This window comes from Nelumbo lutea, chromosome 1 (assembly GCF_056320005.1).
Source record: "Nelumbo lutea isolate HS-2025 chromosome 1, American lotus-T2T, whole genome shotgun sequence".
Lineage (NCBI taxonomy): Eukaryota > Viridiplantae > Streptophyta > Magnoliopsida > Proteales > Nelumbonaceae > Nelumbo > Nelumbo lutea.
The window spans coordinates 55,438,917-55,511,005 of record NC_142684.1 but is presented as its reverse complement, the minus strand read 5'-3'; the positions used below and the strand labels follow the sequence as shown (position 1 = coordinate 55,511,005).

The window sequence follows — 72,089 nt, the reverse complement described above, 5'->3', positions numbered from 1 at the left end:
AAGACAGTTGTACAAGCTTTCTTGTTTTCTTAATTTTCTTGATTTCTTGGTTTCACCACGTGTTCTTGAAGTCAGTTAGAGCACATGTGTCCTGTACCTATATATATACATGTAAATAGAAACTACAAAATACTCTTGTCAGAATTTATAAATATCATGCTTCATAAATCATATAATTTCTACAGTACAAAATTTGCTTTTGTTTTAAGAAACATTATTTTGATGGCATTTATACTTGTATTGTTTTTTGAAACAAAACCAATTTGTTTTTTTTTTTTTTTTTGACTTTAACAAAACAGAGTTTAAGAACATGCTTTATTTTTCTGTCAATGTGGCATTTTCAAAAACAAATGCAAATAAAAAGTCATGTTGTAGAACACTCCCAAGGGAGTGCTCTGCAAATGAATTGCATTGTGTGTGTGGACATACTTGACTCCTCGAGATAGACTTTTGGCTATGACAAAACTATCTTCAATCGAATGCATGCATCTCCAAGGTGGCTTATATTGGCGTTGCACAGCTCCAATGGTTGTTAGAGAGTCACCTTCTATTATGATTGGGGAATAGAGGAATTCATTGATCATCTCTTTTTTGAACAAGCTCTCACTACTTTATACTTGAGTGTGATATTTGTGTTCCTTCGATTAGATTTTAGATGAAAAACCCATAATAAGGGAAATATAAAGGGAGAGAGTTGAGATAGTTGCTTGGCATCCAAAACTTCCTGGTGCAGGGCCAAACTCACAGACCTGTAGGGTTGTAGGTTCTTTGTGGTATAGCTGGTAGGCCTTGTGTGCACCCTGCTCCGTCCCCACTCAAGCCTCCTCTGAGTTTTTCTGAACCTCCAATCTTAATCCAACTTGCTTGTTTATTGGACACTGCATTAGCCCACGTCTATCGTGTGTGCTCTTTGGATGTAGAATATCCTGTAGGTGGGGCCTTTTGGGCCCCTATTGCTTTACTCTCAATTATATCCCAATATGTGATCGACAATTTAACTTTTGTGGTTTTTTTTTTTTTTTTTTATAAGTAATTAACTTTTGTGGGTTGGGTTGGGGGATAGCATGATTTCTTCATTTTGTTAAAATGTTTCTTACTCGCTAAAGTTAAGATTGATCAATTAAGGTTTATTGGCTTTAGCATTGTTATATGTACAAGGATGAAGTAATGGTGCTTTAGGTTACACTTACGGCCTGTATGTTTTTTGGATTTTGAGAGGGGAGAAAGTTGGTCAATTTGATTTTGTTTCCTATTGATCAAGATAATCATATTCTTTTTTCAGATTTATGTGGAGTCTATGGAAAATTTATTTTCCTTGGGCATCACTTACCAGGATAAGTGATACCCATCTCTCATGTGGGTGATGGGGGAAAGTTGTCAACACTTGGATGTGACAAAATTGTCTCTTTTAATAATGGCTTTTTGTGGCTAAAATGGTCATTGTCTTATTTACTTAGGAAATAAAAGAACATGGATAAATGCACTTACCTGGGTAAGTAACTTCCAAAAAGCAAACAGGGCCTTACGTTAAATTAGAAAAGATTTTAGTTTTCATACTCATGCAAAGTTCAAAGTATTAAAAATGCAAATATTAGTGGAAAGGCAATTTTAAGAGATGTATTGTTACACTTTGGATACACACATGGATATGGTAAAAAATTAAGATACACATGGACATGTTAGGGACCATTACTTGTTGTAATGGTAGAATCTCAAATTGTCAAGCATGATTATCAGATTATGCAGCCCGCAAATTTTCGGGCCTAGCCCAGGTTTTTATGTGCAAGCCTGGCCCAGCCCAGGCCCGCATCAAGCCCAAAAAATTTTGGGTCAGGCTTAAGCCACACACTTCAAGCCCGACTCATAATACAAAAAGAATGTATATTATAACATTATATTATATATGTTATATATATAAGTATAGTTTATTTTATACTAAATGCTTATTATATTATATAAGATATAAAAGTTTTAAGTTTTAATATATGAATAAATATTAATTAGTTGGCGCATTTCAATACATGTGTGAACACTTGAGCCAACTCAAGTAGTGCAAATTGTCCTCCTAGCCAAGGCGTTTAGATGAAGGCAAGACCTTCATTTTCATTGCTTAAACAATGTGGGACTTGGAAAAACGCTCAATGGTAGCACCCATTATTTAGTGTTGTTCAAAGTCCTACATTGCTCAAGAATGGGAATGGAGGCTTTGCCTTCATCTATAAAAGGATAGGGACGGGCTTGGGCTTGCAAAGTAGGCCTGGGGTGTAGGTCGGGCCCGGGCCTAGGTTAAAGCATTTATCATTAGTGCTAAACCCAGCTCGGCCCGGCCCATGATCACCCATGCCAAAGGTTGGGGCAATATCCAGTCTACCCCTCCCAAAACACTAGATACTTAGAACAAACATTCGGCAATGGTCTTTCATGAATACATTAAGAAACTTAAATGTATCCCAAAACATATATCAAGTATCATTAGTGCTAAACCCAGCTCGGCCCGGCCCATGATCACCCATGCCAAAGGTTGGGGCAATATCCAGTCTACCCCTCCCAAAACACTAGATAGTTAGAACAAACATTCGGCAATGGTCTTTCATGAATACATTAAGAAACTTAAATGTATCCCAAAACATATATCAATAACACTAAATCTAGGTCTTAAATGACTAAAATAAGGTATATAAACATAGAAACACATACTCCAATAGTTTATATCAAATTTAGAACTATTGGAACACATTCAAGAAGCTTTGGAATTTTATAGAATAGCTAAGATATGCATGTATATCTTAATTCTTAGTAAATCAATATAATTATTGTCAATATATGTATAGTTAATCGTTTTTTAATTAATTTGTGGATAAATCGTGAACTAAGGAGAGAAAACATGAGACGAAGTCCAGAACTCACATAATTGTGATCATGCAATTGAAGCATGGTCTAGTGATGAATTTGTTTCCTCACAACGTAGATACTAGGGTTTGAATATCTTTGTTGTACCTTTTTGTAAAAGAAAATTTAGGGTAAATTGTTAAAACATTTCCTAAATTTTCTTATCATTGTTGAAACCTCCCATGAAGTTTGGTAATTGCAATCACATCTCATGAATTTTTTGACACAGTTGCAAGTAGACCCCCTTTATTATAATCGTCTCATAAGAGGCACACGATTGTCTAAAATACCCATGTAGTTAATATTTAGGTTGGTTGCTAAAAAAACAATACAAACTTTATGAACAACAAAAAATGATAGTTTAAAGTGATAGTTTTACCTTTAAGAGATTGATATCAAGGTCATATTTGGAAAATAAAGATTTTGGTGTAACCGCATGGGTATTTTGGAAAATAATATAAGTATAATTACAGTTTGCAAATATAGTAATAATCCACTACGGGTAGTTTTAAGGTTCCATCAAAGAGAATATAAACCTTGATATTTACTTTGCTTGACAAAGAGACTAGTTCTATCACTACGATCACCCACATAAGTAATATCCTAAATTGCTTTAACATGCCTAGCTATTTGACTTTGTGCGGATCTCACTAATTGGCATATCAAAAGCAGTTCAATCAAGAACCTAGTGTAGTATCATAATCAAGTTTGGCATTAAGTGCATTTTCTAACTTTGTCCATCTATCTCTAAGGTCCAAGGCATAACCGGAAATTGGTCTAGGTTTATTGCTTCTCACAAACACCGATTAATTGTGCTTGGGGTCTAACCTAGCAAGTAAAACAAGCTACCCCACTAATTAGGCAACACCTTAGTATTAACCTTGTCAATAAAAACTCCTAAAGTTTATTCAATGGTTGAAACATTCTAAATTAACGCAAATCTCATAAGTAATCCAATTTAAGGAGTAATTCACAAAAATACACCAATTTGAATATAAAATGATAATGTATTGATATTACTAATACATAAAAGTTAGGGTATATCAAGCTACCCCATCACCTAAAAATGCATGTCTTTCAATTTCTTTGAGCATGTTTTTGTTATTAAAAAATTGGGGGTCCAAAACACCTAGAAACATGCATTTCGAACTGCATCATTTTCAAAAGATACGATACGATATGCCCAATACAGGATGTATCATATTGATACTTTGAACCATGGGTAAAAGGCCAAATTTTCCATCAATTAGCAATGTCCTTGATCAGATGATGAATATGGAGTATACAAACTTTATAGAATACATAAGAATGGAAATTTAATGCTCAAACTGAAAATATGAGAAATCATTTCTACTATACCTCATTATCTTTTGGCATACATAGTCGACTCACAACCTTTGGCAGACCACTTGGCGAATAACACCTATTCACAACAACCCACTTTGACCTAGTTCTAGTATCCTCCCAAAGTGCCTGAAATAAGACACAAGAGTTTACAAATTAACAAATTTAATGGAATTCAAAGAGAATCACAATAGTGACTTGTCCCCTTGCAATTTCAAGAAAAAGAAACTAGTTCATATGAAAAAGATATAATCTCTCTCATTGATGGAAGTATTCCTTTTTATTCTTTCTTTTTTCTTTTTGTGAAAAAGTAGTACTTTCATTCAATGAAAAGAGAGATGTGCATTGGAGGATGTACAAATAGGGCTCTATAAAAGAAGAAGAAGAAGAAGAAAAAAAAAACATCAAAAGCCCCCTCAAGTAATAGGTTAAAATATTTGCACTACATAAAAAAGGCCTTCCCTTACCTAGATTTAGCTTAAGAGCCTGGCACTTGGTTTAATTCTCTAGGGATCCATTTTTAACTATGACCAAGGAACTAGGAGATTCCATTGGTTTCATGAAAGAGATGGGCTAGCTGCCAGGGGGGCTGCCCCAATCTTGTTGGCCTAACCTATCACATTCCAGGAGTCACCTTCAATCATCAAAGAAACATATTGGATCCCTTTAACAATTTTGAGTTTTAGGAAGAAGGGCCCAGGTTTTTACTTCAGAGGCATATATTGCAATTTTAGGGCCATCAAATGCCAATGCAAGATACCATCAAATAATGAAAGTACAACTTCACTGGTGTGGAGTGTTAGGCAGTGTATGCCCATAGCTCTAATCAGATTGATGTACTGATACATTTATTGTAAATGAATAAAAGTACATAATTGTTTCATGTTATAATTGGTCTATTTTTGTGTAATTACCCTTAAACTTGACACTTATGAGACTCATGTTAGTTTAGAATGTTTTCAGCTGTTGGATAGACTTGGGGAAGTTTGTCCTGCCAAGGCTGAAACTAATGTGCTGCTAAGAAAGTTGGGGCAGCCTGTCTCAACTGATAGGGTTGGACCCGAAGCACATGCAGTGCATGCTTGTTAGAAACACTGAACCTGGACCAATTTCTAGTTATGCCCTGTACCTTGGAGAAGGTGAGAAAAACTGGAAAGTTACATATAACCCCTAGACTCGATTATAGTATTGCACCAGGTGTCGAATTTGGCTGTCTTTGATATGCCAATCAGTAAGATCCTTTGAGGATCAAAACTTGGTTATGTTGGGGCAGTCATAGAATTCACTTGAGTAGATGATCATAGTGACATGATCAGCCCCTTTGTCAGACAAAGTGAACTGATCGAGACTGCACTCTCTCTAATGGAAACCAAAACTGTCGGTAGTCGATTTCAAACTTGTTTGAGATTTGTTTTGCAAAAACTATATTTATATGATAATAAAAGTGCATATTTGATTCATGTTCCCTTGGTATGTTTCTACGTAATACCCTTAAACTGGACACTTAATGAGACTCGTGTTAGTTTAGAATGTTCACAACTAGTGGGTCGATCTGAGGAGACCTATCCTGACAAGGCTGACACTGTGGTGCCACCAAGTTGGTTGGGGTGGCCTATCTCAGCTGCTAGGGTGAGACCCTAGGCACATACAGTGTATGATTAATTGAATCTTTGAACTGGACCAAATTTCCAGTATTGTCCTAGACCTTAGAGATTGATGGGCAAAATTGGAAAGTTACACCCGACCCCTAGACTCGATTATGATACTGCACTAGGTGTCAGATTGGGCTATCTTTGATGTACCAATCAGTGAGATCCTTAGCAGGGGTCAAAACCTGGGTATGTTGGGACAGTTTGAGAATTCATGTGAGTGGGTGATCATAGTGACAGGATCAGCCCCTTTGTCGGACAAAGGTAATGATCGGGGATGCACTCTCACTGATAGAAACCAAGACTGTCTGCAGCCAATTTCAATCGTTGAGATTTATTTTGCAAAAAATATTTTATATGAGATATAAAAGTATATATATTATGGTTTCTAAAAGGTTTGCAAAAAAGTTTTAATTCCCGAGATCCATATAAGTAGAGAGTGCAACACTGTTCCTCTCTTGTCGGGCAGTGTATGATCATTATGGGCTAAGAGGTTAAGTGTAAGACCATTGAGGATAATACCTGATGGGCTAATCTTGCATCTGCCCACAATCCCTGGGTGTTACAAGGTGGCTTGCCCCAAGGACCACTTAGGGTAAGTGTTGGGCCCATTGAGACCATGAGATGGTTTTCAGGGGGTGCACTGTCCATAACAGTGTATTCGTTCAGGCCTTGTAACAAAGGCTGGGCCGAACCCATGTGGCTGATGTGTAGATCGATGTTTGGGTCCCACGCCATACAAAGAAGCCCAATTGGGCAGCAGTTTGGAAGGTTAAGTGAATACATAACCTTAAATGGGCCCTAAGCCCATTTCGAACTGGGCTGATTTGATTAGTCATTTAAATGGGTGAATTCTGAGATGGATCAGTTGATAGGATTGGGTCTGACCCTATCCACTTAGAGAGTCCAAGATCTAAATGAGATTTAGATATGGAAACCTCCTAATTAGATTAGGAGATGGCTGATCTAATCTGCAAATAAGATAGGGGTCATCCCTTATCACTTAAAGGGACTTCTAATCCAAATTTGATTTGGATCAGCAACTCCTAATGGGATTAGGAGCTAATCCCTTTAAGTCTATAAAAGGAGGAAGGGGCGGCAGCCTTTACACATGCAAGCAATACACATTCTTGTCTTCCGAGCTGAAATCACAAGAAGAGAGAATCTGTACCCTGCAAATACTCTCTTGCCGCCTCCTTCCTGCAGCCGCCTCCTCCAGCAGCTCGATCTCCAGTTCTTGGTAGAAATCAAGATTTGATCTTGATACCAATCTTTTAGAGAAAAGATTGGTTGGAGTTGTATTCACAAGTCATCCAGTTGATTCTTGCGAAGGGTCAAGTTCTTTTGGAAGAACATTGCTAATTCTGCTCCACCCTGCACTGTGTCATCTTCAGTGGGAGCAGATTTTGGATCCTTCCTTGGGCGTGAACACCTCCATTGAGAGATACTACTTCTCTGTATCAGGTATAATCCCTCCCTGCTCCTTTTGGTTCAGATCTGGTTCAGTTTATGGTTCAAGAATGATCTTTGAAAATATGATTTTCTAAATAGGGAATTCGATTCCCAGTTGAAGGGAGAGAAAAATTTTTGAAATTCACCCCCTTATACCGCAATCTTTGGGTGTCCATGTGATGGATATCCTATCCTTTCCTGATCATAGTAACTTGATCAGCCCCTTTGTCAGACAAAGTGAATGATTGAGACAGCACTCTCTCTGATGGAAACCAAAACTATCGGTAGTTGATTTCAAACTTGTTTGAGATTTGTTTTGCAAAATATATATATATATATATATATATATATATATATATATATATATATATATTATGTTTTAAGAAAAAAAGTTTTGCAAAAGGTTTTTACTCTTGGGACCCATCCAAGCATAGAGTGCAACACTGCACCTTGCAGGCAGGGGAGAGGTCATTTTTTGTCAGACAGTGTTTGATCATTATAGGCTAAGAGGTTAAGTGTAAGAGACCATTTATGGTTGTTTACCTGATAAGCTATATCCTACTTAAATCCATTGTCTTTGGGCCTTCATAGAATGGCTGGACTCAAAGATCATTTAATGTAAATGTTGGGCCCATTAAGAGTCCATACTAATGGACTCAGAAGTTCACTATACTTGACAATGAACACGGCTAGGCCTTTTCACAGAGGTTGGGCCGAACCCATATAAGCTTATGTAGGGTCATTGTTGGGGTCTCATGCCATACAAAGTGAACCAAATGGGCAAGCAACTACTTAGGGGCATGAGCCACTTGCTTAATGGGCCTAAAGCCCATGATTAATTAGATTAATCAAGTGGTCACATGACAACTTAAGCGGTCATGTGACTTGGGCGAATATAGGTTTGGATAAGGGTATGGAGCTCCCATTAGGATAAGAGGATAAGTCTTATCCACTTAGAGAGTCCAAACCCAAATAAAGATTTGGATTAGGAACCTCCTAATCAGATTAAGAGTGGTGCTCCTTAAGGTTTATAAATAGGGAGGAGGCGAACTGCTCCAAATATCACACTACTCTTAGTTCTCTCTCTCTCTCTGTTCTTGACGCCCCAGAAATCCTAATTCGACTTCCACTTTTTAGATTGATATTGATAAGTTCCTTCTCTAATTTTTGCTAGAAAATACAAAGAAAATTTGTGCTCACTTCCCTTGTTCGATCCAAGGTGTTGGATCATAATTTTACTAAAACCTGTGTTGTTGAACCGACTTCAATTCAAGCTGCGCCATTTTCAATGGATGCTGATTTTGGTATTCTCTTTGGGTGTGAAATACCACTTTGGGAGCTACATTTGTGGAATCCATATCAGGTATACTTCTCCCTTTCTGTTGGTTTCAAATCTGGTCCGGTTTTAGTGCAAGAATGATCCTATAAAAAGCAATTTTTCTAAAACTGGGAATACAATTCCTGGAAAGGTAAAAGAAAATTTTTGAAATTTTGTCCAACCATCTAGCATGGTTCGGCCATCCATATGATGGATTACCCCTTCCTTCATGGAGGTCATTCTACCCATTTAAAAGATAAAGGAGTGATAATAGGCTTGATGATGGTTTACCTAAAGCTTTGAAGGTCTAAGATGGTTGTGGTTAGAACGAAAAAGTGCATGATCTAACAATTTGTACATGACTCCATTAATGCATTGCTCCTATACTTATCAGGTGTGCCGTCATTTTGTAAATCAATTTGAGTCGTGTTGGGTCCCTCCATCCTTTTGTATTGATCAAGTGCAAGTAGTTGTCATAGAAAAACAGGTAGTAGTACCGCTTCAGAATGGTAAACCAACAAATTATAAAGCCAAAAAAAAATCATAATAGAAGATTTATAAATACAAAAGAACCATCAAAATTTATACTGGTTAATAAGAAATAACAACCCATTTAAGCAAATATAAAAATGACAAATTGGTTAATAAATTATAGAAAATAAAAAAATGTAGGAAAACTTATTAGAAATCTTAGAAAAACAACAACAAAAAATATAGGGAAAGGCATAGAAATTGCATACAAATAGTAGAAATTCATGGGGAGATATCCCAATGTGTGGCTGGAATAGTTGATTCCTAATGAACCCAAACCAACAACGAATAGTAGATTCCTGGTGAAGTGATGACCTGCCCTTGAGGTTGAAAGCTGAACTACAATCAAGACTCTAGGTTTATTAATTATCATAAAACTAATACGAAAAATTCTAAGAATTTGCAGTCTAAGCAAATGTTGAGAATGCAACACTCAATGTTGAAACTCAAAAAATAATCACTATTTTGATTAAGTCACTGCAACCAAGGTATGGAATAGAAATGCAGTTCAACACCTAAAGTTGGATTTCAATCTCTCCACTCACCCTAAAACAGGTGTAATCATTTAGTAAGGACTAACCTAGACTAACAGAAGAGGTTTCAAGCCGTACCACAGACCAAGAACACAGGATTAAGTATGCTCTTAATCTATTTTGAAAGAAGAAGAAACACAATAGAACAGTCCAGGTTTATCTCCAAAATTAGGGGCTTTATCTCCTGTAGGAAAGGAGGCACTTTTTAGAATTATAGTGTCATTAGGTAGGACCTATATTTCTACTATAAAGTTATGAACTTTTTATTTGGCATCATGCTCTCATCCTTGGTGACTTTCATGGAGAACTTAATTCTGTTGCTGGCAGTGGACTCATGGAGAGTTTAATTTTGTTGCTGCAGTTTAACTAAAGTGGGTTAGCTAGGATGGAGAGTCTTTAATCTTTATTGCCGTAGGAAGCTTGTATGGTTGTGTGCTACACATTAAGGATGGACTCTTGACGCTTTGCTTATGTCCATCCTATTCACCATCTCCTTATAATTCTATATATATTATCTATGAAATCCTTTAGATTCTGATTGTTCAAAAAAGTTATCATTACTGTGGAATGAGTGTTATCGTGAATGAAGATCACGTAATAAAAGATGAAAAGAGTATTCTATTGTTTATGCAACAATTTCTTTAGATGTTACAAGAAATTACATAAACTAAAAGTTGGACATTGGATGTTTTAGCCAGAAGATCAATAATATTTGTTTCCTCATCTAAGGATTTATACACATATGGGTGGAGCAAATATGGTCAGCTATTTCTAGGTCGGTTTTGTTTTCACCAATTGTACTAGTGATGATTTCTTACTTTCTTTTACCTTTTACTTTTCAATGGAAAGATGGTTTGCACTTTTGAATTGATGAGGAATTTGGTCAAGTCCACTTCAATTGTCCCAAATACTATTAAACCATAATACAACTCAAATTTAGGATCTGCTATAAAAGTCATTTGAGACTTAAAATTTTCATATATCCTTGATTGGATTGTTTCTGTTAAAAGGAGTAGCTAATAGAGGCTTTTATTGATGGGATTGAAGACTTGTTTGGTGAATTAAGAGCAATGGTTAATGGACCCACTTTGGTCCTTGCGGTAAATAAGATTATATTCAAAAATGATGTTTTCGTTATTTAAATATTGAAATAATAATAAAAAAACTGATGGGAGATGTAAATCAATCATCTAAAACTAATGTAAATTTGGAAAAATTAGAGAGAAAAAGATGAAGAAAAGAAGAGAACAACAGTACAAGAGAAGGAAGATGGAGAAAAGAGGAGGAAGAAGAAGAAGAGTTTGAATATCTCTTCCCTCCCTTCTCTAATCCTTTTTACTAAACTTCAATATTAACATATTTACAAGTATACCCTTCAGTGGGCGGCTAGCTAAGCAGTAACATAAGGAGAACTAGCAAAAAGAAATAACACGCCCTTTAAGATAGACCCATTAGCTAACAGATAAATAAAAATACTATAAGAAAAGATACTAGGGTCCATTCAGCCCAGACTCTTTACACTCCCCGTCAAGCTAAGCATAGATGTCAATCATGCCCAGCTTGCTTATATAGTGTGTCAAGTCCCCTCTGGGAACTCCCTTGGTTAAAATATCAGCCAACTGCTCTTCTGAGGTGATGAATAGCAAACAAACTTCTCCTAATGAAACTCTTTCCCTATAAAATGTCTATCAACCTCAATGTGCTTAGTTCTATCATGTTTAACAGGATTATGTGTAATATTGATAGCTGCTTGGTTATCATAGTAGAGCATCATTGGTTTTTCATAGTCAACCCCCAATTCTTCTAAAACGGGTCATAACCACAGTAATTCTGACACATCATGTGCCATAGCCCTATGTTCTGCTTCAGCAGAGGATCTGGCAACTACATGCTATTTCTTACTCCTCCATGAAACAATGTTCCCTGCCAACAAAGCACAATAGCCCGAGGTAAATCTCCTATCATCAGTACATCATGCCCAATCAACATTAGTGTATGCTTCCAGCTTCATGTGTCCATGTTTGGCAAATAGAATACATTTCCCTAAAGTACCTTTCAAGTAACACAAAACTCTCTCTATAGCAGCTAAATGAGAATGTCTAGGAGAATGCATAAATTGATTAATAACACTCACTGCATAGGAAATGTCCAGCCGAGTCATGCAAAGATACAACAATTTCCCAAGCAGCCTCTGAAACACTCCCCTATCAGATAAAAGTTCACCATCTATAGCAGAAAACTTATGATTGGACTCAATAGGAGTGGAGGCTGATTTAGCACCAAGTTTACTAGTCTCAACAAGGAGGTTAAGGACATATTTGCATTGAGAAATGAAGATACCATCCTTAGATCTAGCAACTTCAATGCCCAAAAAGTATTGGATATCTCTTAAACCCTTGATCTCAAATTCAGAGTTAGAAATCTTTTGAGTTTACTGAACTCTTGGGTGTCATTACCCATGACCACAATATCATCAACATAAACTATTAGAAAGGTCACCAGAGAGCCACTTCTTTTCAAAAACTAGGTATGATCATATTTAGTTTGTATGTAATCAAAGGAGACAAGAGCAACCCTGAACCTCTCAAACCAAGCCCGAGGAGACTGTTTGAGACCATAAATGGATTTCTACAATTTAAACACCTTTCCCTATACTTCCTTTCCATACACCCCTGGAGGCAAAGACATAGACTTCTTCATGTAGATCTTCATTCAAAAAAGTATTTTTAACATCAAATGGAGAGACCAATCAAAAGTAGCAGCTAGAGATAACAAAATCCAGACTGAGGTCATCTTAGCCATAGGAACAAATGTCTCAAGGTAGTCAATACCATACATTCGAGTGTAGCCTTTAGCAACCAGCCTAGAATTAAACCTCTCAATAGAGCCATCAGAATAATATTTAATGGCAAATACCCATTTACAACCCATTGATTCCTTCTCTTTAGGCAAGTCAACAATATCCCAGGGATGGTTCTTATGCAAAACATCTAGTTCAGCCATCATAGCATCCCTCCATTCAAGTTTAGATAAGGCTTCTAGTACAAACCTGGGTATCACATGGGAAGAAATAGAAGCAAGAAAAGAATAGTACGTAAGAGATAAAAGGTTATAAGATAGGTGTTTGGAGATCCAATGGGCTCTACACTTCCGCTTTCCCTTGTGGAGATCAATAGGAAAATCAAGGTCTGGGAAAGAAGTAGATGGGTTAGATGAAGGCTGACCTATTACCTCAGTAATGATGGGTGGAGTAAGAAGCTCTTCTGTAAGAGTGGAAGCAACTTGCTCATGTTTGAATATGTGCCTTTGGTACCACCTTTAAAGAACAGGATGATGAGGAATTACATGAGGATGAGGTGGAGGAGGAACAGGAATGTTGGAGGTAGGCCCAGTGGGAAAAGTGGACACCTCATGAGATGACTCAAAATGAACAAGAAGAGGAATTGTTGGAGACATAACAAAAGGTTCCTCAAATTTCTCCCCCTTAGGAGGAATACTAAAGAAATGAGTAGACTTAGCAAATGTGACATTCCGAGATACAAAGCAAGTGTCATTAATTGGATCAAAATAGTAATATCCCTTTTGTGTGGGGGCATATCCCCAAAAAACACATTTACAAGCCTTAAGTTCAAATTTGTGCCTTTGATGGCTGTGAGCATGCATATATAGCAAATGCACCCAAGAGCATGGAGAGGAAGAGAGAAGAGATCCTTATTTGGAAAGAGAAGGCTAAAGGGGGTTTTGAAGCCAAGAACCCGAGAAGGCATACGGTTAATAAAAAATGTAGTAGTAAAGACAGCATCTCCCCAAAATTTTATAGGAACATGGGATGCAAAAAGGAGCGATTTGGCAACTTCAACCACATGCCAGTTCTTCCTTTCTACCACTCCATTTTGCTATGGAGTATAGGAACAAGAACTTTGATTAATAACCCCAAAAGTTTCAAGAAGGCTGAGAGGGTTTTCTCAAAATACTCCTTAGCATTATCAGAATGGAATATTTTGATCTGGGTGTTAAACTGGGTAAGAATGAGTTCATTAAATTTTTGCACAATAGTTGGTACTTCATCCTTGAATTTCATGAGATAAATTCAAGTGTAAACAAGAGTAATAATCAATAAATAGGATAAAGTACATATAACCCCCCATAGTAGGCAAATGATTTGGCCCCCACACATCAGAGTGAACAATATGAAAATGAGAAATAGATATTTTATTACTTATTGAATAAGATTGTCTACAATGCTATGCCAGTTCACATGACTCACAATGAAGACTTGATAAAGATATTCCCTTAAACATATATGGAAATAAATGACTCGAAGTAGAAAAAGACAAATCACCAAACCGAAAGTGACATAACATGACTTTGTCAACAGACTCTAACAAGACCGACTCTAAGGCAACTCCATGAGGTGGTCCAAGAGCTCTATTAGGTGTGTCCAGCAAGTATATTCTGTTCACCTCATGGCCACTCCCAATCATCCTCTGAGACTGTAGATCCTGAAAAACACAATAGGTGGGAAAGAATGTTATGCTATAGTTTATGAATTTAGTTAAGCTACTAAGAGATAAAAGATTTGTATTAAGTTTAGGGATGCGAATGATAGAGGATAAATAAAGGGTGTTAAAGGTCTTTATGTCCCCTTTGTCAGAAATGGGAGCAAGAGGCCCATCAGCAAGGGATAATTTCTCTTTACTAGAGAGAATGTGGTATGAACAGAAAATGTTAGACAAGGTGGTCATATGGTCTAATGCACTAGAATTAATAATCCAAAGGATTTTATGATTACTTGAAACTGAAGCATGGTTTGTAGAAGCACAGATACTTGAGTGAGCAAATGTTGATGATGATGATGTGTTGCCTGAAGAGTTAGATGTAGAAACAGTAGCCTCCAAGTGATTTAACAGCCTTCCATGCTTTTCAAATTCTGCCTTCATTGCTATCAACTGTTCAATGGTTGACTTCTCTTCACTCTCCTTACTTCCTCCTTCCGGTGCTATGGTAACATTATCTGTCTTAGGCTTTCCTGTCTGACTACCCTTCTTAAAATTGTTGTTATTCTTAAATTGGTCAAGAAGAAGATCAGGATGAAGTTTCTAGTGTCTTTTGTATGCCTTGGTTTCTTGCAATATTCACATACCTGCTCCTTCTTCTCAGTTGGACCCTTTGGCTTTATTCCAGCATGTGTAAAGTGTTCCGTAGGTGGACTCTGTAGCTGAACTTGCCACTTACTCTCCTCACTTCTCACGATAGCATATGCCTGAGCAAGAGTAAACTCATCTTTGGACAGAATATTTTTCCTAATGATGTCAAACTTAAGGTTGAGTCCAGTAAGAAATTCAAAAACCCTATTTCTTTCCACCAACTTCTTAAACATTTCTGCATCATTCTTACTCTCCCATACAATTGTCTCCATAACATCAATTTCCTATCATAAGGATTTTAGTTAGAATAGTAGATTGCCACACTCTTCTCCTCATGTCTTAGGTTCTTCAAATCACTTTTCAGTTGGTAGACTCTAGCCACATTCAACTTCTGTGAATAAGTTTTAGTAACACTGTCCCAGATCTCCTTGGCCGAGGACATCCAGAGATGGTGCTGACTTATATGAGGCTACATAGAGTTGACCAACCATCCTATGACATTATAATTCTCTTGCATCAATTTCTCAAATTCAAGGTCTATCTCTTTGGGCTTCACTTTATTGCATTTGAAGTACTCTAATTTTCCTCTACTATAGACATAAATCCTTATAGACTGTGCCCAAGCAAGATAATTTGTCCCATTTAGCTTGATTGTGGTCACACCAGTCAAAATGGAATCTACCGAGCCAAGCCCAAAAATCGGCACCTGCTTGAATTCACTTTCATATTGTTCCATTAATCAAATGAAAATAAAAACACCAGAAATTTGGTCTTTATAAACTTACTTGATGTCAAACCAGTACCCAGGTTCTCGAAAACTAGGGTTTCACTGCATTCGGCTATTGGGAAGAAAGAGAAAATATGCAACAGCTCCTACTAGAGCTTCCTAATCTCTTCCAAACCTGAACCGCCCTCTTTTAGAAGTCAAAAGATACCTCCTAAGCACAGAGTGCCACACCCAAAGCTTCACTTTTACCTGTAACTTCAAAAATTTCTAATCGGCTAGGGTTTTGGGCAAAAATAGTACAACACCACTTCTTGGCAATCAACTAGATTTGAACTCTCCAAACCCTCTACCAACTAGGCAAAAGATCCTCTAAACTATATAGAACCTATCTCTCCATACACTCTCTTAATCGAAGGGTGTATGGGAAAAGAGAAAGAAGAAAAAAATGAAGAAAGAAACTTGCACTAATACCAAGATGTAAATTGGTCCTCTAAAACTGATGTAAACTTAGAAAAATTAGAGAGAAAAAGTGGAAGAAAAGAAGAGAACAACAGTACAAGAGAAAGAAGATGGAGAAAAGAGGAAGAAGAAGAAGAAGAGTTCGAATATCTCTTCCCTCCCTTCTCTAATCCTTTCTACTAAACTTCAATCTTAACAAAATTACAAGTATACCCTTAAGTGGGTGGCTAGCTAGGCATTAGCATAAGGAGAACTAGCAAAAAGAAATAAGAGGCCCATTAAGATAGGCTCATTAGCTAACAGATAAATAAAACATACTACAAGAAAAGATAATAGGCCCCTTCTGGCCTAGCCTCTTTATAGAAGGTAACTTTTTCTTTCAAAATTTTACTTTTTTAATTAAATTGAGAATAGAACATATACAATTATGCTAAACAACCCATGTTTAGGGTGTCATACACCTAGCCCTCAAGCAATTAGTCACATTACAATTGAGCCCAATACAATCTTCCCTGTTCAAACCATGTTTTTCCAAAGCATCAGCCATACCATTGGTTGACTTTTGGACCCAACAAAATATATAATTTAAATCCTTTGCCTACTATCTTATGCCCTGTACTACTAGAACCCTTGATTGTTCTTGAGCCAACCCACCACCACTTTTGAATTCCCTTTCATCACAATATTTCTTAGATTCAACCACTTACGAATTCCTAGCCCTAGTATTACAATCAGAAATTCAGCTCTCAATGAGTCTCCATATCCAACTGTTCCTAAATATAAAGCTAATAGAATGCCATTATGGTCCTTAAGTATTCCACCTATCCTTGACAATCATGGATTTCCTAAACAGAAACCTTCAAAGTTTAACTTTGTGTGGTTGGGCCTAGGTGGGGACAACTTTGACTGCAACAATGCCCTAGAGGTCGACCAAGAAGCTATCTAATACCACCTTCTAGATAGTTGATGATTCATGAAGAAATTATAATTAGTTGAGACACAGATAGATAAGAAGCTATAGTCTATAGAGAATGTGGTAACAACTTCCTTCCAAAGACCAAACCATCGGATCCCCCTTAAGAGAGAGAGAGAGACCTACACATGATTAGAATAGAAGGTACATAACGGAGGAGAAGGCACATTACCTCAATCAACTTAGACCTGAATTTGAAGTTGTAATCTTCTACGATTAGAAGTTGGGTGAACTGCAAATGGTGGTTCCTTGTGATCATTTTGCAGTCATAGGAGTTGGGTGAACTGCAAATGAAAGGCAGATCGATGGATTTAGATCTCTCTTCCCATGAAGGAAGCAACCTGAAATTGAAAAGAAAATCAATATAAGAGTTCAACTTCAACGATCAAAATGAGAATTTCGATATCTCATAGAATGCTAATAGTTAGATTTAAGGGCCAATTTGGTTCATAGAAATAGGGGTCTAGAATTGGAATCAAATTGTGTCAATTATTTGGTTGGGATGGAATCAGAATCTCATTCCCATTCCTGGTGGAATGAATTCCCTCGTTTGAGGGAATGGCCATTCCCCTTAGAAATGAAATAACATTTCAATTGATTCCAAATCCCATTATAATTCTTATCTTAACCAAACCAACTATAGAATTAGACCATTCTAATTCCAATTGATTCTAATTCCAACTACGAACCAAATGGACCTACGTATCTATTTCTTTTTTGAAGGCTAAAGGTCTACCAGCATAGTGCCAGTGACCAAAATTCATTAATAGAAGTTATAGAACTGCTCAGAATTACAATCCATCAATAAATTTTCCAATAAAATGGGTGGAGGGGAAGACCAAGTGTAAGACTGAACAAGGTTGAGTGCATGTTAGCCACATTAAAAGATGGGCCGCCTTGTTACAAGAAGGAGAGGACCAACAAACCGAATAGTGAGGGATTTGCAGCATAAGGAGTTTGCAATCTGAAATAGCATGTCTAATTCACCGAGGAGGAGAAGAATCAGCTTCGAACAAACTCGAAATAATAGTTTGGCAATCATCCTCAATAACGATTGATGAAACACCAAGATCTATAGCAAACTAAATAGTAGCAAGAGCTGTCTTGGCTTCTACTTCCAAAGGAGAATCTAGAGGAATTTAAATGCTCTACTATAACAAAAACACCCTCTTGAGTCTCAAACTAAGAGACCAACACCCCCGAGCAGAAGAATTTAGTGCCTCATGCATCAAAGTTTAACTTGAGAAAAGGAGCAGGAGGTTTGCTCCAACCAATTTGTGACTGAATTGGATTTGCAAATGACTGGATTACTGACAGTATATTAAGATGGGAAAATAATTCATCTATCTGAGAATGGGCCACCAAGACCACAGATAGAGGATCAAATGTAACATGTTCAAAGATCACCTTGCACCTCTCTTCCAGATATTCCACATAATTATTGCTCTTTGTGCTAACACTAAAATGTGAGACGTGTCCAAAGGGTTGTCCATTTTAGACCAAAGAAGAAGCCAATTATGAAGAGAACCCTTTGAGTCATTAGACATCCAAAGAACGAGTGATCGATAAGTAGGGGTGTAAATGGATCAAATTTGAATCGGATCAAACAATATCCGAATTCGAATCCGATTAATAAGTTCAATATCTGAATTTGATTCGATTCGATTTGAATTTGGTTAATTAATTATTTTAGATAATTAATAAATATATAAAATAAATATTTTATTTATATATAGTATATAAATATATAAATTATATAAGACATTTAAATATTTTATATTATATATAAGAATTAAATAATCAGTCAAATTCGGGTATTTATTGAATTGAATCAGGTCATATCCAAATTCAAATTCGATTACCTATTCAGTATGAATAGGATATCCAAATTCAATTGGTTAGATATTCAAATTATCCGAATTCAATTCGATTATGTCGAATCTCAAATTCAAAATCAGATTTTCCAATACCATTGACACCCCTACCGATAAGTCACATAACTAACAAAGATGATTAATGTTTTGGGAGTGACGAGCCAGAGAAGATGCAATTGGTAAAGCAGCCACCAAACACTGCTAGAGACTTCATTTGGATGGAGTACAAATACAAATATGTAGAGTGTAAAACCTGATATTTTGTATTATTTTATATGTATTTATACTGTACATATTTGCATTTGTACTCTTTCCAAACTGAGCCAAAGGAAAATATGAACTCCGGGAGGTAGATTTTTAAACCTCCAAAAATGCCTCCCAATTTATATGCCCAAATGCATATATAGATGATGATGACTGAGCCAAGTTCGAAGCAATAACTTTGTAATTAAGCTGAAGAAGTGGTAAGGTTTCCATGTGGAGTATATGAACACATCTTCAACATCTCTAGAATGAAGGGGGAGCTGTAGTGAACAGATCAAGTTCACCCACCGGTCATCAAAGTAATCATGAAGAAGAAATCGTAACTAGTCAGTAGTGTCTAGGTCAATGAAATGTGCTACTCGAGAGGAATAACTAGAGCCTTGAGGTGAAAAAGGCAAGGGCGTTGGAGTAATTCCTAAGGCTGCATTTGGAAACGATGCAAATAAGTGTGAAAGCAAATATGTAGAGTGTAAAACGGTTCATATAAATTGCAAAGTTGGGTTAGTTTTGCACTGAAAAATTTATCATCTTACCAAACAGATTTTTAGCTGTAATAGATGCAAACATGAATTTCAAAAAAGCATATGCCTTTTTTTATCAAAGCCCACTTGAATTCAAATTTACTTCTTTTTTATTGGTGTACTTTTACATCTTATTATCAATGTAAATATGCATTTGTCTATCATTTGTTAATGCATAAATATTATATTACCAAACACAAGCAAAACTGAACCAGAATGCAAATTTACCCTGAACCGGGAACTCTATTTGCATCGTTTCCAAATGCAACCTTAAAGGGTAACTAGGAGTTACGTGACCAATTAATAGACCAACCATTTCCCACCCATGCCCAAAAGTTGTAAAAGTATTTGGAATTAGGAGTCACGTGACCAATTAATAGACCAACCTTAAAGGGTGGGTAACTAGGGTAACTAGGAGTCACGTGACCAATTAATAGACCAACCATTTCCCACCCACCAATTAATAGACCAAAAGTTGCAAGAGGAAGATAAAATATTTGGAAGTTAAAAAACTTTAACCCACATTTGGTCACTCAGAATTAGAAATCTCCGGCAATAAAGCTTCATAAGTAATGCTAAATTAAGGAGTTTAAAATCCTTAAATCCAAGGCCACCCTGAGATTTTTGAACACAAAAAGAAAATTGATTTTTGAGATAAATATGTTTGTTATCATCCAAAAAAACCCCATCAAAACTTTCTACTAAGAGCAGCTAATTGATCACAGAGTGAACAATTTTGTGGACATAACATAAGTAGGCAGAGAATTTAGTGTGCTTTGACTAAGAATCGGTCTACCCACATGAGATAACAATATGCATTTCCAAGTTTCTAAACAAGATTTAACCTTTTCAATTACTTTCTTGCTATTTCCTTTGCAACCACGCATCTGATGAAAACTACAACCCAAATAAATTTTGTTGCTAGACATCAACTTGACCCCCAAGTAACTGGTCATTTGAGTACAACTTCTACGATGCACATTTTTGCTAAAAAAGATGTGGATAATGACCGATCAGCCCAGCTCATAATTCTTTAACCCCACTATATAGGGGGAATGAATCCTGACCGTGGATTGATATCAAATCCAAGGGAAGGATATGGTTTATAGGGGGGCTACTAATAGACTATGGGAGGCTGTAATTCAGAATTCTGCAATGAGCTGCAAGGTACAAGGTGGATGTTTTTTCAAAGCTTACTTGCTGACCCAACCAAGAACAAAACTTATCAAGATTGGCTTTCACCCGAGTGACCTCTTGCATGGAGCCTCGACCAAATATAACAATATCATTTGCATACATGATGTGATTCAATGTAAAGCCGCTAAAACCCAATTAAAGACAACAGAGATGTTTGGTTTGTAAAATCATTCATCAACAGCCAAGATAAAACATCCTTGCTGAAAACCCCTGTTGGGGTTGGAAATGTTCAGATGGTTTTCCATTAATCAAAATGGAATAAAAACCTGTGTTAATGCATTGTAATATCAGATTACAAAATTGATCAGAGAAACCACCTAGCATCTTAAGAACATGTAGTAGATGTGACCACTCCATACGATCATAAGCTTTAGAGAAATCAATTTTCATTATAAATGAACCATATATGCCTATTCTTATGAATACTGTAAACAACCTCAGAGGCTATGATCTGGTTATCTAGAATTTGTTGTCCTAGAGTGGAGTGGAAGAAGTTTGCATGGGTGAAGGCATTATAGGTCGAAATTTTTGTTTTAGACGCAAGGTAATAATTTTCATCATAATTTTCTAAGTGACATTAGTGGGGCATATAGGTCAAAAATCAATCATCAACTCAATTCCTTTTTGGATATCAACACTAAATTTGTACCGTTAATGACTTTGAATTGATGAGGATGTAAGGAAAGAGATTGAATATAACTAACCAAATTTGAAGCATTATCCTCCCAAAATTATTGATAAAATAATGGTGAAGTATATATTTCTTTACATTGTTGTGGCACTTGAAAGTTGAATACTTGAAGCCTCTATGCCAAAGTAATGACTATCATATATCTTATCTAATTTTTCCTATTTTATATTGAATTACATATAATAAGAAGATAAGTTTACTTTATACTTACACATTATATATATAATATATAATATATAATATAAATATCACATTATAATATTTATAAAATAATAATATAATCTATATTACCTATAAAAGTGTGGCTTCTGGATTTTTTTTTACTAAAATACCCATTCTCTTGAATTTGGTTCACCTTCGCTGTAAGGGTAGAAAATATAATTAAAATAATACTATTAAATACATTCAATTACTTTTGTTTCTCTCATTGAATCCAACATTAATACTTTTGTTTCTCACTATTAAATTTTAATAATAAATCTATACATAATAATTATTAATACAATGGAATTTGATATTTTTAAACTAAACATAGAAATGAAATCATATTTTTCCATCTAGGTGGTGGGTAAGTAGTTCAACCATTTGGGTCAAATGGATAATCCCATGTTGTCATAAATAAATAATAAAAACTTAAAAATACAAAAAATAAATATTTCTTTACTAAAATACTCATTCTCTTGAATTTGGTTCACCTCCATTGTAAGGACAGAAAATGTAATTAAAATAATACTATTAAATACATTCAATTACCTCTCATTAAGTCTCACATTTAAGTCATTAAATAAATCATGTCCTCTCTCATTAAATCCAGTATTAATACTTTTGTTTCTCACTATTAAATTCTACTAATAAATCTATACACAATAATTATTAATACAATGAAATTTGATATTTTTAAAATAGACCTAGAAATAAAATCACATTTTTCCATCTAGATGGTGGGTAAGTAGTTCAACCATTTGTGTCAAATGGATAATTCCATGATGACATAAATAAATAATAAAAATTTAGAAATACAAAAATATAGAAAATAAAGAAATTTTGAAAAAATTGGACACAATTATATTATTATATGTTTGTCATATTAAAAAAAATAAGTATGATAGGATAGACATAATTTATTAATGATTGACACTGAATATACAACTTAAAACCTATCTAAGGGGTGGGTTAGTGGTTCAATCTTTCAGGTCAAATAGGTTAACTCATGATGTATAATTAAAAATAAAATTTTTAAAATAGAATAATACAAAAAATACAAAACAATTTTGGGCACATCTATTATAGGGGTGAGCATAATTTGGTTAAAACTGAACTAAAAATTTTGGTTTGTTTTTTTAGGGTTTTGGTTGATTCAGTTTTTAGAATTAGAAATTCGACCAACCAAATAAACTAAACTTTTGTATGTTATATGAAATATAATATATAATATATAATATTATTTATATATTAATATATAATATAATGAAATTTGCTTTGATAATATATTATATATTATATGTTATAATGTATATAATATGGTATATACATTATTAAAATTTGGTTTTAATTATAATAACCAAAAGCCAAATCGAAAGTTTTGTTTTTTCTATTATTTGGTTTTGATTTGGTGTTTATTTTTTAATTTGGTTTTAAAAATTTTCAATTTATTCGATTCGGTTTTTAACTGAATAAACCAAATGTTCACCCCTACATCTATAATATTATATCCTAATCATATAAAAAAAGTAAGTATGATGAATAATAATTATTTTATTAGTGATATAAATTAAATGCAAATTTTAAAACCAGACTGAAAATGAAACCATTTTCATAACTAGGTTGTGGGTCAATGATCTAATCTTCCAGGTAAAATGGGTCAATCTATGTTGTCATAACTAAGTAATAAATATTGAAAAATATATAGAATCTCAAAGAAAAATATAAGCTTTGTATAAAACATTTTTGATACACTTTGATGTTATATATTCATAATATTAAATATGAAATTAAGAATTACTTTTATTAATGATGAAAATGGAATACAAGATTTAAGTAGAAAATGCAACTAAAATAATGCTATTAGGTGCATTCAATTATTACCTCTCATCAAGTCTCACACTTAAGTCATTAAATAAATCAAATTCTCTCTCTCTCTCTCTCTTTTTCATTCAACCCAACATTTATACATTTGTTTCTCATCATTAAATTCCATTTAATAAATCAATACACAATAGTTATTAACTAATATAATGAAATTTTATATTTTTAAAATAAACCTAGAAATGAAATCATATTTTTCCATCTAGGTGGTGAGTAACTAGTTCAACCCTTTGGATCAAATGGATAATTCCATGCTGTCATAAATAAATAATAAAAATTTAGAAAATAAAGATTTTTTTAAAAATTTTGACACATTTCTATTATTATATATTTGTCATATTAAAAAAATAAGTATGATAAAATAGACATAATTTTATTAATGATGGAAACAGAACATAGAACTTAAAACTGATGGGAAATGAAACAATTTTCCTATCTAGGGGCGGGTTAGTGGTTCAACCTTTCAGATCAAATGGGTTAACTCATGATGTATAATTAAAAATAAAATTTTTAAAATAGAATAATGCAAAAATTTTGAGCACATCTATAATATTATATATTAATCATATAAATAAAAAATAAGTATGATGAATAATAATTATTTTGTTAGTGATATAAATTAAATGAAAATTTAAAACCAGTCTAAAAATGAAACCAATTTCAAATCTAGATGGTAGGTTAACGATCTAATCTTCTAGGTCAAATGGGTCAATTTATGATGTCATAACTAAGAAATGAATATTAAAAAATATATAGAAATTCAAAGAAAAAAATAAGCTTTGTATAAAGCGTTTTGATACAATTCTAATACTATATATTCATAATATTAAACTAAAATAAATATGAAAATAATAATTTTTATTAATGATGAAAATGGAATACAATATTTAAAATCAACCAAAAAAGAAAATTGGTTTTTTCCATCCAAGTGGTGGATTAGTGAATTGTCCATATCAAATGGATCAACACATGATGTTATAATTAAATAATAAAATACACAAAATTATAGAAAAAGTGTAGATAAGCTCAGGTACATTCTATGTTATTATATATTCATCATATAAAAAAGTGTGATAAATGATAATTATTTTCATTAATGATGGAAAATAAATAAAAATTAGGAAAAAAAACATTAATGTCTAACACATGACTCAACTAACCATGTCAAATGATTCCACGATTTAATTAGCTAGGGCACTTTAGGCAATGGTTTGGTGGTAAATGAACCTATAATCTTGAATTGGGTGGTCGGCTAATCAATCTAATAAATTGATTTTACCCCAATATTAAAAACCAATATCAAACAATATATTGGAATTGCATTTCCTCTTATTAAATAAGTAATTTTTATTATGTCATAAATTAAATAGTAAAAAATAAAAATATAGATTTTTTTTATAAATTTTATGAAAAAATTTAAACATGTATTAATATTACATATTCTTCATATTAAACAAAAATATATTTGTAAAAAATGAGAATTATTGTTAATAAAAATAGAAATAGCTAAGATACAAAAAAAAAACAAATTAATGTATTAACTATAGCCCATTTTCTTGTTTAAACAGATTAATGGTTTTGCGAGTAAGGACCTCATTTGATTATTGACTAAGTTAATTTTTTTATACAATAAATTTATTTAGGTAAAACATAAAAAAAATGTATCCAATTGCCAAATCAATAAATCCAACTCTATACTTCAACCGTATGTTAAAAACTTTTGTTGAAATTATAAGAACATTTAAAAGTTTTAAATTAAACAACAATATATACATTGCCACGTGCAACGCGTACACTTTTACTTGTATAACATAAAAATACATACCCCACGGAACGAAAATATCTAAGTCTTGCTCCCTAAAAATGCGCTGACGTAACCTTTTGGACAACTATATACCCTATTAATATATTTAATTCCAAAACTACCCCGAAAGGCAAAACCTCACAAACCCCCCCCCTAACACCTTTCCTCTTCGCTCTCGACCTTCTTCTCCAGCGGCGGCACTCGGGCACTGATTTTTCTCCGGCTTGGCTGTCCTTCAATCTCAAGCATACTGGCGTATTTAAGTAAGATTTACGCTTACAAGCGACCTTCCTTTTGATGTTTACCGTTCGGAAGTTCAAGCTTTTTATTTGTTTGTTGCAGAGAGAACCGGGCGGTGTGGTGGTGTGTTTCAGTGGTTTAAACGACAACTGGTATCATCGTCGTCCTCTATTTTAACGTTTGTGCGGTCAAACAACGTTTCAAATTCCTTCTGTTAACTTGCTTTGTTCAATACACCTTTCAGGTTCATCGGTCTAGGAGATTTCTCTGTCTCCACTGCAGCTCGTTCAAGGAAACGTCTCCATAGCAGTTTCTTCACAAAGGTTCGTCTCTCTCCTTCATTATATGGTATTATTGTTTTCGTTGTATATGTTTTTGCATTAGGGAAGATGAGAAATTGTTTGTAGAGGGATTTTGTGATTATGGGTTATTATATATTTTTTTCCAAAAAAAAATCGTTATTATAATATTGTTCTTGTGTTTTTTTATTTGATCAGTTATTAAAATGGCTGCCACTGGTGAGATTACAGCGTCAGAGTTCTTGCTGGTATGACATTATAAAGTTAAGGTTCTTTTTAATTTATTTTTGGTGTTTGAACTTTGAAAATGACTTTTCTTTTTCTTTTTTCTGTTTTTTCTCAAACTTTTTGCAGGGTTCACAAAGACAAAGTTTGTTTCTACACAGAAGTTTTCACAAGCAGAAGTGCCGTTTTCTTTGGGGTTCACTTCGCAGTCGAAGCCCTTCACTGGGAATATCAAGTAACTATAGTAAAAGGGCTCTGACTCCTGTAATGCCCAGAGCTTTGGTTTCAGGGACTGTGAACAGTAAAGTAGAAGATGATTCAAGTAAGCTTGACAGTTCTGCAGGGGATGTTATACATTTTTACCGTGTTCCACTGATTCAGGAGAGTGCAGCTGCAGAACTTCTCAAGTCAGTCCAGACGAAGATCTCAAGTCAGGTTATTGGGTTGAAAACTGAACAGTGTTTTAATATTGGACTTCACTCAGAACTCTCAAGTGAGAAGCTTGGAGTTCTAAAATGGATTCTTCAAGAGACATATGAACCTGATAATTTGGGGACTGAAAGCTTTCTTAACAAGGAGAGACAGGAGGGCATCTCCACTGTGGTGGTTGAAGTTGGGCCACGACTATCTTTTACAACAGCATGGTCTGCTAATGCTGTCTCAATTTGCCAAGCATGTGGGTTGACTGAGGTAATCCGCATGGAGAGGTCAAGAAGGTACATGTTGTATATTAAGGAAGGAACTGATTCTCTGCAAGAACAACAAATCAATGAGTTTGTTGCCATGGTTCACGATAGGATGACAGAATGTGTCTATCCCCAGAAGCTAACATCTTTCCAAATAAGTGTTGTTCCCGAGGAAGTTCAGTACATTCCAGTCATGGAGAGGGGACGAGAAGCATTGGAAGAGATCAATGAGAAAATGGGATTGGCATTTGATGAACAAGATATACAGTATTACACTAGGCTCTTTAGAGATGACATTAAGCGGAACCCAACAACTGTGGAACTATTTGATATTGCACAGTCTAACAGTGAGCACAGTCGTCACTGGTTTTTCAATGGGAAAATTGTTATTGATGGTCAGCCTATGAATAGGACACTTATGCAGATTGTCAAGAGCACACTACGGGCCAATCCAAACAACTCTGTCATTGGCTTCAAGGACAACTCCAGTGCAATCAAAGGCTTCCTTTTGAACCAGTTGCGTCCAGCCCAACCTGGTTCAACATCTTTGTTAAGGATGGATAAACGTGAACTTGATATCTTATTTACTGCAGAAACACATAACTTTCCTTGTGCAGTGGCACCTTATCCTGGAGCAGAGACTGGTGCTGGGGGTCGTATAAGGGATACCCATGCTACGGGAAGAGGATCTTTTGTTGTGGCATCTACTGCTGGGTATTGTGTCGGTAATCTTCATATAGAAGGTTCCTATGCTCCCTGGGAGGATCCATCTTTCACATACCCATCAAACTTGGCTTCTCCTTTGCAGATCCTCATTGATGCAAGCAATGGTGCATCAGACTATGGGAACAAGTTTGGAGAACCCTTGATTCAGGGGTACACAAGAACTTTTGGAATGAGACTTCCAAATGGGGAAAGAAGGGAATGGTTAAAACCTATCATGTTCAGTGGAGGAATTGGGCAGATTGATCACATTCATATATCGAAAGGAGATCCAGAGGTTGGGATGCTAGTTGTGAAGATTGGAGGGCCAGCATATCGCATAGGAATGGGAGGTGGTGCAGCTTCAAGCTTGGTGAGTGGTCAGAATGATGCAGAGCTGGACTTTAATGCTGTACAGAGAGGGGATGCTGAGATGGCACAGAAGTTATACCGTGTTGTTCGTGCCTGTGTTGAGATGGGGGAGAACAACCCAATTATTAGCATTCATGACCAGGGTGCAGGGGGGAACTGTAATGTTGTTAAGGAAATAATCTATCCAAAGGGTGCAGAGATTGATATTCGGGCAATTGTAGTTGGTGACCACACAATGTCAGTTTTAGAGATATGGGGTGCAGAGTATCAGGAACAGGATGCGATATTAGTAAAGCCTGAAAGCTACCACCTGTTACGGTCAATATGTGAAAGAGAAAGGTTGTCAATGGCTGTTATTGGAACAATCAGTGGTGAAGGGCGGATTGTATTAGTTGACAGTGCAGCTGTAGAGCGTTGTCGTTCAAGTGGGCTTCCTTTGCCTCCGCCTGCTGTAGATCTTGAACTTGAGAAAGTGCTTGGTGATATGCCTCAGAAATGCTTTGAGTTCAGTCGAATGGATCAAGCACTGGAGCCACTAGATATTGCCCCTAGCACCATGTTAATGGATTCTCTGAAGAGGGTCTTGAGACTTCCATCAGTGTGCTCAAAGCGCTTCTTAACAACAAAAGTAGATAGGTGTGTAACAGGTCTTGTGGCACAGCAGCAGACAGTTGGTCCTTTGCAACTTACACTTTCTGATGTTGCTGTCATTGCTCAAACATATACAGACCTGACTGGGGGTGCATGTGCAATTGGAGAGCAACCCATCAAGGGTCTGCTAGATCCAAAAGCAATGGCAAGACTAGCTGTTGGAGAAGCACTTACAAATCTAGTTTGGGCCAAGGTTACTTCTCTTTCTGATGTTAAGGCAAGTGGGAATTGGATGTATGCTGCCAAACTTGATGGTGAAGGAGCAGCAATGTATGATGCTGCTATATCTCTTTCAGAAGCAATGATTGAACTGGGTATTGCAATTGATGGAGGAAAAGACAGTCTGTCAATGGCAGCTCACTCATCTGGTGAAGTTGTCAAGGCTCCTGGAAATCTTGTTATTAGTGTTTATGTTACCTGTCCAGACATCACATTGACAGTCACTCCAGACTTGAAACTTGGGGATGAGGGTGTCCTCCTTCACATTGATTTGGCAAAAGGAAAGCGGCGTTTGGGTGGATCTGCTCTTGCTCAGGTATTTGACCAAGTTGGAAATGAGTGCCCAGATCTTGATGATGTCTATTACCTTAAAAAAGTTTTTGAGGCTGTTCAGGAATTGCTTACAGATGGGTTGGTCTCGGCTGGTCATGATATCAGTGATGGTGGATTGATGGTCTGTGTCCTTGAAATGGCTTTCGCTGGGAATTGTGGTGTCCTTTTGAACTTGACTTCGCAAGGTAAGACTCTCATTCAAGAGCTATTTGCGGAAGAGCTTGGCCTTGTTCTTGAGATTAGCAAGCAGAACTTGGACGCAGTGATGGGAAAACTTAGCAGAGCTGGGATTAGTCCTAAGATCATCGGGCATGTTACAGCTTCTCCTGTTGTCGAACTAAGGGTTGACGATGTAACTCGATTGAAGCAGGAAACATCCTACCTTTGGGACATGTGGGAGGAAACCAGTTTCCATATAGAGGGGTTCCAAAGGCTAGCTTCTTGTGTGCAATCAGAACAAAAGGGTTTGAAAAGTAGGCACAAACCTATATGGAGGTTATCCTTCACTCCTTCATTTACAGATAAGAAATTGATGGATGCAGCTTTGAAACCAAAAGTGGCCGTGATTCGGGAAGAAGGGAGCAATGGGGACAGAGAAATGTCTGCTGCTTTTTATGCTGCTGGTTTTGAACCCTGGGATGTCACTATGTCAGACCTTCTGAGTGGAGTAGTCTCCCTGCATGATTTCCGTGGGATTGTATTTGTAGGAGGTTTCAGCTATGCAGATGTACTGGACTCTGCAAAAGGTTGGTCAGCCTCCATAAGGTTCAACCAGCCTCTATTAACCCAGTTCCAGGAATTCTATAACAGGCCTGACACGTTCAGCCTTGGGGTTTGTAATGGGTGCCAGCTTATGGCTTTACTGGGATGGGTTCCTGGAAGGCAAGTTGGGGGTGTTCTTGGTGTAGGTGGAGATCCATCTCAGCCGAGGTTCATCCACAATGAATCTGGTAGGTTTGAATGCCGTTTCACAAGTGTGACAATAAGTGAATCACCTGCAATAATGCTCAAAAGAATGGAGGGTAGTACTCTTGGTGTGTGGGCTGCTCATGGTGAGGGAAGGGCGTATTTCCCTGACAGTGTTGTTTTGGATCGTACCCTCCAGTCTAATTTGGCCCCACTAAGATATTGCGATGATGATGGGAAGATAACAGAGGTTTATCCTTTCAACCCAAATGGTTCCCCATTGGGAGTGGCAGCAATTTGCTCGCCAGATGGGCGGCACCTTGCTATGATGCCTCACCCTGAGCGATGCTTCCTGATGTGGCAGTTCCCATGGTATCCAACGGAATGGAATGTGGACAAAAGGGGACCTAGCCCGTGGCTGCGCATGTTTCAAAATGCTAGGGAGTGGTGCTCTTGAGACAGGTTTGCTCTTTTCTGTTGGTCAGGTTTAACTTTTATTATTCTTCTTCCTTCACCAAGTGTTTTTTTTTCTCTTTTTAATATTTAATTTAGTTTATCTTTTCTCTGTTGATATTTTGTAGTTCAGGGGAAGGCTCTTGATTTCTGAAATAGAAGGGCTTCTGAAACTTTTAAAGGCAAGTTACTGGAATTTATTCTCCATCTAATGTTTTGTTTCTCAGGATACCTACTCCATTTATTTTTATGTTTTTCATCTGCAGAAATTCTATTTAAGTATTGAAGGTCAAAATGCTGATACATCCTGGTTTATTTTTGTTTCTCCTCTGAAATAGGCTCTTGTTTCTTTTAGTGGCTGGAAATCATGTTTATTTTATTCGTATTCTCAAAAGACCAAATTCCCTTAATCTGTAACATTTTTTTTTCACCAAAAAGCAGAGTTACTTCGTTATCTGCATGAAATCATTTACATCCATCACCTGAGAGGGTACAAGCATTCTGATATTATACTTTTACAAGTTTTTAATGCTCGACATCTAACAATCACTTAGATTTCCACACGCAATCCAGTTGAGGATTCTGTGTATCCTGTACCTCCAACATAGCATCAGAATATAACGAAAAGTTGTTGAGCTTTCTTCTCTTAACCTCTAGTAAACCCTCTAGCATGGTTGTCAAGGCGACTAGGTGAGGCTAGGCGACCATGGGGCGTCCAGGCGCCTAGGCGATGCTAGGCGATGAAATCTATAAATATAAAATCTATATTTATACTACAATATGTTTAAGAAGAAGAAAAAAGATGGGGAGAGAATAGGGGCAGAGCCCCTGTTTTTTTGAAAAAAAAAGAAGGAGAAGGAGAAGCAGAAGCAGAAGCAGAAGCAGAAGAAGGGAGGAGTATAGGGATGGAGCCCCTGTTTTTTCAAAGAAAAAAAGAACTGAAGCTGGCTGGAAGAAGAAATAGAAGAAGGGAGGAGTATAGGGGCGGAGCCCCTGCTTTTTCTGAAAAAAAGTCCTGAAGCTGGCTGGAAGAAGAAGAAGAAGAAGCAGCAGCTTACCAACTGAAGCTCGAAGTTGGGCTGGAGATGGAGCTGGAACTAGAAGCCTTCGGTTCTCCTCCCTCTTCAGTCGAGCAAAAACCCTTTCAAGACAACAACTGAACTAAAGAAATGAAAATGACATGTATTCTATTAGTGTGGCTTAATAATAAAATGTTAACATGTAACCAGTGTATTTTAGAACAACATAATAGCCAATAAAAATATTAGAATAATAAACATGAAAGAACTATTTCTTAAATTTATTTAGGTGCCCGCCTAAGTCTCTGGGCGGTCGCCTACTACTACTACTACTACTACTACCAATACTTTTTATTTTCTTCTTTTCCTATAACAAAAATAAGGGTTCAGCCCCTATATTTTTTGAATTTTATTTTCCTTCTTCATTTTCTTCTCATGAATCTGTTGATTTTCTATACTTAAATATGAAATTTATACTTTTCTTATGAAAATCATGAATAATTATTAAAGAAGTATGGTTATGGTACCTAGGGAACTACCCTAGGATCTATATTTTTAACATACAAAATCCATCGCCTAGGCAACTAGGCGACAAGGCACCCCCAGTTGCCTAGCCTCGCCTTGGCGCCTTGAAAACTATGGCGTTTGGGCGAGGCAACACTGTAAAACCGCCTAGTTGCCTTGACAACTATGCCCTCTAGAATGTTTCTCCATTTAGCTTCAGTGCTTCCTGTGTTTTGTAAACTTTAGCATCTGCATGAATAATTCTGTTGTAAGAATCCAACATGACAAAGGCAGCTCAGATATCCCTGTTTGGGGATCAATGGAACCATCAACAAGCATAGTATACGAGTCTCTGAGGTCACAAGAGAGTGATTGTGTTGATTGGCTTGTATTGTCTTGCTTCTGTAGTAACAGAGGTTAAGGAGTTAATATTATACAACACCTGATTTGGCTTCCGAAAAGAGTTTCAAGACATTCCTTTGTTCCTTTGGTCCAAAATGAGTCTGAGAGCTATCATGAACTTCTTAAGAAGCAGATGTTTGTGATTTTTATTGTGAACTTAATTTGTTGGAGTTCTTTATCCTGTAGTTAATGAAATTCTTTATCATGAACTTCTTAATTTCATGAACAAACATAATATATGAGTGCTCTGAGGTCACAAGAGAGTGATTGTGTTGATTGGCATCATAGTGCTGTCTTGCTTCTGTAGTAACAGAGGTTCAAGAGTTAATATTATACAACACCTGATTTGGCTGCAGAAAAGAGTTTCCAAACATTTCGTTGTCCCAAATGAGTCTGAGAGCTATCATGAACTTCTTAAGAAGCAGATTTTTTTTTATCTTTTTTTTTTATGAATTTCTTAATTTCATGGAGTTGTCTATCCTGTACTTCATGAGGATTGTTTTCCAATTGAAGAAAGAACCAAATAGCACTTGAGTAAGGGCATGTGAAGAACAGATGGTTGAAGGTCTCTATTTGTTCCTTGCAAAAAACAGAGAGTTTATCTTCATTTTTAAGAAAAAATGTTCATCTCTTGTTCAAACACCTCCCCATAAACCTGATCATTGTCAATGGCTGGGTTTGGTATGATTTGAAGTATAAGGTGAGCAGTGAATGGGGGAAATAAATTATGTACAAGAGCTTCATTCTAACTCCCCTCTTGAGTTAACAAATTAGACACCCTGGCCTCATTTTCTGCCAATATAAGACCTGGATTGAGGATGGGGGAATTCATCCCTGAGATTAGGTCATTAGGTATCCAAGGATCATGTTGGATGTTGATCCTATGACCATCCTTTATCTGCCAAACTAAATTTTGCTTAAAACTCTTGGCAATTAACAGCATTTGCTTCTGCCACTTGGAACGATGGCTTCTCAGGTTTTGACTAAAGATTGATTTATTCCCAAATATTTCTGACTTTTCACTTTGGCCCATAATAATGATGGCTCAGATAATAACCTCCACAGTTGCTTACCAAAAAAGTTCTTTGTTTATTTCTGCCATGCATCTGATCACAAGGCCTCCTATTATTGGTTTACATTTTGTCTTCTGGGAAATGTTGTAAACTCCCTCTATTATTGGGAGTATTGGTGGAGATAGGAAGGGGGAAGGGGCTAGTATGAGGTGGAGCAGTGGAAGTTCTTCGCATCCCCATCTACTTCATTAAGGTAGCTGTAATAACTCTTATTTGCTGGTTTAATAAAATTTCACTATTTATAAAAAAAAAGGCCTATCCAAAGGCAAGAAGGGGTAGTAGCTTGTAAGGATGGGTGGTTAATTTTGGGTGGGATGTGAGAGAGGTAAGATCATCCCATGAGGTAAGTGTGTGGAAGGGAATCACGAGGTTTCACTCTTTGATGCAGCCGTTCTTGTCTTGGAGAGTGGGGAATGGTGCTAGTATTAGATTTTGGGAAGATGATTGATTGGCTCGGAATTGGGAAGTTATGTGAGATGAGCCCAAGGCTGTATAGTCTAAGCAAGAAGAGGGTGGCAATTGCTCAATGCTATGAAGTTATAAAGGGATCAGCGGTATGGTGTCCTAATTTTAGAAGACCGTTGCTTGATTGGGAGGTGGAGGAATGTGTTGGGCTGTTATCAAAGATGCATGAGGTGGTGGTTAATCCCTTGATGTCAGATTCAAATGGTGGAAGGAATGCAAAAATTGGAAAGTTTACAGTCAAACCTCTCTATAGTGCTTTGCTTCTGGTGGAGCCTGAGGAAATAAAAGTTGTTTGGGAGAAACTGGTTCCTTCAAGAATTTGAGGCTTTTGCTTAGTTGGTATCTATGGGAAGCATCTCACTCAAGATAAGCTGAAAAAAAGAGGCTTTCAATTCCCAAACAGATGTGTATTATGCTTGGCTGAGGTGGAAACTGTTCTATATTTTCTAGTTCAATGCTGCTGCGTCAGAGGAACTTGGGGTTATTTCTTCAAGTTATTCAACATGGATTGTTGGCCGCCCAATGATGATACTGAGGTATTTGGAAGCTGGCCTAGAGTTATCGGGAATACTAAAACAAAAATTATTTGGAGTTGCATCCCTTTTGCAGTGTGTTGGGAGGTTTGGAAGGAAAGAAACAAAAGAATATTTGAAGGGAGAAGGAAAAGCAATGAAGATTAGGGGCATTAATCAGTTTGAAGATAGTTTGACGGGTTCTAATTCTTCCGGAATTTGAAGGTTTCAGTAAAGAAGACTTTAGAGCCGACTTATGGAAAGTCTTGAATGACTTGAGTTGATTTTTGTATTTTAAATTAGTAAGTGATTGTACTTTTTTATTTTAAATTTCTCTTGCCTCTGATGTTTAGTGACTCTTTGCAATGAGAAGTTGTGCTATGTTTTTTATCAATCAAATTTCTTTTTTATTTATCTTCAAAAAGCTGAGGAGAAAACTAAAATCCCAAACAAAGGAGATTCAGATCCATTTAACCAGAAAAAGCAGGGTATCTGTGATGAGATAGTCAAGGACATTGAGTGGCCTATCAGGATTACTTCAAATAGGGGTGAACAACAAACTGACATGGATACTTCATGCAATTCTTCCATTCCTTGTCTGGAAGGCAACAACCATACGGTTGGGTAAGACAAGGTTGCAAGCCTATTGAACTAGTCCCTGCAGTTCCTATCCCCCTTTGCTAAGGTACGTGTGCCAATTTGGTTTTGGGTACTAACCTTTCTCCTGTGTTTGAAGCAGATGCTCTAGTTGCCTATCTATCTGCTAAGCAAAAAGTCCATGAAACCACAGCCAGTGTATGTAAGGGAGGAGGGGAGTTGGTCAGTGAAAGGGGTGAAAGAGAAGAAACAGAAGAGAGGGAGAAAGGAGAGAGAATTTGGGAATTAATAACTGTACTGTTTGAGGAGTTAAAATATAAGGAAGAGGAGAAGTTAGGTGAGGGGTTAGAGAGGGTGGAAGAAAGGAGTTCTAAAGAAGGGTTGGAAAAGAGTGAAGAAAATAATATCAGGTTGAGTAGAGAGGGGCAAGGTAACTAGGGAGAAGAGGGAGTAGAAGATTCTGTAGCAGCCTTCTGTAGAAAGGTTGAGATGCTAATTAAAAAATCCAAGTGATTTAAAGTTTTACCTTAAGAAAAATGAAACATCTGACTTCACTTCTCAAGAGTTCTTGCATCAGTGGCAAGGAATAGGACTAAGCAAAAGAGGAAAAATTTATTGGCAATCTGTGCTTCATGCAGTGATGCGGGGAGTTTGGGATGAAAGAAATAAACACCTTTTTGATAATAAATTTAGGCCCCTTGGAGAATTAATTTCAGATATAACGTACCTTTGTAACCTCTGGACAGTCAATTCAGAATTGTTTGAAGGATTCTCAATCAATGATCTCAATAGAGATGCTCACTCCTTTCTTTTTCTTCCTCACCCTCAACAAACAATCCCAAGTTAACTGGTTGTTCTTGGTGATGGAAAGGTGACCCTAAACTTTGATGGGAGTGCTTTAGGTAGTCCTGGTTTAGCTGGCATTGGAGGCACAGTAAGGGATGAAAGGAGCAACATATGCTGGACTTTCAGTGGTCCAATTGGATTGGCTGACTCCACTAAGGCTGAGGTGATGGCTGCTCTTACTGGAATCAGAATAGTAAAAAAATTGGGAATTCAGAACTTAACCACTGCAGGTGAGTCGGCAAATACCATAAAGTGGTTAAGAAACTGGAAGGAGATTGCAGAATTAACTTCAGCTAAGAAGGCATCAAACTCTTGTTGGATTCCTCCACCTCATGGCTTTATTAAACTGAATTTTGATGACAGCAGTATGGGTAATTCAGCGCCATCCGGAATAGGGGGAGCAGTAAGAGATGAACAAGGGAATCTGTTAGCTATATTCTCTGGACCAATAGGGGTGGGAGATTCATTGAGGGCTGAGATACTTGCAGCTCTTGAAGGGGTACTAAGAGTAAAGATATGCATTTTAATAAGATGATCATAGAAGGAGACTCTGAAGTTGTGGTGAACTGGTTAAAAGAGGATAACTCTAGGATATGGAATTACAGCAATGAAAAGAGAAAATTTAAGTGGCTGACTAAGGACATTGAAATTCAGTACAAATGGGTAAAGAGAAGCACAAACTCACTGGCAGATGGTCTAGCTAGGCAAGGGGTGAACAGAAATTCTATTTTTTGGGCTGTTTTGTAATTGTTTTTTGGTGTTCATAGGTTGTACTCGGGAGCTAAGATGGTTTATCCCCTTTGCTTGTAATTTCTCATATTTTTAATTCAATTCAATTCATAGTTATTGATCAGAAAAAAAAGGGGGGGGGACCTTGGAGACTGAGCCACTTTTTGGCAGAGGCTAGGGACTCTTTGGACTGTTTAAATGCAATTTTAGTTTGGATTCCAAGGGAACAAAATCATATAGCAGATGGATTAGCCAATTGTGTGGTGTATTTCGATCATTTGTATAATGACAAGCTTCCTCTGTAATCTCTTGGGGGTCCTCCCCCTTTTTTTGTACATCTTCTTCTCATGGACTTGTTCTTTCTTTAACGAATTTTGGTTATAAAGAAAAACAAAACAGAGGGGAAGGAGGAAGAGAAAGTTGAGTCATGAGTGAAGTAGAAAAGTTGAGGCAGGATGTGGAAGGGGTTAAGGAATTAAGTGGAAGAAGGGAGAGGAGTGGAAGTTAGTAGAGGTCCTAGAAAAAAGATGGTATCAGTGAAAAGTTTTATAATGAGAATAATAATCTGGAATGTGAGGGGTTTGGGGAGTGCTAGAAAAAGATCAGTCATAAGGGACATACTTTGGAAAGAAAAACCTGATGTTGTAATCCTCCAGGAAAATAATTTGATGTTAGATGGGCTATGGGAATAAGTTGGTCCATGACCCCATCTTGGGACCCGTGTGGACTTGCGATGAGTTTAAAGCCATCACAAAATCGCGATGAGCGCAGACTCACTACGGATCAGAAACAAATAATAAAAACATGTCGTTAAATAACGCGTGTGACGGGACACCCCGCGGGTGTGCAAGCTAAATAGTGATGTCACCCATGCCACGTCGGTTTAAAGGGGTCACGAAAAGGAAGTATCACACACGTATTGTGAGAATCCTTAGACAAAAGGAAAGTTTGTCCTTGAAATATCTCATAAGACACGTGGCGAAACCCTAGCAGTGTTCCTTGATAACTGACACCGAATCTAAGATTCCCTTTCCTAGTGGGAATCAAACACTTTTGGCCCCTTCCTTTCGGGTCCTCGGGTTCTCTCCCTATAAATAGGGTTCATCTCATAACGAGATCATCATTCTATCACCTCATTTGCCCTAGCCTTTAGCCTACCTTCTGCACTCGACTTTCCTTTGTCCTTCAAGGAGCCCCCCCGTACATAGCCTAACCACCTCACTCACAGGGAGGAGCATTGAAGTGGTGTTGTATCAAGAGCTTTGTTGAGAGTGACTTTTGACCATTGGCCAATTGCCATTTATAATGAGGATTTGGTAGGAAGGGGCCTTGTGTTGTTTAGATTTGAAAACATGTGGGTTTTTCATCCATGTTTTATACAGAAAATAAAGGAGTCGTGGGTGGAAATGAGGCCTAGAGTTAAATGGAAGGGGATGGAATTTCATAGGAAATTACAAATGCTAAAGGCAAAAATCAAAGAATGGAATTCTGTACAATTTTGGGAGGCTTGAACATAGGAAGCAAGAAGTTTGTGATCATATGGAAGGGCTGGATTGGAAGGCAACTTAGGGCCTTTTGAGTTTTGAGGAATGTGATAGAGCTCTAAGATGGAATCTAAAAAAGATACTAGAAGACGTAGGTGGAGAACATTAAGAGCAGCAATGGTATGGAGATTTGGGAAGAAAGAAACCTGAGAATATTCAATTAAAAGAATAAATTTAAGAGCTAATTGAAGCTATAACAATTGGAGCTGCACATCGGGTAAAAGCTTTAGAGCTATTCCAAGTCTTTTCAATTAATGACAGTGTTAGAACTTGGACTGAAGTGGCACAAACAGGTAGGTATATTGACTGAGTGAGAATGGAATTGAAACCTCTATTTGTGAGTAAGCTAAAGCTGAACTTTGATGGCAGCTCTACGGGTAATCTGGGAAGGGTAGGCATAGGGGGAGTGATTAGAAACTAACTACCAAGAAGTGGTGGTAGCAATGCATTCAGGACCGATTGGCTTTGGAGACTTGGTCAATATGCTTACCTGTTTAGATGACCCATAAATAGTAGAGTGTGAGTTGATGGTCCGGATTGGCCCAACCCATATAGCGAATTCAAAGAGTGGATTGAAAGGAAATTTGAGTTGGAGGAAATCAAGGAAGCGATCTTCTTTATGGATAGGTCAAAAGCTTTGTAGTTGTAATTGGGATGGAATTTTTCAGGATGGCATTGTTTGTTTGTAGGGTTGATTATCTTATCTCTAAGGGGTTAAAGATGTTAGGGTGGGTCTGTTCTTTGCTGGGTGATTTCTTATCACCCTGATGTATCCTCTTTAATCTATTGATTATCTTATCCCTAAGGGGTTAAAGATGTTAGGGTGGGTCTGTTCTTTGCTGGGTGATTTCTTATCACCCTGATGTATCCTCTTTAATCTATTTCCTTAATAAAGTATTTTTTTATTTATATTAAAAAGAATGCTTTGGGGCCTGATGGATTTACAACTGCTTTTTACTAAGATTGTTGGGACACTCGAAAATCCGAAATTTTGGAGTTTTTTAATGATTTTTTTCCAGAGACGTGTGACAAATCTGGATTTGAATTCAACATGTATGGCCTTGGTCCCCAAAAGAAGTTGAGCATCTCACCCAAAAGACCTTAGGCCTATCAGTTTGGTGAATAGCTTATAAAAAATCCTCTTCCAAGTCTTTTCCAATTAATGACATCATTTTTTTTTGATAAATGAAATGATAATTTATTCATAATAATCAGAATGAAATTACAAAACAGCCTGCCCAAGGAGAGGGACAAGCTGCTACCTCTCCTCAACAACAACAATGTACTACATCAGACTAGGAGATGAGTTTACAGAGCTGCCCAGAATAAATGTTCCCTTGAAACTCCTTGTTTAGCTAACCCATCCGCTATGGTATTAGTTGTTCTACCCACCCACTGATAATTAACGGTCATGTTCCTTGAAAACCAATTAGCTTTCCTCATAATATCCCTGTAGCACCAAATAATTGAAACTTGATTTTTTAACCAACCCACAACGACTTTGGAGTCTCCTTCAATAAGCAAATTCTGAACTCCTAACTGGTCTGCAAGCTGAGTAGCTTGTACTGCCACTAGAAGCTCAGCTCTAATAGAGTCTCCTATACCCATGGGACCTGAGAATAAAGCTAATACATTACTATCTTTATCTCTCAGCACCCCTCCTATCCTTGATGGACCTGGATTTCCTTGGCTGCTACCATCAAAATTCAGCTTTGTCCAGCCTTCAGGAGGCACCCACACAGCTGGTACCCTGTTCTTCCTGTTACTGCTACTAGCCACATTGTTTTTTTTTTGATAAACTCAATTGGTGACATTGTTAGAACTTGGACTGAAGTGGCACAAATAGGTACTTAGGTAGGCATATGGACTGAGTGAGAATGGAATTTGAAACCTCCAGTTGTGAATAAGCTAAAGTTGAACTTTGATGGCAGCTTTACGGGTAATCCAAGAAGGGCAGGCATAGGGGGAATGATTAGAAACTACCAAGAAGTGTTGGTAGCAATGCATTCAGGACAAATTGGTTATGGAGATTATGTATTCAGGACAAATTGGTTATGGAGACTATGTATTCAGGACAAATTGGTTATGGAGACTTGGTCAATATGCGTACCTGTTTTGGTGACCCCCTAAGTAGTAGAGTGTGAGTTGATGGTCTGGATTGGCCCAACCCATCCAGCGAATTCAAAGAGTGGATTGAAGGGAAGCCTGAGTTGGAGGAAATCACGGAAGCCATTTTCTTTATGGATAGGTTCAAAAGCTTCGAGGCCTGATGGATTTGCCATGTTTTTTACCAAGATTGTTGGGACACTCTAATAGGAGAAATTTTGGAGTTTTTTTAATGATTTTTTTTTTCAAAGAGGTGTGATAAATCTGGTTTTGAATTCAACATTTATGGCCTTGGTCCCCAAAAGAAGTGGAGCATTTCACCCCAAAAGACTTTAGGCCTATCAGTTTGGTGAATAGCTTGTATAAAATCTTAGCCAAGGACCAAGGTCCTTGCTTTGAGGTTTAAAAGAGTCTTTGCTTCCATTGTTTGTCCTAATCAAGGGGCTTCTGTGCAAAGTGGACAAATCACTGATCAAATTTTGATTGCAAATGAATGCATGGAGTTAAAAAACTCAGGAAAAAAAGGTTTAATCTGCAAATTGGGTTTGGAGAAAGTCTATGATTTGGTGGATTTGTCATTCTTATTGTACTGAGAAGTTGTGGGTTATGGGAGAGATGGTCGTTGGACCGACTTGTGTCATCTAGGTTGTGGTGCATGTTCCAAGGTTCAGCATTGAGGGAATAGAAACGAGGGGATCATAGAAGGCATCCGCTCTCTAATCTCATTACCATGTTTAACATGGCTTACACAAAGACAATGAGGAGCAGAATCAATTCCCACATTTCGTAGAGATGACTATGGGATCATTATTCTCATTCCAAATGAGATCACTATGTATTCTTTTTTCCCACTTGTATCACAAGAATCGGTTCTGAGAATGCATGCCAAAAACAACCTAGGCATACACTGTTCTTTTCCTATGGGCCTCTATTGAATAGATCAATCCTGTTGGATGTGAAAATGGTCAGAAATTTAGAGTCGTAAAAAAGAAAGTGTAAAGAAACAAACAAACTAAAAATCGAAGGGGAAAGAAAATAAAACGAACAGAAACACAAAGGTTTCAGCTTTAAAAGAAAAGTGTAAAAAAGTGTCGAAAAATCATGAAGATGGCCATGTGGTTTGCCCAAGTTGCCACAAGGTGTCTAGGGGGATCATTTTCAGCCTGGCCTTGAAATTCTAGGCTTGGGCCTTGGTTTTGTGTGCAGGTCCAGCCCGGACCACAATTTTTTTATATAATAAACATTTTTCAGAAAAAAATTATGTGCAACTTTATATTATATATAAATATAAATAGTATAAAATGCACAGACAGTATATTTTATATAATGTCTTCTATTTATATTTTATGCATATACTATGTTGTATAATATAAAGTATTTTATATATGAAATCTAATGTATTTGATAACTTAGGACTAGAGCCCAGCCTGGCCCATGATCACCCCTAAAGGTGGCCATGAGGTAACATGTTCTATTTATAAGTGGAGAAATGAAACTTCATTGTTGATCTTATCATTTAGCCCATAAATGATGTAAAGTGCAATACCTAGTTGCATGGAACTAAAACTGGAATGAATGGGGAGCATGAGAAAATTTGCTTAGTATGTATGCTACCAGGCAAAAGCAATCAATGTCATTGATTGGGCAAAATTTTCTGGGTTAATAGATATAATAGAAATCACACAAACATATAAATGAAGATTTCTGCCAACATCTCAAAACAGAAAAAAAAATTCTTTGTACACTGGCTTCATTTTGTTGTTCTGATAGAAAGTCTTGACATTATTGCTAAATCTCATGGAAATGTGAAGTATCCTTTTCTACAAATAACTTTGGCTATCATTTGCAGTTTCATGCAAGGTTTGAAATATTGATATGATACACCCTGTATGACTGGAGGTGTATCCGTGTATGTTGCTAGACATGCGCATTGGGCCAATATGGGTGTGTATTGGTGCATATCAACTTGTATCGATTGATTTGCACTGTTATGGATCGATACACTGTGATACACCGTGTCTTTCTATTAAAAAATGAACATAGTCTCCAGCCGATGAAGTGGATGATGCCACCAAACCAACTGACCATCAAAATATTTAGTTTGTTAAGATATCCTAAAAGCTATGACATTCAAAATCCTAGGAATATAATAGAAGTCTATACAATCAAAACAAAGTATAAGTTTCCTAACTTGCTCCGAAAACACTAGACTAAACCATGGGATACAATTCTGAACCATGTTAGCGCTTTTCAAAGAACGCCTCGCCCAAACGCTAACTATGTTAGGCACTTGCTTAGTGGGCTGAAGCAAATATATATTATATAAATATTTATTAAATAAAAAATAAAATATGTAATATTTTATTGGTTGTTTTAGTTTTTATAATAGAACCTATTGCATGTTACCATGCTTTTGTTTTGAGGAAAGTAAAAAAAGTTGATCTTTGAGGATTTCACATTGACAATAGAATTGAAGTATCAAACTGAGGAAGATGAGAGAACAACAGCATCCATCGTTCCCACACAGTCCTCTAAAGTCAAGGTGAGTTGATCAGTTCTTGTATCTTTGTTTCCTTGTTTAAAACAGTGGTTACGCACCATTTTCTCCTCTTCCTTTTTGTATCTTTTCTCCAAGTTTTTTGAATCATTTTATTGGACTAAAACAGGGGCTCCGCCCCTTCTTTTATTCTTCATATTCTTGTTTTATTTTAGTATTTTTTTCACCAGCCTTTCTGGGTCTAGAACAGGGGCTCCGCCCCCTTCTTTTGTTCTTAATTTCTTCCATTTTTTCAGCTTTTTTTTTTTCGTTATCATCATTGGTTTCTGAAACAGGGGCTCCGTCCCTTCTTTTCTTCATATTTCTTCTTTTGTTTTAATATTTTTTCACCAGATTTTCTGGGTCTAGAACAGGGGCTAAGTGCAATGACAGTGAACTAAGGTGCGATTGAGGCGGACCAAGGTGCAATGGAGGCTAAATAAGGTGCAATAAAGGCTAGGTAAGAGGCAATGGAGGCTAACTATGGTGCAATGAAGGCTAGGTAAGATGCGGTGGAGGCTAACTAAGGTGCGAAGGAAGCTAAGTAAGGTGTGATGGAGGCTAAGTAAGGTGCGATGGAGGTGTTCTGATGTGCGATGGAGGCTAGGTAAGATACAATGGTAGGATATGTTGTGTTGGAGGCGTTGAGATGTGATTTCAAACCGCTAGTAAGGTTTGCTATGTTGCGCATCACTGAAATGTGATTTTGACTTATGCTTACCATGCTAAGTCCCTAAGAGATGCGATTTTAAATCACAGAATGAAAAACACTTTCAGTTTTAAAATTGTAAAACCCACAAGAGCCAAATCAGACTTAAACACCTCCCAATAAAGGTTCTAATTTTTCACCAGTGGAGTCACCAGCTGTGAGCTCTGAGAAGCTCATGGCTTGCTCAAACAAAGGAGTTACCACCCATTTAACTTAAGAAGAAAGGGTCCTTTGTAAACTCTGAAATTTGATTTTTGATTTGAAACATAGTACTCCATCCTCCTCCTAAAAGGCACTTACTAGAAACTCTAAATCCGTTAGGATTGGGAGACAAAAGGTGTTGGGCACCTCTCTCTCTATGCTGTAAATAACAACCCGATATGGGAGTTGTTTAGGCTCTCAACTTTACAAAATTTGAATTAATACAGATGGAGTTCTAAAATTTGTGAATAGGATCCCTTCTAACATCTCTTAATCTCAAATTTAAGGGGGTGTTATTAGAAATTAGGTACTAATTAATTTTTCCTAAATCCATCGCCTCCCTCCCTTTAGTTTCGAGATTAAGTGAAGCTTAAAGAAGCTTTTACAGTTTTTGAGCTTCGGTCAACCCAAAATCAAACTAAATGATATCTGAAAGGAAACTAATGCAACAATTGATTAATAAGAAAGAAAAACTAACAACATATGTTAAGAATCTTACCTATTTGATGTAGCATTGACTAAGTTTTATAGCAATGATTTTAGAGCCTGAGAATGGCACCTTTTGAGATTTTTTAGTGAAGGAAGATTTGGCAATTGCTCCTTGAGGAGAAAGAGTGGATATTTCATAAGGGCTTTGTCCTTCTTGAAGACAAGGATGTGAGCACGGGGGGATGGGGCATTTTTGGTGAATTCTAACCTAAGATTTAAATTTTTTTCTCAGGTTATTTATTAAAATGGTTGGGGATTCAAGTGGGGGTTCTCTCTCTCATTTTTCCTTTTAGAAACCCATCCTATTGTAGAAAAGGGAGACTGGAGTAAGTTTGAAACAAAATTATCACATGTTCAAGATTTCAGACACGCTTTAACATGTAAGAAAACCCAAAAATATGAGATTTTAGTGATTTTCCTGGGTTTCTCATGCCCAATGGAGGTATTCTCGAACATGTTCATGTTAGGTTTGAATTTGACTTACCAGTAACAGCAAGTGTAAATTTGAAGTGGCCTGGCCCTTATGTCAATTTTTAGGGTCATGAAGGGTTACATTGGGAATTTTGGGTTCCTTTGGTCTATTTGGAATTTGAGTTGTCCTAATTGGTCCTATGAGCTGGGGGGGATTAAGTGAAGGGTTGAATCAGCACTCACTCTTTTAAGGTTTTAGGTTGGGGCAAATAAAGGGGCGATTTAATCTTGTGCATCCTAATGAAACATTTCTAGTTTAACGGTCAAACAGATGAATTGGGTCATGAAAATTGGCATATTGGGCTTTTTTGGTCTCTAATCACAATTGTGAGGTCTTATTAGTCAAATAGGATCGGGATGATGAAGATCTATGGCTGTAATGATTGGATTAATGAGATTTGTTGAAATAAAATGTTTGCTATTTGGTTCTCTAATCACAGTGGTGAAGTCTTATTAGTCAAATAGGGTCAAGATGATGAAGATCTATGACTGACAAGTTATATAAGTGATGGATCACTGACTAGAGGTGCATATTGGTTCAGATTATGGTTTTAAGAATGCTAAAAAATGGAATCTTGGTTGTTTTGGAGGGATTTGGAGGAAGTTAAGGCTAAAATTTGGTTTAATTAATTGTTTAAAGGTTTTGTTTCACATGATGGAGTCTGATCGTGTGACTAGTTTGGTGATATGGCATAATTGTAACTGTCGGTAAGGAATTTTGTAGATTTAATGATAGATCTAAGGGTATTCAAATCGTGATTTAGTATATTGGGGTCTTGACATGTTCTAAAAAGAATTGTCGGTTTTGATCAGGTACCGAGAGTATGAAAAGTGGGTCAGAGAGGGGATCGAGCAAAAAATGGTATTGACAAAGAGCCTTGAGGAGTGGATGTAGGTCTGAAGGAGTCGAGAGACAACAAATCCGCCATTATACCATGTTTTCATTACTTGTCTTCGTTAGATGAGTTCTAGTGAGGACACATTTTATGGTAACCAACCATGTCCAACCATAGAAGTGATTTATTTAGGTACAAATATAAATTTAGTTTTAAATGAGCACATGAAAATCATATTGTCAACATAACCGTTAAAGTATGCTGGAAGTGATTATTCAGGTAATGGGGACATATTAAGGTATGTGAATTCTATTAGTTGAATTCATTTAATTTTTTAAAAGATATAAAGTGAGGTAAATGGTGGTTCAGGTAGATCTGAGGATGGAAATCAATATTTTGTTGATTCTCATTGATCTTGGCATATGATGCAATAGTATGATCATGGTGACAAGTATACGGTGTTGAATCTTGGCTGTTGATTTTTGAATTGCTCAAAGGCTAGGTATATGATAAATTTGATGGTGGTTTTAAAGAACTTGATGGTTAGAGTTGTCCTCCCACCGATGGACGGTTTGACTGCTTAGTTCAGTGGTTAGAGTTGTCCTCCCACCGATCAACGTTTTTTAGCAAAATAATGGTCCTGGGGTAAAATGGAATTGGTCGTTGGACCTGTCCGGTTCTTGGTTTTTCCGGTCCTGCCTGGTTTTGAAAACAATGTCAAAGTCTATAATTTTGAGTTTTTCTAGAGTTTTAAAGGGTTCAAACTGATCCACCCAGGCAATAATCGAATTTAGCGTTTTGTTTTTATGTTTTTTTCTGTTAGGCTCCATTTGCTTTTCGGGAAGTTATTTATATATATGGGTAAATGCAACCTGAGTAAGTATTTCCTAAGAAACACTTACCTCCCTATGTGCATTTATCTATGCTCTTTTATTTCCTAGGTAAATAAGATATTGACCATTTTACCTATAAAAAACCATTATTAAAATGGGCAATTTTGTCCCATCCAAGTATTGTCAACTTTCCCCCAAGGTGGGAAAGTTATTTATCCACCTGAGAGATGGGTATCACACTTACTCAGGGAAAGTAAAATTTCCATTGACCCCACCGGTGTTTTTGAACCATTGTTGACCCATACAGTCGGACCGTTTGGCCTGGGAACCATCTTGTAGGCAATTGGTTCCATTTCACCCTTAACCTGTTATTTGGCAAAAAATCGTTGATTTGGTCAATGACCCGTTGACATGGGTGGTCAAACCATTGACCTATTCGACCCGAACAATGGTTTTTGGCCATTTATAATTTTAACTTTTTTCATTTTTTTTTTTAAAATTTAGAACAGACCATCCATTCAAAGTGGATGGTCAAATCACTGACCCTGAAATCAGTGGCCAAAGCAATTTCAGTTTCAGGTCAGTTTTTAAAACATGCGTATCTTGGCAATACATGAAAACCAAAATCCCATTAACTAATTTTTCTCTCTAAAAATCCAAAAAACAAAGAAGGCTAAAACAGAAGACATTGATCAGAAAACATAATTCTAACACACGTATCGAGTATTATATTATTTATCTACAATAAATCTTACACCGGATTGTTTTCCATCACATCATCAACTTAAAATACATATCGTAGTAAGCAAACTAAAGGCGAATGTGTGATGAAGAGCTAGAAGTTTACTGACACATTTATTTAATTACCTCCTCCCACCACAGCCCCTCTCCCTTTGGCAGTTGAAATAGAGAGCAGCAACTGGTAGGCCGAGGTTGTAAATCTCAGCAAAGTCTCTGGTGTTGAAATTTTGACGCCACCCTGGAGCATACACTGTCTGCCTTCCCAATTGCCTAAACAGTGCAAACACAAAACGGTGGATCCCAGCTGTTGGATTTGGGCTCTCATAGCTCACTATCTCATTCCCTGCTGGAACAATTAATATTAAAGCATACCCATCTTGCAGTCATACACGTACGTGGATATGTTGTTTCTCATAGTCATGCCTCTCGCTACAGACAGCCAGAAAACTTAATAGGTGGTGATATGCACATGCAATTTTCATTGAAAAATAAAGATTGATATATAATATATTTTAAAGAGAAATATATGCATGTTTGATAGAGGTTTAGGGTGTACTATTTAAGGCATTCCTAAGCTATATCTTTCAAACCCTACTTAAAAAGGATCGGATATGCTATTCATACTTGTTTTCACATTTTTATCCACGAGTAATTACAACTGTGCATCAGAAATATCTACTAAGCAGTGGTAACTAATTTATTTAAGAACCCAGTACACCCTTAGAGTGCAGTTCTAGATTTCTAGTGGTGGACTGAACGGTAAAAACCCCTTTATTTAAAAATTCAGTTTTGTCCATACCTAGGCGGCTAGGCCCAATCTCTTTTAACTTGGGTTTGGAAATTAACATTTCTGACATTTCATAACGAATGTTTCAATAAATTTTGACCGTTACTGGGCGAAAGTTATGGGTGAACAAGGTGAATACATAGTTATTTGATTAAATATATGTTTGCTTCCGTGTACGTTCTTTGAATAAACAGTCCCACATAGACACCCTTTTCATTAAATGCCTCATTAACTGCATTTGTATGTATCGATATTTCTAAAAGCAAACTTCGATTTCTGTGTACCTCTCCAGTTTTAGAAAGTGGGATTGACATTTTGCTGATGTGGTGCCTAATGGCACCTATGTGTCATAAATACCTTCATTAATTGCTTTTTTCGGTATTGCAGTCACATAAATACAAAATGTTTACTCAATAAACATAAATGGAACCAAACGCCCTATAAGTGGTTCAATGGTCAATTATTGTTGTCCTATTACAATTTAATTAACTAAGTTTAAATACAAGGTATTTTAAATCTAGACCGGACCAGACAATCAGACCGAAAAAACTAGGAAATAATCACCTGGTTGGTTCTGTTTCAGCCCAGAACCGTTTTTTGGCCAAAAACCATTGATTTGGTCAGCGAACCGCTGACCTGCTGGGTGGTCGAATCGTTAACTTGGATAACGGTTTTTGGTCGTTTTTACTTTTTTACTATTTTAATTAATTTTATTTTTTTGTTCGAATGGGTTGTCTGTTTGGTTTGAATGGTCAAACTGTTCGACCCAGGAATCAGATCCTAGAACGGTTCCCTGTCTAGTTCGGTATAGGCTGTGCTCCCTCCCTTGGGATTCTTGTCCGCACGGGCCTGGTCTGTGCCATGCCATGCTGCGGGCTGGGCTAGTCCACAGGCCAAGCCTTGGGCTAAGGCAGGCTACAAACTGGGCCAAGCCATTTTTTTTAATATTTTTGAAAAAGTAATGAAAATTTTAACATAAATTAAAAATGGGCAAAAAATAAAAAAGATCTTAACATTTTTAATTTATATGAAATTTGGTGTATACAATATTGCCTATATATGTAATAATAAAATGAAATAATATAATAAAATTGAATAAAATTATGGAAAAAGTACATACAGGCCCATTGCAGATTTCTGAATTCCACTGCAGACTTATAAACATTTAAAATGTCAAATACCCTACTCTATACACCAATGCCCGCTCATGAATTGGCATCAATTCCAAATTGGCACCTGCCCCAAGTGTACTTAGGGCCTAAAAATTCTGACCCTCGGCCGAACCATCATTCTCCCAAAAAATTATATATATATATTATATAATAATTGATGAGGGCGGATTTGGCCCTCTAGTGACACTATGACACCTGGCACCATGTGACAACTAGGTGTAGCCTTGTGACAACTAGACAACTCGCCACTTACTGGCGGCTCGCCACAAGCAGCTTGCCACTAGGCAGCTCTCCCAGGCAGCTTGCCAGTAGGCAGCTCGCCACTAGGAAACTTGCCATCATGCATCACTTACAAGCAGCTCGCCACTAGGCAATTCGCCACCATGCAACACTTACAAGTAGCTCGCCACCATGTAGCACTTACAAGTGCTGACTTAGCCATCAGAGTGACCTCGCCGGGCAAACACCTCCGGGTTCTCTGATTTAGTTCTCACAGGTCCCTCAGCTCCTGTCGCCTACAAAGATGAGCAGATCATCGCATGTAGGGAGTAGCCAGTTCAGTTCCCATCGCTGCTGGTAGTCAGATCATCTCCAGCAGGGAGCTGTAGGGTTGCGCTACGCTAGGGAGCTCCACTTCGACCCCTAAGTCATAGGCCAGTTGGGAGCAGACGAGATACTTAGTCAAAAAATTGATACGCGACTAGAAACCGTTACATCAATTGGCTCCATCTGTGGGAATCGCTACAAAAAGCTAAGTTCTCATTCTACAAAAGCTAAGTTCTCATCCTACAAAGAGCTGAGATCTCATCCTACAAAAAGCTAAGTCCTCTTCTCTTAGAAAGCTAAGCCCTCGCTTTTTAGAAATTGAAGCTCTCGCTTTATAGTTTCCTTTTTTTTATGAACTCAAACAAACTAAAGCTCTCTCATTACGAGGCAGATGCAGCACGATCATAGCTCTAAGGCACCCACCAAGCGGCCTGGCGCGGCCTGCGCATGGCCTGGTGACCTGGCCCAGCCGCGAATTGGCGAATTGATAAAAGACTTCCTCGTCACTAAAGACCCATTCGCCTCTTTGGCATGGGCAAAGTTTAGGAGTGGACTATGAGTCACTCCCAAAGCCTAAGGGTTGTACTATTGCATAAGACCCAGTCACCTCTTCGGCATGGGCAAAGTTCAGGAGTGGATTATGAGTCGCTCCCAAAGCCTAAGGGTTGTACTATTGCATAAAGACCCATTCACCTCTTCGGCATGGGCAAAGTTCAGGAGTGGACTATGAGTCGCTCCTCGAAGCCTAAAGGGCCACAACACTGCATAAGACCCATTCGCCTCTTCGGCATGGGAAAAGTTCAGGAGTGGACTATGAGTCGCTCCCAAAGCCTAAGGGTTGTACTGCTGCACAAGACCCATTCGCCTCATCGGCATGGGCAACCTTCAGGAGTGGACTATGAGTCGCTCCCAAAGCCAAAGGGTTGTACTCCTACACAAGACCCATTCGCCTGCTTAGCATGGGCAAAGTTCAGGAGTGGACTATGAGTCGCTCCCAAAGCTTAAGGGTTGTACTACTGCATAAGACCAGTCGCCTCTTCGGCATGGGCAAAGTCCAGGAAATTGGACTATAAGTCGCTCCTAGAGTCTAAGGGCTAAAGTACCGAACTAGCAGAGAGTTCGACACCTTGTCAGCCCGGAATCTCACAGGCAACTCAGCACCTGGTCAGCCCGGTACCCCATAGGCAGCTCGACACTTGGTTAGCTCGACGCCTCATAGGCAGCTTGGCACCTGGTCAGCCCGACACCTCATAGGCAGTTCGACATTTCACAAGTCCCAATCGCCTTCTCAGCATGGGCACTTAAGACCCAATCACCTCTTCGACATGGACAAAATCAACAAGAGTGGACTTTAAGTCTTTCCTAGAGCCTAAGGAACTGAATCAACGCTTACGAGCTCGTCAAATTATGGGCCAAAAGGAGAAATCTACTCCATTCGCCGAGTTAGTTTCAGCTCGGGAGTGAGGGGCAAATGATGAGGGCGGATTTGGCCCTCCAGTGACACTATGACACCTGGCACCTTGTGACAACTAGGTGTAGCCTTGTGACAACTAGATAGCTCGCCACTTACAGGCAGCTCGCCACAAGCAGCTTGCCACTAGGCAACTCTCCCAGGCAGCTCGCCACTAGGCAACTTGCCATCAAGTAGCACTTCACAGGAAGCTCGCCACTAAGCAGCTTGCCACCATGCAGCTCTCCCAGACAGCTAGCCATCATGTAGCACTTCACAGGCAGCTCACCATTAGGCAGCTTGCCACCATGTAGCTCTCCCAGGCAGCTCGCCACCATGCAACACTCACAGGCAACTCACCACTAGGTAGCTCACCACCATGCAACACTTACAAATAGTTCGCTACTAGGCAGCTCGTCACCATGTAGCACTTACAGGCAACTCGCCACCATGCAATACTTACAAGCAGCTCGCCACTAGGCAGCTCGCCACATAGACAACTCGACACTTCACAGGCAGCTCGACCACCGAATGATAATTCCAAGGAGCTCATCACCGTACCCCGCATTTTATGGAATTGTGACTTGTAACGGCTATATTAGCTCACCCACTCCCCGACTTAGGCGGAAATGGGCAACCTTAACGGTTGGTGGATTTATCCCCACCTAACACGAAAGCAAGTCCTGTCACAGCGGGAATCTAGAATCTGCTCCACCAAACCCACGAGGACTCTAGTATATAAAGACTTCACCCACAGGGGCGAGGTAGGCGAAAAGCGGAGATGGTAACCCCTACTCTCTAGCTCTCTCATTCTCTAATATCATTCTCAGCTCACTACTAAGTGCTGACTTAGCCATCGGAATGACCTCACCGGGTAAACACCCCCGAGTTCTCTGATTTAGTTCTCGCAGGTCCCTCAGCTCCCGCCACCTAGAAAGATGAGCAGATCATCGCCTGCAGGGAGTATCCATTTCAGTTCCCATCGTTGCTGGTAGGCAGATCATCTCTAGCAGGGAGCAGCAGGGTTGTGCTACACTAGGGAGCTCCACTTCGGCCACTGAGTCATAGGACACTTGGGAGCAGACAAGGTGACGAGGCACTTAGTTAAAAAAGTTGATACACAACCAAAAACCATTACATCAATAATCATATTTAATATATATATATATATTAAATATGATTATTGATGTAATGGTTTTTGGTTGCGTATCAATATATATATATATATATATATTAAATATGATTATTGATGTAATGGTTTTTGGTTGCGTATCAAAATATATATATATATATATATATTTGGGTCATATTGGGCCATGCCTTGAACTGCGGGCGGCCGCAATCCGTTGTGCCGGGCGGCCGTGGTGCGGGGCCTGATTTACACCTTTAGCTAGAGAAGCTAATAAATTTTTGATGATGTGTCTTCCCCAAACACAAAATGCGAGTAAAGAGTTTGCAATATTTTAGGATTAGTGGAAGTAGGTAATAGGTATGCCTTTAAACGTACTGGTTCCTTGTCAAATTCGAGGAGTCATGAGATCTTCTCGTTAAACATTCTCTTTGGGACCGCTAGAAATTAACAGCAACCTCGACCTTTTGTTTTATGGAAAATGGGGAATGGAGAATGTTCAAATTCTGACATTGAATTCTTCACTCTAGATTAGACTCCAGTTTACCTTCAAAATTGGTTAACATGACTTTACCTTCAGCATTTTACCCATAAATAGTCTTCGGCCCCACTAATATTATCATCTATCATATATTTGCCATCACCGAGACGCAGAGCACGTTTTAGTTGGAGACACCAGGCACGGTATTGAAATGGAGAAAGGAAATTTTGAAAACTTTGAACAATATTTAAGGGAAAAAAATCTTTTTCTGCAATTTATGGTCAAGGCCTAATGAAAAGTGAATTTCCTAAATTTAAGTAATTGTTAGATAATTTAGGATACTGTTAGAGAATATCAACCTATTCAAAGACCTCACCTAATAGCTTAAGATTTTAGGTTGAATGGTTCTTTCAGATGGTATCAGAGCCATTTTGACCAAGTGATCTAGTGTTCGATCATCATTACCCCCATTATAATTAAATAAGTTTCAGCACAAGGTATGGGGTGGGCCTGTGCTTGTTCATGCTTCAAGCCCAATGAGCTTTCATGTGAGAGGGCGTGTTAGAGAATATCAACCTATTCAAGGACCTCACCTAATAGTTTAAGCTTTTAGGTTGAATGGTTCTTTGAGAGATACTATTAGAAATTAATCCAAATTATGTGCAATGTATGAGCGTGAATGTAATTTATTAATTTACCTAACATACAGGTAGGGCCTAACATTGTTAAAAGAACTTGAGGCAAAAGGAGTTAGGGGTAATTTGGGTGGGGCCTAGCCTGAGTCTTATCGAGTTCAACCAAAGCTTTTTTATAGGTTAGGCTTGAGTTTTAAACATCAAATTGGGTTTGGGCAAAAAGCTCAAGCCTGACCTAAATTGATCAGGTTGCACTTGGATTGAAGCCTTGGATATCCCAACTTGGCCCGACCCAATCTGAGCCTACCCAACATTTTCAATCTATTCTATGTAAAAATTGAGATAGAGGGCTCAACAAGACCAAGCTCAAGCCCAACCTAAGATGTTGGGTTAAGCTCGAGATAGCCTTGGGTTGGTAAATTCAGGCTTAACTTTGAGTTAGGCCAAGCTTGAACTTGAGTTTTAGGACATGCAATTGGGCTTAAGTTGACCCTTAACCTGACCCAACCCACCCAAGTTGTACCCCGAGAAGGAGCATTGTGGCATTCCTAACTGTTTTAGCTTTTACCTTTTAGGCTTAGTTTGGAAAGAGTACAAATACAAATATGTACAATACAAATACATACAAAATAATAAAAAAGTCAAGGTTTTGCACTGTACATATTTGTATTTGTACTCCTTCCAAACTAAGCCTTATTAAATTGTTATAACTTTATGAAATTTTTATTTAGTATTAATTTTTGTTATTTTTAAATGGATTAGAGGATTTGGAATTAATAATAATTAAGATTAAAACTAATAATTTTGTTATTTTGTTAATTTTTATCAAAAAATTTGTAGTATCATTTTATTTATTTTTAAATGAAACTTAAGCGGATATAAAATTATAAGATATAATTTTGACACTAAAATTTTCTTACTTTTTTGTTGCTTTATTAATAAACATGTATTAATTTGTATTAAATTTATTTTTAAGTAAAAACGTTTATTAATAAAAATAATTATTAATTCATATTACTTATATATATTATTGCATTATTAACTTAACTAGTTAACTAATTTATTATGTTATTAATTATTTGTTAATTAATTATATAATTATATTATTATTTAATTAATCCTTGTAATTATATAATTGTTTTATAAGCTAACTAAATTTTTTAAATTAATTAATGTAATTAAAAAACTTAATTAATAATTTCCTACTTTAATTAATGAAAGTACGTTAACTAAATAAAAGTAACTTATTAAATAACCTTATGCCGGTTAGGCATATACAAAGTTAACTAATAACTAATCAATTAATCTTAATTAATTAATTTAATTTAATTAAGGTAGTAAAGTTAACTAATTAAGGTAATGACTTTAAGAGCAAGTCAAGAAATAAATTGAGTTAAAACTTATTAGTTTTTGAAATTAACTAATTGGAGAATTATGTAATTAATAACTTAATTGTGTTATCATTAATTAACTAAATAGTTTAATACTTTAAAAATAGTATTGGAGAATTATGGGTGACTGAATTGCCCTCGTTTGTCTTTAATTAAACAAGTAAGTATTAACCTGAAATGAAAATAATGTATAGAATATGTATAGAATATAGATAGTTGTATTAATTAATTGGGTTGATCCTCTTATTAGTTGTTAAACCAAACCTTACTAAGTAGGGCCATATTTTTATGGGTAAGTGGAGAGAATAGAGGGTAGCCAGAGATAATTTAGAAGTTCGTAACCCCGTGTCATTTATTCAAAAATTATTTAGGGGGTGTTCTCTTTTTTGGATTTTGAGAGGGGGGAAAGTTGGTCAATATGATTTTGTTTCCTATTGACCAAGAATTTCATGTTCGTTTTTCAAATTTATGTAGAGATCGGGGAAAGTTTATTTTCCTGCATATCATACCAAGGTAAATGATACCCATCTCCTAGGGGGTAAATAACTTTACCAAGAAAAACTTGCCCTGGTAAGTAACTTACCAAAAAGGTAACGGGGCTTAAAGTAACACTCAACAGTTGTTAAGTGAATTATGTGAAAAGATGACTTATAATATGAACATTTAAACTAAGGCCATGTTTGGTTTGAAGGAAAAAGTGGAGAAAGGAAGGGAAAGATGGGGAAGCCTATACAAAGGTTTGTAAAAGTTTCCCTACCTTTCCCTTTCCCTACATTTTCCTTCAAACCAAGCATAGCCTAAAAGTTAAATGCAACGTTGTTGAACCGCCGTTGACTCGAACGATTGGACCATTCGGCCCGGGAACTATCTAGGCAACCGGTTCTATTTTACCCAAAACCCAAAATCTGATAAAAAACTAATGAAAAAGTCAACAAACTGTTGACCTGGGTGGTTGAACCATCAACCCCGTTCAATGGTTTTTAACCATTTTTATTGTTTTAATTATTTTTTAATTTTGCTGTCAGAACAGGTCATCCATTTGAACCTGACTGTTGGACTGTTGACCCGAAAATCAATGCATGCATGTAAAAATTTGATTACTGTTTTTAACTTACCAAAAGTTGCATCTGTTCCTCCAGGAATGTCTGTCACCAACCTAGAGTGTTAAAGCAATCCAATTAGTACAAGTACGATGAACAATTCTAGCTATTCATAGATTCACACACTTATTTGTGAGATATAAAATAGGTAAAATATAGCCCCGACCCCTGAAAGAGAATGGAGGTAGAATGGAGGGAGTAGGAAGGTAGGAAGCAAGATAATGTGGTCCGCACTTTATAGGAAAAAGAATTGAGATAGAAAAGTGGTCGAATTTTGCATCAATTTTTAAGAAAGAATATTTGCACTGCCCGAAAGTGTAAATGAGACAAAAATTGCAGATTCTGTATTTGATGCACCACAAACAAAGGTGTTGAATTGAACCTGGTACAAAATTTGTAATTGATTTGAATTTACACCACAAATAGAGTATGACATTTTTTCTAATAGAGGAGGTTTAATCTCAATTCCAACTTGTTGTTTATTTGATTAATTGAATATTTTGTGGCAATTCAACAAATCTCCATCCCAATAAAGTTTCTCTTGGACAAAAATGGGAATTAAATACTTACATTAGGCTTTGTTTGGATCCAGTGTAAAACGTCATCAATGTACTTTTACATTGATGATGCTTTACACTGAACAATATTATAGGTGACTTATATTTTGAAAATCGCGATAAAAAAATGTAAAGTTTTACATCAATAAAATCAATGTAGTATATACATTAATTATCAATGTAAAACTTTATGCTTGATGAGTCTTAGTGATCAACACACGTAAAACTAAACCAGAGTGGAGTTTTATGTTGATCATAATTACACGTTCCTTCCAAACGTATACAAAACCGAACTGATATAAATTTTACATCGGTTCTTGATTTACATTGCTTCCAAATGCAGCCCTAGTGTTTTCTATCAAGACAATTAACAAAACAGTTGTATACTTGTGTATGCATATTTATTTGAAACATGAAGGATGGTTTTAGGGGAGATCAAAATGGAGGGGGAGTATTTTCCAGGAAATCAACACAAGGTTTAAGCACAATTTCCCATTTAATATGTGTAAATATTCATTAAAAGATTTATTTCTCAAGTCAAAAGAAAGTGAAAGTGTCTTGTAGGTACATTGCCTATTTTTAGCTTGGAAGATCAGTCTCCTAAACATCCATCGGCAACATTGACACATTTAAAGGGATAAATTTCAATATAAATAGTTTTAGGCCATGTTTGTGAGTGCTTAAGTTAAAAATAAGTGCTTATTTGAATAAGCACTTATTTGCATTTGACACCCAATTTTTTCAAGTGCTTATTTTTTTTAAATAAGTATTTACCTTATATTGGGTGTTTGTAGTCCTTTTGTCTAATAAACACTTAAATAAGCATTTGTGACAATTTTATCCTTCATTTTCTTTCAAATTTTCAAAATATACCATTTGAAAGCACTTTTATAAAAACACTGATATAAAAGTACTTTTATAAAAATATGTTTATGAAAGAATTTTTTTGAAAGCACTTGTACAAAAGCACTTTTATAAAAGTACTTTTATGAAAACACTTCTAAAAAGGTATCCTTACAAAAGCACTTTTATGAAAGTTTCATAAAAGTGCTTTCATAAAAGTACTTTCTTAAAAGTGCTTTTATAAAAGGTGCTTTCATAAAACTACTTCCTTAAAGTACTTTCATAAAAGTGATTTTGTAAAAGTGCTTTCATAAAAATACTTTTATAAAAATGCTTTTGTAAAAGTACTTTTATGAAGTTCAACTAAGGATAATTTTATAAGTGGTGTTTTAAAATTCAACTAGGGATAATTTCGAAAGAAAAAAAATTGAATAAATGCTTATTGTATAAGCGTTTAAAGAAAGCTGGAAATTTGGACTTAACAAATAAGTCCTTGTTTTAAAATAAGCACTTATTTTGGATTTATTTCCCAAATACCAATAAATGCTTAATGACCCAAATAAACACTTATTTTGATTAAGTACTTATTTTTAAACACTTCCAAACATGGCCTTAGTCTTCTCAAAGCCATTAATTTAGCCATGTTAAGAACTAGGGGCTTTTTTGGTATTAGGTTCATATATCCAAAATCCTTATAGGTTATCCTTGATATATATTTCTCATGCATGTTAACAATTAACCAGGTGATTCCCTCTTATTTTTTATAGTTTCCTCTTTTTCAATCCCACAAAAGATTTCAACTTAATTTGAAAATGTAAAAACCTAAACAGAATCTTATATACCAAACATACAAAAACAGAGGGAGAGAGAGAGACCAAAAGAGATAGAGATTGAAACATAACCAGTGTAAATACTCTCTGAGGTTTGGATCACTTGGGCTTGGAGCATCAGGGTCCACCATTACCTACAACCATATATAATCCACTTGAAGCCAATCGTATGCAAGAAAAACCTCAGGCATGAACTATATATATACTTGTGTAGGAGAGGAGATGATATTCCAAAAAAGCATAAAAAGAAAACAAGATATAGAATTAGAATTGTAATTAAGGACTGACCAGCGTGAAAAAGATCCTGAAATCATTGCCCCCAACTTGGACTCTAGGTTGGTGTAGCAGGGCTGAGGGCCTAATGTCATATCCATTGTTGATTTGCCTATTGTTGCAAGTGACCCTTAGAGACATGGATCGTTCAAAAGGATCTAACACATCCCCTATTACACGACCAACAACCAGAGGATCCCTTGCCCTTGACATGCTATACGTAGAACCTGGCCGGGCACAAATGTGTGTAACTTGAGAGAGGTGGCCGATGAATTTATAGGCTATTATTGATGAATCATGACCTTTCATATATTATTATGGCCCCACCTTAAAAATCATCAAGTCACAGCCTTCCATGTATTAATCTGTCTGTGTCACTGGAATCTACTTTTTCTACTTTCTATTGACTGGAATCCACAAGTTCCAGCCGTCATCAAAGAACATAGAATCCAGATGTAGGTGGAGTTTGTGTTTACCATCAATGATGCATTCTTCTTCACAAAATAAAACTCAAATGCACTGCTAAAATTGATTATATGGAACTAATAGAAACACCACCATTATTAATTCTACTAATTAACCACCTTGACACATTCATTCCGAGATAATAGTGAATCGTATTCTCGTGTTAGGACTACATTAATTCCTGAGTTGCATTCTTGTTTTAGGGGAGAATTCATGACTTTTTTTAATATATATAAAATTGACTGATTATACAAAAAGTTAAGATTATTTGCAATTTGGGTAGATTAATTGCATGTTTATGTTCACTCTGAGTTGAGATCGTCACCCCCGACCAATTTGATCAAACACCCCATGTCTCATTATGAGATTGAGACCCTGTTAGACAGTTTTGTATGCCCTTAGCTTCAATCAAAATTGATGTACTTTATGACTTTATTGTAAATGAATAAAAGTGCATATTTGATTCATGTTCCCTTGGTATGTTTCTGTGTAATAACCTTAAACTGGACACTTATTAAGACTCGTGTTAGTTTAGAATATTCACAGCTAGTGGGTCGGTCTGGGGAGACCTATCCTGACAAGGCTGACACTGTGGTGCCATCAAGTCGGTTGAGGTGGCTTGTCTCAGCTACCGCGGTGAGACCCCAGGCATATACAGTGTGGGATTAATTGAATCTTTGAACTGGACCAGATTTCCAGTATTGCCCTGGACCTTGGAGATTGATGGGCAAAACTGGAAAATTACACCCGACCCCTAGACTCGATTATGATACTGCACTAGGTGTCGGATCGGTCTGTCTTTGATGTACCAATCAGTGAGATCCTTAGCGGGGGTCAAAACCTGGGTATGTTGGGACAATCCGAGAATTCATCTGAGTGGGTGATCATAGTGACAGGATCAGCCCCTTTGTCGGACAAAGGTAATGATCGGGGATGCACTCTCACTGTTGGAAACCAAGACTACCGGCAGCCGATTTCAACCATTGAGATTTGTTTTGCAAAGTATATTTTATATGTGATATAAAAGTATATATATTATGGTTTCTAAAATGTTTGCAAAAGGTTTTAATTCCTAGGATCCATATAAGTGGAGAGTGCAACACTGTTCCTTGCAGCCGAGGGAGAGGTCCTCTCTTGTCGGGCAGTGTATGATCATTAAGGGCTGAGAGGTTAAGTGTAAGACCATTGAGGATAATACCTGATGGGCTAATCTTGCATCTACCCACAGTCCTTGGGTGTTACAAGGTGGCTTGGCCCAGGGACCACTTAGGGTAAGTGTTGGGCCCATAGAGCCCATTTGATGGGTTTCAAGGGGTGCACTGTCTTTAACAGTGTATTCGACCAGGCCTTGTAACAAAGGCTGGGCCGAACCCATGTGGCTGATGTGTAGATCAATGCTTGGATCCCACGCCATATAAGGAAGCCCAATTGGGTAGCAGTTAGGAAGGTTGAGTGAGCACATAAACTTAATGGGCCTAAAGCCCATTTCGAACTGGGCTATTTATTTAGTTAATTAAATGGGCGAATTCTGAGATAGATTGGTAGATAGGATAGGGTCTTAATCCTATCCACTTAGAGAGTCTAGATCTGAATGTGATTCAGATCTAGAAACCTCCTAATGGGATTAGGATAAAGCTAATCTAATCTGCAGATAAGATAAGGGTTTATCCTTATCATTAGAAGAGAAGGCTGATCCAAATATGATTTGGATAAGCACCTCCTAATGGGATTAGGAGCTGATCTTTTAAGTTAACAAAAAGAAGGAGGGGGCGGCAGCCTTGAGAGAGACCAACAAGAAACACATCAGGTCCTCTTTAGTGCTGAAATCAAGAAGAGAGAATTCTGCAGCCTACGAATACTCTCTTGCCACCTCCCTGCTCTTGTCACCCTGTTTGCCAGTTCGATCTCCAGCTGTGGGAGAAGTCAAGATTGGATCTTGACATCAGTTCTTTGAGAAATGATTGAAAAGGAAGCTGTGCTCACGTTCCATTCTACTATTTCTTGCGAAGGACAGAGTTCTTGGGGAAGAACACTGCTGATTCTGCTCCATCCTACACTGCGCCATCTTCAGTGGGAGCAGTCTTTGGATCATTCCTTGGGCGTGAACACCTTCGTTGGGAGATATTACTTCTCCGTATCAGGTATTATTCTCTCCCATTCCTTTTGGTTCAGATCTGGTTTAGTTTAAGGTTCAAGATTTATCCTTGAAAATATGATTTTCTAAATAGGGAATGTGATTCCCAGTTGAAGGGAGAGAAAAATTTTTGAAATTCGCCCCTTATTCCATAATCTTTGGGCGTCCATGTGATGGATCTCTTATCCCTTTCAGTGGTATCAGAGCCACGTTCAAGTCTTGAACCATTCTATTTCAGATCTGAACCTGCGCAATTAGGGAGAAGGCGTTCTACCCAATTTGCGTAGATTTGGTTGTTGGGAAAATTTTCCCAAAACAAATGGGCAAATAATCTGAAATTAATTTTAAATAAATCTGATTATTATTTAGAATTGTTCTTTATAATTTTCTTGATTTATGGGCTGTTCGTACAAGAGGAGATCGAATTCTTGGTTTGTGCAGGGAACCTGCGATTTTGCAGTTCTTGATTTATTTTGGGTCTGTAAATATATATATATATTTTATTTTCTAGACTCAATGTATAGGTATTCGATCTGATGTAATTATTAATAGAAATAGGATTTCTATTTATTTTTATTTTGGATCGAAGTTGGCGGTGTAGAAAAGGAGATTTCATAGAGAAGGAGATTTCGCAGATAAGAGAAATGCTATCTGCGATTTGTAGTTTGTGAAACTGCATCTAACCTCTGTTTTGCAGGAAGGATTGTGCGAACAGCCCTGTTTGAATGATTCTTGTTTTTCCTTTTATCAGTATTTAATTTCAGATTATTTTCTTGAATTAAGGATTTAATTAAAAATCAAACACTAGACCCATTCGAACTAAGATTGGTTCAAAACTGTTTGGACCTATTCTAGTGTTTAATCAAGGCTGAGTGTCAGCCCTAATTTCCCACTAATGGGCCTAAGGATTGATATTTAATTAAATGGTTAATTCGGCCCAGCCTGTAAAAACCCGGTTTTAAATAGTTAAAACTTCTAAAGCCCATTTTAAAGGATAAAGCTATATGGGCCGAACTGGGTAACCCTAATTCAGCCCATATACCGAGATAATATTAATGGTTAATATTATGGAATTTTAACGGGCTTCCAACGGGCCTTACAGATAATTAATTGATTGGATCAATTTATCCCTGCATGTCATGTATGATGTGTGATGTGTTGCGTACATGGGCCATAAGTACTTGGCCCATGCTCATTCGACAGTGGCTCTTGCGCACACCATGGATGAATGCACATCATTGCCATGGTGTCCCTTTTGGTCATTGGATGACTTTCCTCAGTGGTGGGCCCCACACCTCATCAAGAGGTTACGTGTGGAACCCTAGCCGATTCAAGGCCCACTGAAATTTGGCTTTATGAAAGTCAGTGGGAGCCACTTTGGTTTGACCTAAATCAAACTAGGGCGTAATTTTGTTCCCTTCAGCTAATATGAGTGCATGTGATAGGGAGATTCATATGATGAACTCTCTAAAGGCCTTCCATCATTAGCATGAGGATGGGTCCTTCAGTAATGAGGAAACGCACCAGAAAATGGGCTATCCATTTGCTGTTGGGCTTGTCTAAGTGTTTCATAAGATGAGAGGGGCGTCATAGACCGATGTGGAAGGGGCTTCACCAGAAAATGGGAACTCTCTCACGGTACCTTGGCGTTCACGAATATGATGGGTAAGCCCTCACTGGATAGAAAGGTTTACCTGAAAATGGCTCTGAACCTTGTTTGACAAAGGCCAAAGGGAAAACTCATATGATGAGTGGATGTGATCCTTCACAGAAAGGTGGTGGGGTTATGCAGCTGAAACAGTTGGCTCCATGCACCCTATGTGATTTCCCACATTTCCAGAGACAACCCGTAGTCTTCGTTACTGAAAGAGGAGGGAAATCTCAGAGACGAATAAATGGAAATGGATCATAGATTAAAATCCATATCTATGAAATGAACATGAATCAAATTAGGTTGTGGACTGATGTTTGCTCTTTTATCAGAAAATGGCAAATGGATCTTTTGCAAAATTGCTTGATGACAACAAGTTGAAGGCCCAAACTATGATGACTGGTACAGGAACCTTATGCTGGTCCTAGCTTCTGAAAAGATGGACAAAGTGGCAAAGAATCCTGCCCCGGAGCGTCCGGGTGATAGGGCTTCTGAGGCCCGAAGGAGAGACTATCAATAATGGGAGGAGAAAAACTCCCTTGCCCGGTGTTACATCATTGCCTCCTTAGACAACCCGATACAGAGGCAGTTCGATCAGATCGAACTTGCCAAAGACATATTGGACAGTCTCAGGACAATGTATGAAGAGCAGAATCGTTCTACTCGACAAAAGGTCTTGAAACAGTTCATGACCGCACAAATGTCCAAGGGTCAACAAGTTCACGACCATTGTCTTCGGATGATGGGATACATCAATGAACTGGAGGCCCTTGGATACGGGCTGGACATTGCAACCCAGATAGATGCTATCCTTAACTCTTTGCCTCCTTCCTTTAATCCGTTCATCTTAAACTATAACATGAACAAGCTGAATGTCAGCTTACAAGAGCTCAGCAATATGTTGCAAAGAGCTGAAGAACTGATTAGAAAGGATGAGCCTGTAGCCATGCTTGTTGAAGCTGGCAAGACAGGCAAGAGAAAGAGGAAGGCAAAGAAGCCTCAGAAGAAAGCCGCTAAGAGCAAGAAGCAGAAGAAAGACAAAGCATCGGATGCCTGTCACTTCTGCAACAAGACCGGCCACTGGAAAAGGAACTGTCCTGCCTACCTGGAATCCAAGAAAGGTAACTTCGAAACTTGTGTTATGGAAACCAATTTGTTGGTAGCTTCTGCATCCTGGTGTATTGACTCCGGGGCTTCAACTCATGCTTGTAACTCACTGCAGGGGTTCAAGGTAAGCAGAAGGCTGAGTGAAGGAGAAGTCACACTCTTCTTGGGGACTACTGCAACTGTTGCAGCCGCAGCCATAGGAACCGTGGAATTAATTTTTAGAGAAGGAACAATTGTACTGAAAGACTGTCTTTATGTGCAAAATTTAAGGAGAAATTTGATTTCTGTCTCAAAACTGTGTGCAGATGGTTATTCTGTTTTATTTAGTAATATGATTACTATTAAAAGAAATAATAGATTCATCGCATACAGGGAATTGGAGAACGGTCTCTATGTTCTACATCCTTCTCTAGAAACTAACATAACCAAAACTACGTCGGCTGAAATCCCTAAGAAGAGAGCTCATGATACAGTTAATCCCACGTGTCTGTGGCATTGTCGACTTGGCCACATTGGTGTTGACCGAATCACTAAAGGATGGTCCTTTGGATTTTCTAACTATAGAAGATCTTCCCACTTGTGATCCTTGCCTAAAAGGCAAGATGACGAAACGACCATTTAACGGTAAGCCTGAAAGATGTACGGGCACACTTGACCTAATACATACTGATGTATGTGGTCCCCCGAGTGTTAGGACATGAAATCAACACGTGTATTTCATCACCTTCACAGATGATTTTTCACGACACGGTTACGTGTACCTAATGAGACACAAGTCTGAATCCTTTGAAAGGTTCAAAGAGTTCAGACAAGATGTCGAGAAACAGTTAGGGAGAGAAATTAAGGCCCTTTGATCAGATCGAGGTGGCGAGTATCTCTCTGACGAATTCAGGGACTACTTAAAGGACAATGGGATAGTATCACAATTAACTCCTCTTGCTACACCACAACTTAACGGTATTAAGGAGAGGAGGAATAGGACCTTATTGGATATGGTCCGGTCGCTTCTCATACACTTAGAGTTACCCACATCCTTTTGGTTTTGTAAAGTATATTTTATATGAGATATAAAAGTATATATATTATGGTTTCGAAAATGTTTGCAAAAGGTTTTAATTCCCGGGATCCATATAAGTGGAGAGTGCAACACTGTTCCTTGCAGCCGAGGGAGAGGTCCTCTCTTGTCGTGCAGTGTATGATCATTAAGGGCTGAGAGGTTAAGTGTAAGACCATTGAGGATAATACCTGATGGGCTAATCTTGCATCTGCCCACAGTCCCTAGGTGTTACAAGGTGGCTTGTCCCAGGGACCACTTAGGGTAAGTGTTGGGCCCATAGAGCCCATTTGATGGGTTTCAAGGGGTGCACTGTCTTTAACAGTGTATTCGACCAGGCCTTGTAACAAAGGCTGGGCCGAACCCATGTGGCTGATGTGTAGATCAATGCTTGGGTCCCACGCCATACAAGGAAGCCCAACTGGGCAGCAGTTAGGAATGTGATTCCCAGTTGAAGGGAGAGAAAAACTTTTGAATTTTGCCCCTTATTCCGCAATCTTTGGGCGTCCATGTGATGGATCTCTCATCCCTTTCAGACCCACCATGTATGAGTGCATGCATGCGGTGTGAGATTATATTGGTAGAGGGTTTTTGGAACATGTTGTTTTTGGTAGGGTTGGGTTGTCGCATGGTAAGTCTTATTATTTACAAGTTTAACAATCAATTGCTTTATTTTGTCACGTGGAAAATAATATCAGAAATGATTTTCTCAACCCAACCTGTTTTTGTCACGTGGCAAGTCTTAAAAGAGATGATTTTCTTAGATATATGGGTCAACCTGACCTGTTCTTTTACGTGGCATCCTTGAAAGAGATTATTCTCTAAAAAATTGTTATTTTCGGGTATATGGGTTCCCCTGACCCATTTCTGCCATATGGAAGTCTCGAGAGATGTTCCTCTTGTTAGACAGTTTTGTATGCCCTTAGCTTCAATCAAGATGATGTACTTTATGAGTTTATTGTAAATGAATAAAAGTGCATATTTGATTCATGTTCATTTGGTATGTTTCTGTGTAATACCCATAAACTGGACACTTAATGAGACTCGTGTTAGTTTAGAATGTTCACAGCCAGTGGGTCCGTTTAGGGAGACCTATCCTGACAAGGCTGACACTGTGGTGCCACCAAGTCAGTTGGGGTGACTTGTCTCAGCTGTTAGGGTGAGACCTTAGGCACATACAATGTAGGATTAATTGAATCTTTGAACTGGAATAGATTTCTAATATTACCCTGAACCTTAGAGATTGATGGGCAAAACTGGAAAGTTACACCCAACCCCTAGACTCGATTATGATAATGCACTAGGTGTCGGACTGGGTTGTTTTTGATATACCAATCAATGAGATCTTTAGCGGGGATCAAAACTTGGGTATGTTGGGACAGTCCGAGAATTCATCTGAGTGGGTGATCATAGTGACAGGATCAGCCCCTTTGTCGGACAAAGGTAATGATCGGGGATGCACTCTCATTGATGGAAACCAAGACTGCCGGCAGCCGATTTCAATCGTTGAGATTTGTTTTGCAAAATATATTTTATATGAGATATAAAAGTATATATATTATGGTTTCGAAATGATTTGCAAAAGGCTTTAATTCCCGGGATCCATATAAGCAGAGAATGCAACACTGTTCCTTACAGCCGAGGGAGAGGTCCTTTCTTGTCGGGCAGTGTATGATCATTATGGACTGAGAGGTTAAGTGTAAGACCATTGAGGATAATACCTGATGGGCTAATCTTGCATCTGCCCACAGTCCTAGGGTGTTACAAGGTGGCTTGGCCCAGGGACCACTTAGGGTAAGTGTTGGGCCCATAGAGCCCATGAGATGGGTTTCAGGGGGTGCATTGTCCATAACAGTGTATTCAGACAGGCCTTGTAACAAAGGCTGGGCCGAACCCATGTGGCTGATGTGTATATCAATGTTAGGCTTCCACGCCATACAAGGAAGCCCAACTGGGCAGCAGACTGGAAGGCTAAGTGAATACATAACCTTAAATGGGCCTTAAGCCCAGTCGATCTTGGCTGATTTGATCAGTCAATTAAAGGGGCGAATTCTGAGATGGATCAGCTGATAGGATTGGGCCCAGACCCTATCCACTTAGAGAGTCTATGATCTAAATAAGATTTAGATCTGGAAGCCTCCTAATTAGATTAGGAGATGGCTGATCTGATCTACAGATAAGATAAGGGTTATCCCTTATCACTTAAAGGGACTTCTTATCCAAATATGATTTGGATTAGCAACTCCTAATGGGATTAGGAGCTGATCCCTTTAAGATTATAAAAGGAGGAAGGGGTGGCAGCCTTTTGACATTTAACCAACACATTCTTGTCTTCAGAGCTGAAATCACAAGAAGAGAGAATTCTGCACCCTACGAATACTCTCTTGCCGCCTCCTTCCTGCAGCCGCCACCTCCAGCAGTTCGATCTCCTCCTCTTTACAGGAGTAATCAAGATTCGATCTTGATACCAATCTTTTGATGAAAAGATTTATTAGAGCTGTATTCACAAGCCATCCTGTTGATTCTTGCGAAGGGTCAAGTTCTTTTGGAAGAACACTGCTAATTCTACTCCATCCTGCACTGCACCATCTTAAGTGGGAGCAGATTTTGGATCCTTCCTTGGGCGTGAACACCTCCATTGGGAGATACTGCTTCTCTATATTAGGTATAATTCCTCCATACTCCTTTTGGTTCAGATCTGGTTCAGTTTGTGGTTCAAGAATGATTATTGAAAATATGATTTTCTAAATAGGGAATTCGATTCCCAATTGAAGGGAGAGAATTTTCTTTTTTGAAATTCGCCCCCTTATTCCGGGGAAGCAACGGAAAAAAGTTTTATTTGCTTTGTCTGGACTGTTTCATTATTTTTTTTTTATTTATTTTTAATTACTTGATCTGTAATCTCATTTTAATTCTTGTTTCTCTTTGATTTTGTAGGACGTAATAGCGAAAGGTGGGGTACCGGAGTGTTGCGAGACTACGGGATGGAAGAGAAGAGAAGAGAAATTGGATTGCGTTTCAAGTGTAGTCGTTCCATTTTATTTTTAATTTTCTTTGTTTTTATTTTTGAACTTTTTTTATTGGTAGAGTAGTGATTTTCGAATTTTTAATTAATCTTTTTGTTAGATTCGATTTATTTTATTTTAGTATTATTTTTCTTCTATTTTCTTTCTAGATCTATTTTTCTTTCTTTATTTTAATTTCTTGTTTGAATTTCTATCTTATTAGGTTTGTGTTTTTCTTTTATTTAAAAAAAATTCGTTTGTTTTATTTTATTTTATTTATTGCCACATAATTTTCTTTTATTTATTTTATTTTTGGTTTAATTTTTAGAATAGCAATTTCTTTTTAGAATTTATTTTGGTAGTTGTTAATCTTTTTAGCATAATTAATTCTTTTATTTTCTATTTGTTATAATTATTTGTTGCCTTATTTAATTCTTTCTTTTTAGTTATTTAATTGAATAATTAATCGTTAAATAGGAAATTATTTAAATTTTTGAATTTTAGTTTAAATTTTAATTCGAATCTGAATTTGAATTTAAAATCTTGAAATTTAAATTTAAAATTTCGAATTTCAAAAAAGTTAAAAAAATAAATATAAAAAAAGTTCACCCTCTCCCTTTTATAAGCCTTAAAAGAGCATCTCTCCTAATTAGATTAGGAGGTTCCTAATCCAAATCTTTATTTGGTTTTGGACTCTATTAGAGGATAAAGAGTTATTCTCTTATGAGAATGGGTGCTCCAAACCCGTATCCAAATCCATATTCGCCCATGTCACATGATTGGTTAAGTTGTCATGTGACATTTTGATTAATCACATTAATCATGGGATTAAGCAAGTGGTTCATGTCCCTATTGGTTCATGAATTTTCTCTGTAATTTTCTTGCAGAATTCAGAGAAGGAACTGATCAAAATCAGTCTAAGAAATTTGAGATCAAACTAGGGAGTTTGGGCGGCAAGAGCAGAGAGATAACTGAAGAGCAGAAGATGATTTGGAGCAATGCGCCCTCTCCCTTTTATAAGCATTAAAAGAGAACCTCTTCTAATCATATTAGGAGGTTCCTAATCCAAATCTTTATTTGGATTTGGAATCTATTAGAGGATAAAGAGTTATCCTCTTATGAGAATGGGTGCTCCAAACCCATATCCATACCCATATTCACCCATGTCATATGACTACTTAAGTTGTCATGTGACATCTTGATTAATCACATTAATCATGGGCCTTAGGCCTATTAAGTAAGTGGTTCACGTCCCTAGTCAGTTGCTGGCCCATTTTAGTGTTTACTGTTTTTATAACTGTTGGTCCTGCTGAAAAGAACAAGGCAAAACCGCAGAAGTGGCTTGTTTCTTCCCGAGAACTTGTTAATGCTTGAAGCAGAAATGTCAGGAGACTCAGAAACGTCGGGCTTCGAGCTCGGGCTCGGGCTTTCAGATTTTTGTCAGGGCTGGGATTGGGCCCAAGTTCTAAGCCCGTTGGTCGGGCCAGGCTCAGGCTCAAGCCTATCATTTTTCCATTAATGCAGACTAAAAGCCCGACCCGAGCCCGGCCCGGCTCGGCCCATGAACAAGTCTAGTTGCAAGATATAGTGTTGCACTCTCTACTCACATGGATATCGGGAATTAAAACATTTTACAAACATTTTTTCAAACCATAATATATATGTATATCTCTATATAAATATATTTTGCAAAAACAAATCTCAACAAGTTTGAAATCAACTGCCGGTAGTTTAGGATTCCATTAGAGAGAGTGCATTCCTCGATCATTCACTTTGTCTGACAAAGGGGCTGATTCTGTCACTATGATCAGCCACTCAGATGAATTCTCAGACTATCCCAACATACCTAGGTTTTAACCCCCTCTAAGGATCTCACTGATTGGCATATCAAAGACTGCCCAATTCTACACCTAGTATAGTACCATAATCAATTCTAGGGGTCAGGTGTAACTTTTCATTTTTGCCCATCTATCTCCAAGGTCCAGGGCATGACTGGAAAATGGTCCAGTGCTTTGGGTCTAGAAAATGCCCATCTATCTACATGTGATTTGGGTCTTACCCTAGCAGCTGAGACAAGCCACCCCAACCTTCTTCGCAACACATTAGTGTCAACCTTGGCAGGATAAAACTCCCAGGTTTATCTAATGACTGTGAAGATTTTAAACTAACACGAGTCTCATAAGTGTCCAGTTTAAGGGTAATACATATAAACACGTCATAATAACATGACTCAATTATACACTTTATTCATTTACAATAAATGTCAATAAGTACATCAATCTGATTGGAGCTAAGGGAATTACTATCTAACATCTCCCACTTTGCACTTAGGTCCAATTGGGTACAAGTCGAAGTTCCATACTTTCCACGTGTTTCTCAAACACTTTCTATGTGAGTGGCTTAGTCAATGGATCTGCTACATTCTCCATTGATGCTACCTTTTGAATCTGGACATCCCCCCTACCAACAATCTTCCGTAGTACATGGTACTCATCTCGATGTGCTTCGACTTCGAATGGGCTCATGGCTCCTTAGCTTGAGCAATGGCTCCAGTATTGTCACACAATAGTGGAATGGGTGATGTGCTGGATGAAACAACTCCTAATTCTTGAATGAACTTTTTTCATCCAAATGACTTCCTTGGCAGTTTCCCTTGCGGTAATGTACTTGGCCTCGGTTGTGGAGTCTACGGTGGACACCTGTTTGCTATTTTTCTAGCTAATTGCACAAGACCCAACATAAAGATGTAACTATATGTTGACATTCTATCATCTGGGTCTGACTGGAAGTCGACATCGGTATACCTTAGGAACTGTAGTGAACTACCATCAAATACCAGGCAAAATTCTTTTGTCCTTCGAAGGTATTTCAGTATGTTTTTCACAGTTGTCTAGTGCTCTTGTCCTAGGTTAGATTGATATCGACTTACCGCACTCACTATTGAGCAATGTTAGGCTGAGTTAAGAACATGGCATACATAATGCTCCCTACGGCTGAGGCATAGGGAATCTCTCTCATGCCCTCAATCCCTTCGGGAGTCTTGGGAGACATACCCTTGGAGAGAGTGACTCTGTGCCTGAAAGGAACATTTCCTTTCTTGGAGTTCTCTATGTTGTATCTTTTGACAATCTTGTCAATGTAAGTAGACTGGGATAATCCTATTATCCTCTTTGATCTATCTCTATAGAGTCGAAGTCCCAAGATGTAAGAGGCTTCTCCAAGATCTTTCATGGAAAATTATTGTGAAAGCCATACTTTCTCCGTAGTTAACATTCCTACCTTATTTCCAATGAATAGAATGTCATCTACATATAGAACCAAGAACGTAACCTTATCTCCCACTATCTTCTTGTAAACATAGGGCCCATCTGGATTCTGCTCAAAGTCAAACTGTTTGACGGTAGAGTCAGACCGGATGTTCCAGCTCCTAGAAGCTTGCTTAAGTCCATATATGGATCGATTGAGTTTACACACCATGTGTTCCTGACCTACAGCAATGAATCCTTGTGGTTGCTGCATGTAGATATCTTCAGTAAGATCTCTGTTTAGGAATGCGGTTTTGACATCCATTTGCCAAATCTTGTAATCACGGTGTGCTGCAACAGCTTGCAGGATCCTAATAGACTTAAGCATGGCCATTCGTGAAAAGGTTTCCTCATAGTCAATTCCCTCTTTCTGAGTGTACCCTTTTTCCACAAGATGAGCTTTATAGGTCTCAATGTTACCATTAGGGCCCTTCTTCCTCTTGTAGATCCATTTGCAACCAATTACTTTCACCCTATGGGGCGAGTCTACAAGAATCCAGACCTTGTTGGTCTCCATCAAGTTCATCTCGGCTTTCATGGAATCTACCCACTTCAAGGAATCTATGTCCAATATAGCTTTCATTTAAGTCATGGGATCCTTCTCACTAGTCATGGCTTCCATCAAACAACTTTCTTGATCATAGTCGTAACGAACTAGAGGCTTGGATCTCAGGTAGACCTTCTAGGTTGGTTATTATCTGGAGCTTATGAGACATCTCCCACTACCCCTAGGCTCTCCATATCAAGAACAACTTCCTGATGATAATTGTCTAGAATGTAATCTTTCTCTAGGAAGTGAACATTTCGATTGTAAAAACATCTTTTGCTCTTTTTGATCATAGAATAAGTAACCTATAGAGCTTTTTGTGTATCCTACAAATAAACAATGACTAATTTTGGTTTCCAATTTGTCAGCACCTGTTCTTTTAACATGTGCAAACATCTCCAAACCTTTAAGTGTCTTACACTTGGTTTCTTACCAGTCCATAGCTCATATGGAGTCTTAGGAATGAATTT

At 37.5% G+C, this 72,089-nt stretch overlaps 2 protein-coding genes across 12 annotated transcripts; one reads left to right on the top strand and one right to left on the bottom strand.

The window, feature by feature from the left end:
- The first annotated feature begins 25,578 nt into the window (after nucleotides 1-25,578).
- Nucleotides 25,579-45,955, top strand: PUR4 (purine biosynthesis 4). 11 transcript variants are annotated; one of them, XR_016104845.1, is made up of 8 exons: nucleotides 25,579-25,721; nucleotides 25,801-25,850; nucleotides 25,943-26,021; nucleotides 26,196-26,245; nucleotides 26,352-30,553; nucleotides 30,673-30,726; nucleotides 42,810-42,883; nucleotides 45,561-45,955. XR_016104845.1 is itself a non-coding variant. In XM_088963950.1 (6 exons), the coding sequence occupies exons 4-5, from the start codon at nucleotides 26,204-26,206 to the stop codon at nucleotides 30,546-30,548; spliced, it is 4,239 nt and encodes a 1,412-aa protein (XP_088820076.1). In that variant the 5' UTR covers nucleotides 25,579-25,721; nucleotides 25,801-25,850; nucleotides 25,943-26,021; nucleotides 26,196-26,203; the 3' UTR covers nucleotides 30,549-30,553; nucleotides 30,678-31,009. The 11 variants fall into 11 exon arrangements, 2 of the variants coding, with proteins under 2 accessions (XP_088820076.1, XP_088820075.1); XR_016104847.1 differs by lacking the exon at nucleotides 45,561-45,955 and adding an exon at nucleotides 43,252-43,670 and having other exon boundaries at nucleotides 30,678-30,726; XR_016104842.1 differs by lacking the exon at nucleotides 45,561-45,955 and adding an exon at nucleotides 43,252-43,670.
- Nucleotides 45,956-47,279: 1,324 nt separating this feature from the next.
- Nucleotides 47,280-58,564, bottom strand: LOC148874648 (protein VERNALIZATION 3-like). Its single transcript, XM_088963952.1, has 4 exons — nucleotides 58,367-58,564; nucleotides 58,151-58,212; nucleotides 55,864-55,904; nucleotides 47,280-47,500 (listed from the first exon to the last, which is right to left on the bottom strand). The coding sequence occupies exons 1-4, from the start codon at nucleotides 58,562-58,564 to the stop codon at nucleotides 47,280-47,282; spliced, it is 522 nt and encodes a 173-aa protein (XP_088820078.1).
- Between the last annotated feature and the right edge of the window lie 13,525 nt (nucleotides 58,565-72,089).

What these genes read in the sequence shown, in the direction of transcription:
- PUR4 (XM_088963950.1), top strand. Translation starts at nt 26,204, where the DNA reads ATGGCTGCCACTGGTGAGATTACAGCGTCAGAGTTCTTGCTG. An exon ending in CAGCGTCAGAGTTCTTGCTG is followed by an intron (nt 26,246 to 26,351) that starts GTATGACATTAT and finishes AACTTTTTGCAG; the next exon opens with GGTTCACAAAGACAAAGTTT.
- LOC148874648 (XM_088963952.1), bottom strand. Translation starts at nt 58,564, where the DNA reads ATGTCAAGGGCAAGGGATCCTCTGGTTGTTGGTCGTGTAATAGGGGAT. An exon ending in TCAGGATCTTTTTCACGCTG is followed by an intron (nt 58,213 to 58,366) that starts GTCAGTCCTTAA and finishes ATATGGTTGTAG; the next exon opens with GTAATGGTGGACCCTGATGC. An exon ending in AGGAACAGATGCAACTTTTG is followed by an intron (nt 47,501 to 55,863) that starts GTAAGTTAAAAA and finishes TTGTTCCAGCAG; the next exon opens with GGAATGAGATAGTGAGCTAT.